The 60,828-nt window shown below is 34.9% G+C and overlaps 3 protein-coding genes and 1 pseudogene across 3 annotated transcripts; all 4 read right to left on the bottom strand.

Annotated features, from left to right (window-relative positions):
• Window positions 1–2,526: 2,526 nt before the first annotated feature.
• On the bottom strand, window positions 2,527–3,468 carry LOC131395126 (olfactory receptor 8K3-like). Its single transcript, XM_058526917.1, has one exon. The coding sequence runs from the start codon at window positions 3,466–3,468 to the stop codon at window positions 2,527–2,529; it is 942 nt and encodes a 313-aa protein (XP_058382900.1).
• A 12,731-nt stretch (window positions 3,469–16,199) lies between these two features.
• Window positions 16,200–57,462, bottom strand: LOC131395124 (olfactory receptor 8K3-like). Its single transcript, XM_058526915.1, has 2 exons — window positions 57,400–57,462; window positions 16,200–17,162 (listed from the first exon to the last, which is right to left on the bottom strand). The coding sequence occupies exon 2, from the start codon at window positions 17,142–17,144 to the stop codon at window positions 16,200–16,202; it is 945 nt and encodes a 314-aa protein (XP_058382898.1). The 5' UTR covers window positions 17,145–17,162; window positions 57,400–57,462.
• Window positions 34,263–57,458, bottom strand: LOC131395127 (olfactory receptor 8K3-like). The gene is made up of 2 exons (XM_058526918.1): window positions 57,400–57,458; window positions 34,263–35,210 (listed from the first exon to the last, which is right to left on the bottom strand). The coding sequence occupies exon 2, from the start codon at window positions 35,196–35,198 to the stop codon at window positions 34,263–34,265; it is 936 nt and encodes a 311-aa protein (XP_058382901.1). The 5' UTR covers window positions 35,199–35,210; window positions 57,400–57,458.
• Window positions 45,341–46,286, bottom strand: LOC131395123 (olfactory receptor 8J2-like; annotated as a pseudogene).
• Window positions 57,463–60,828: the final 3,366 nt, after the last annotated feature.

Below are 60,828 nucleotides of genomic sequence, written 5' to 3'. Positions count from 1 at the left end.
GTTTTTGACAGTGCCAAATATCGAGGACCTTTTGGCATGGACCAAATGGTCCTGCAAATATCAAGGACCTTTTGGTATGGACTAAATGCTTCCCTGGATGTTTTGGGCAAGACCAAACATTATCAGATATCAAGGACCTTTTGCTGTGGCCCAAATATGCTCATGGACATTTTGGACAGGACCAAAGTCTTATGGACCAAATTGTCTTATGAACTTTTTGGATGCTACCAAATCAAGGACATTTTGGCATGAACCAAATGCTTTTTGGATGTTTTGGAGAGAACCAATGTCCTGCAAGGTTCTGCATAATAATTTTAAGAGTCATCCATATTTTTGTGTACCACTCATTCTCTGTTTTTTATAGCTGAGTGGCATTCACTTGCTTGCATATCGCACAATTTGTTTATCCATTCTCAAATAGAAGAACATTTGGGTCATTCTCAGCATCTTGTTATAAATAAAGCTTCTTGGACATTTACATACATATTTTTATAATGAAGTATGCTGTCATTTCTCTTGGGTAAATACATAGCAGTGGAATGGCTAAAAATTATTAGATGCATGTTTAATTTTTAAGACAATGAATCAAACTAAATGGTTTTTAAATATTTATATCATTTTACTTTTCTACCAACAATGTATGAAAGTTTAGGTTCCTTCACATACTCACCAAAAACTAGATATTCTAGTTGAAATATCATGTTATCTCATTGAAGTTTAAATTGAAATTCATTAATGAATACAGATGCCAAGCAACTTTTTATGTTATATCTTATTTTCTGATTTTTCAATTTTTATATTATATAGAAAATGTAATACTTTCTGATATAAATTATATATCTACTTAATAATGAAATAGAGACTATTTTTTAAATGAAAGAAATGTATTATCAAAATATGTAAATCTCAATATATCTTTTCCTTCTTTTGGTCTATAATCTGAGGAATAATCAAAAACACGCCAAAATTTATTTTAGGCATGGCATATTCGGTTATGTTTATTCACAGTTTGTTTTTTTCAAATCCATATATTATGAATATTTCACTGTATCTCTGTCCAACATGACCGAGGAAACACATATATACATAGCTCAAAATCAGGTATATATTTTTTTTCTTAGTAATTGAAAAATAAACTGTAAATCACTAGTAATATTTATCCTCACATGACTGTACATATATTTTTTATTCTTATGAATTACTTTTATTCAAATTTGATTAGCTTCACAGATAATTTTATTCCATGATGGTGGACTCAGAAAACAATCCAGTCTCTTGTTGATGTAAATAAGTCTATTAATGTTAAAAAATAATAAAAATAAATGAAAAATAAGGGAACTGAAAGAGGGTTATGTAGAAAATATGTTCAAAAGTTATGACAAGTATGTAAATAGATACATACACACTACAGGTTCACTCGGAGTACAGCATCGTCCAAGTCATGGGGTCATGTCCTTTTGCTTCCTCCAGGTAGGATTGTCAAATCAATGTAGTCCAACAATATACCCTAATCAAAATATAGTGCACACTGTTTGAATCAAATTTCTGGAAAATCTGCCATATAAGGGAAAGGCAACACTCTAATTTATCATAGAGTAGACTTCCTATACAAGGATACAAAAACAACTAGAACACAACTTTTAAATAAGAATTATTCTTATTTTTCAGAGAGATAAAAAGTAACCATCCATTAGACAAAAACAAGCAGTTAGGAATCAAGATCAAACTGGTAGGAAAAATAAAAGTAAATACCTGGAAGTTTCTATGACAGACCACAAGAAACTTAACTCAATTGATATATCCACTGTTATAGACAAATGGACTGGCGTAGAAAAATTCAAAGCTGTGCTGATCTTCTGGGTTGCTGAAATGCCACGTATGTTGAGTTAATAGATGCTCTAGGGCTCGTATATGAAAGCAATGGCACTGGTGTAAAAAAGAGCAGGACGCAAAGACCCCCACGTGAAATAGAGATATTTGAGCAAATTCAGGTGACTGATTACTTCAAATTAATGTGATACACTGAGCTTCCTTGAAACTACAATCAAGCATGTTTTAACACACCCCACAGAAGTGTATGAAGGTAAAACAGAAAGGATGTGCTTACAGAAAAATACGCATATATACACACAAATATATAGACACTGGAAAGTTTATTCTAATAGTTGAGAAAACACAAGAGTCATTTTAAATCCCTTTCTGTGCCAGCTGTTCTCTATTTACTCCAACACAGCATACCCACACTCCTTGCCTGCTGTTACAGTCTGTAGTCTTCCAACCCATTCCCCTGTACTAAACATTACCTAATTATTATGTTTACAATTAATCTCTTCTCCTCAAGGAAGGAAAATATATTTACTGTGTGTTCACTAACGCATTTAGAGCACTTAGAAGTATGACTGGTACATAGAAGTCAGTCTCTAAATACATGTCAAACTCATTTTTCCTTGTTTTCACTCTGAAGGAACACATAATAATGTTTAAGGTTGAGGATCTAATTCATAGGAACCACATAGTACAATGAACTTAAGACAAGATATTGCACAATTTTCTCCATAACCTGTGTAAAGCATATTTTACATCCTTGTTCCTCAAGCTATATATTAAGGGATTTAACATGGGGATAATGAGGGTATAAAATATAGAAACCACTTTATCAGTGTCAAAGGAATGACTGGACCTGGGCTGCACATAAGTAAATATCAAAGTCCCATAGAACACTGTGACCACTGTCAGGTGGGATCCACAGGTAGAAAAAGCCTTATGCCTGCCCTCAGCAGAGTTCATCCTGAGAATGGATACAAGGATGAGCAAGTAAGACACAAGAACTATCAGAAGAGATGAAATCAAATTTATAACTGAGAAGGTCATAATCATCAATTCAACTTCATGAGTATCTGAGCAAACCAAAGATAATAATGCGATACTGTCACAGTAGAAGTGATGGATGACATTGTAGCCACAGAAGGATAAATTAAAAATCTTTACAGTGATTAGAAGAGAAACAAATGTGCTGTAGAGATAGGGGACTGCCATCAGCACCCTACATACCCTTTGGGACATGATGACTGTGTAGAGCAGAGGGTTACAGATGGCCACATAGCGGTCATAGGACATTGCAGACAGAATGAAAAATTCACTAATGATGAACATAATATAGATAGCTCCCTGTGTGGCACAAAAATAACAGGAGATTGTATTTTCATCCACAACAAAACTTACTAACATTTTGGGCCCCACAGTTGTTGAATAACCAAGATCAGTGAGAGCCAGGTTTTTGAGGAAGAAGTACATTGGTGTTTGTAGCCTGGAGTCCACTGTAGTGAGGATGACCATGCCCAAGTTGCCCACCAGTGAGACCATGTAGATGATGAAAAAGAGTCCAAATAATGGAGCCTGCAGCTCAGGACTATGTGTGATTCCCATGAAAATGAATTCATTCATCACTGTTAGATTGTGTTTTTCCATCCAGGTTTATCAGAAAACCTATACGGAAAAGAGACATCAGCATAGTAACACACATAGCTTTCATGTAGTATCACCTGCTAGTATTTTAGTATACAATGCTAGTTTAAATAAGATAAATCCAAGTTTCCAATCAGGATATTTAAAAATAAATCCACCTCCCACAATAAAACATATAAGAATAAAACATATGTCTATAAATAGTGAGATAGAAACAGTGGTAGGGACAGGATTGGAGATATAGATCAATGGTTTTCAACTGTGACAGAGTAGTCCTCCAAAGAACATTTGACAATATTTTGAAGTATTTTGGTTGTCTCAACTGGAGGGAGTGTGCTACTGGCATATCATGGTTATGGTCCAGTGATGCTGCTAATTATCCTACTATATTAGTGTTGCCCCTCCACAAAAAAAGAATCATCCAGCCCAAAATGTCAATAGGGCCAAGTTTGGCAAACACTTAGGTATAGGCGACAGAGATAGAGATACAGATAGTATAGGTATAGGTATAGGTATAGATATGGGTATAAATAGGGATATAGGTAGATATAGGAAGCAAAAATGAAAAAAATGGTAAAAACTTTATGAGTTCGGTGTATATAGATAATTATTAAACTTTTCATTTTTCTTTGGTATAATGACAATACACAATTACATTTACCAAATTGCAATCACAGGATATAATATATTAATTACGTGTAAACAACTTTTTTTGTGTGTGAGGAAGATCAGCCCTGTGCTAACATCTGCCAATCCTCCTCTTTTTTTTGCTGAGGAACACTGGCCCTGGGCTAACATCTGTGACCATCTTCCTCCACTTTATATGGGATGCCGCCACAGCATGTCTTGCCAAGTGGTACATCCCTGCGCGCCCGGGATCCGAACCAGTGAACCCTGGGCCATCGCAGCAGAGTGAGTGCACTTAACTGCTTGTGCCACCAGGCCGGCCCCTAAACAATTTTAAAATCCAAATTACAAACAATAATAGTAATCTGCAGAAACATGTAAAACTGTCTATTGTAGAACATAGTCCTGTGAGACCCCCTTACGCCTACAGTTGGTACAGGATGAAACAAATAACCCACCTGACTGATACAGGCCAGAAGTGTATAAGCAGGAAACTCTAACAGATCATAGGGAAATAGCCCAGGAAATATACGTAAGTGAATAGAGTCTCTGCTACATCTACAATTGTGGTATCTGCAAAGGAGTACTTTGAGCAAATGATGTAAATTATCTTACTCTCTTTTTCCATATCAGCAAAATCAACTCTTTCTTTTGTGCAGTGTTGTTGGGAAAGATAAATGAGAATTAAATATTTCAATGTGTTTATGGCACTTGGAAATATCCCTCAAATATCAAGTACATAGTGGGATTTTTTGCGTGTTTATTTTTGTTTTTTTAAGTATGATGTCTGAAATGGATTATCTTTACAAATGTACACATAAGTTCTTTTTTGTGTGAATTTCTTTGTCAGGGGTATTATGATGAGTAGATCAAGTAGTGTATTATTCTGGTAACTATTCCCAGGGTACCCCCCCCCCGCAACCCAACTCCATGACTACAATTCCACTATCAATGTTCTCTTCTTTTGGATAATTTACCTTCTACCTTACTTAAGATATTCAATATATATTTACCTAAAAATTAACATATTTCCTCTGCCCCAGGTGCATTTTTATGATAACTGACATATACTAAGTGGTTTGTAACACATAAGGTATGTTTTCTCATGGAGGAATCTAAGATAGCGTGAGGAAATGAACAAATTGGGGGAAAGTGAGGTTGTGGAATTGGTTTTATATAATAAAGTTACATATAAATTCTCTTTGGATAAAGAGATTCTCTAATTTAAAAAAAAAAGGTTTAAAATCATTATATTACACAACAGCATACTGGAAGACAAAATATACAGAATATATCCCTACACACGCACACACAAACACACACACACACACACACACACACACATATATATAGTATATATATTATATATGACTCCAGGAAGTTATTTTAAGTGTATCTGCATATTAAGGCCACAAAGAAATCCACTATACATTTAATGTGAACATAAATAAGTGTAAAGGATTAAAGAGGTATATGAATATCCCTAATAAACCACCAAGTTTAAAACACACTGCACAGCAGAATGATGATGGCGGGCTAAGGTAAAGAATTAGTAACTTAAAACATCCTAAGTATAAGCACTTAAAAGAAAAAGAAATAAGTAGAATTGACACTAATAGCAAGGAAAATAGCAGTGTCAGGAGTCTCTGAGTGAGTTCTAAGAAAGCAAATAGAAAAATACAATGTTTATAAGACTAAATTATAAATGTGTTTTCAGGAAATCCACACTTGCTCACATAAATCGTTGCTTATAATGTCGTGAGCTTATGATATCCTATCCTGTCCCCACATACACACCTTTTTATGTCAGAAGCACTGAACTGCTGTTAGAAGGAAATATTTTAAATCAATGGAATAGGAAGCAATATAAATCTTGTTTAGGTGTAATTATGGAAAGCTAAAGAAAACAAATCTCATTGGTAAGGGATGGTTTCCTGTAAGATGAGGGAAGATAGAAGGGCTTCCTCTCACCAGCTTTAGAGTTCTATGGAAAGCAACAAGTTACTTTTTCATTGTTTACTATCTGTGTTGATTATAAGATTATTATTTTTTAAAGCTGTACTCTTTGAGAAAATTATATCTGCTTTCTGTTAGATTCCACTGGAGACTGAATGTGCTGGTCCTTGTACCATCTCCATAAAACTCGGTACTTAAAAGTCTCCTAACCTCCAAAATTTGCTTTTCACATGTCAATGTAAGGTGGAAATTTGCTTTTTGCTCATAAAGACATCAGAAAAAAATTCCCATTTATACAGTGAACTAAATATATATTAATCATTGCAATATTTTTGAGCCGGGAATAAGAAGAGCCTAAAGTCACTAAATGACTAAGGATTTGGAAGTGCATCAGACTAGAAACTGAAGACCTGCCACTTCATAATTCTGACTCTTTAGTCATGCTTTTGACCTTGATTTTGTCTTGATTTTGACCTCTATTACTCACATGATAAAGCATTTGTATAAACATAAGTATTACATAAGCAATACAGCACTGACATTTCAAATATTCTTAATAGTATTTCTGAAAGTATTTTAACAATTAATCTGAAGAAAAAGGAGAGCAGTTCTATTCTGTTCATGTATTATCAATAGCAGAATGCACACAGAAGTGAACCAGAAATCCTAATATTTCCCTATGCTTTGCCACAGAATAAAGGTGTTCTTGCAAATGTCACCGAAACTATTCACATATTGGTAAAGTATGGCACCACATGAAATATTCTATCGGTTTACCTGCAATGAAACCTCTGTCTTGGCTCTGCCATGTGTTTTATAACATGGCATTGGGAGAACAATTTATGGATTCTTTTTCATCCTCTGAGACAATCCCTGGGGGGGTGCCAAGCAATTTCATAATTATCCCTGAAGCATTTGAAAAATTGACAGAATGCAAGGCAGAGGATGTGTTTATTAAAAGCCCAGAACAGTTTGTATGTACCAGTAAGGGAGTTACACTTGTTTGTTTGTGTACTACAGTCCTACTTTTTACTCTTGATTAACTTCCTTTTTGTCCCACTTTGAGGATACATTTGTGCTCATGTGACTAGGCTTGGTGCCCAGTTGTTTGGTCAAACAACAGTCTAGATGTGGCCATGAAGATATTTTTAGATGTGATCAACATTTAAATCGGTAGACTTTGAGTAAATCCCATTATCCTCTGGAATGTGGGTGGGCCTTATCCAATCAGTTGGAGCCTTAAAGAGCAAAGACTGACATCCCCCCAGCAAAAAGAATTCCACTCCAGACTGCACCATCTGCAACATGGAAATTCTGCTTTAGTTTTTTACCTTTGTGCTCAAGACTGCGGTATCAACTCCTGCAGCGCCAGCATGCTCACAGACTTCCGCCTTGCCTGCCCTGATGGTTTCCTGAGCCTATTCCTTAACCTCAGTCTCCCTCTCTCTGTCTCTCTGTCTCTCCGTCTCTCCATCTCTCTCTCACTCTCTCTCTCTCTATGTCTGTGTGTGTGTGTGTGTGTGTGTGTGTGTGTGTGTATTCTCCTTTTGGTTCTGTGTCTCTGGAGTACCCTTACTAATACAACCATATAGGCAATTGGGTTAATATAGTTTCTGTATCCAATAAGCTTGTTAATATTCCAATAGTTCTACAATCATCTCCTCAAATAGATGACACGTGGAGATCTAGTTAAACATTGTGCTATTGTGTTATTTAAAATGTAAATAAACCAAAAATAATAATATATAGTGTATAAGGTGTTGTTTGTTTCCTTCTGTCTCTCTCTCTCTCTTTTTTTTGGTGGTGAAAATTCGACCTGAAGACTTGAAGGAGATTAGCCAGGAGCTAACACTGGTGCCAATCTTCCTATATTTTGTGTGGGAGGTGCCTCCACAGCATGGCTGATGAGTAGAGTAGGTCCGTGCCCAGGATCCAAACCCGCCACCTGGGCCACCAAAGCAGGGCGTTCGGAACTTGAACCGCTTGGACTTTAACCACACAGCCACAGGCCCAGCCCCCTCTCTTTTTTTTGATTTTTTCCTTGTTCTTTTGGGCATTGGGAGAGGAGTCAGTTACTCCTCTTTCTCATTCTCATTTCATAGTGAATCGTCCTCACCTGTCTGGTTAGTGCGTCCCCTCATTATACTTGCCTTTATCTTTCAATCTTTGTTGTTTTTCCTTATTCTCCAGTACCCACTCCAAATCTTCTTGTCCACCTTCACACATATCCTACTGTGCTTGATATATGCCCACGTGATCAACATATTCTGCAAATCTGTAGTATTTTGTTTACATGTTTTACTATGTTATTTTGCTGTAAATTGTATTGTTGATTTAATTCATTTTAATTATTGGTGATGAATCCATGTTGTGACTTTTCTTGTTTCTTTCTTCATTCAGTCAATAATACATAAAAAATATCATTGATCTATACTTTATTGATAGATATTTTGTTTGTCTATAACCTCAGCTATCACCAACACTACTACAGCATAAAGTCCAGTGAAAAGCCTTGAGCTTGCCACGTTAATATTTGGCGAAAAATTCTTCATGAGATACATATCAAATACCTGCTTCTGTGTGTGTCTATGTGGCTATAGATATAATATACTTACATCTACACGTCTACCCACACTTATGCACACACACAGTAATGAGACCTCTTGGTAAGAGAAGATATAAATGCCAATTAATTTTGTTAAATATTTCAGATTGATTTTACCAACATATTTTTCCACCAGTAAATACATGAGGTTTTCTTAACCTTCACATTGATGACAGGAGCCTAAATTATGTTGTCTCCTGTTAATTAAGTATTATTATAAGATGTATGTTTCTATTATTGACTTTTCCTCTTGTTTTTGGTTTGATTTCCTGGCATATTTAGTAAATAAATAAAATACTTTATTAAGATATCATTGCAAATAATAAACTGAACATGTATAAAGTCTAAAATTTGATTAGTTTTGACCTAGGTATGCATTGAAAAACAATTAAAACAATCATGATAATGAACATATCTGCACTCTCAAAGTTTCTTTGTGACTAGTAACACTCTCATTCTACTCCTTCTTGCCCCAGGCTGTGGCAGGCAGCCTCTGGTTTGCTTTTTTACCTTTTTTTTTAAAGTGATTATAGAGTTACAGGATCTTGCAGAAGAAAAAGCACAGAGAGTTCCTGTGTCCCGCTTAGTTTCCCCATGTGGTAATAAATGTCATAAATGCAATGCATAAATACAGTATAATGTCACAACCATGAGATTAACATTGGTACAATCCACTGACTTTGTTCAGATCTCACCAGTTTTCCATACACTCATTTGTATGTTGTGTACATACAGTTCTATGCAATTTTATCATATGCGTACATTTGTGTAACCACCACAACAGTCTACATACAGACCTAGTCCATCACCACAAAGGCTCCTTATGCCCTTCCTTTATAGCCACATCCCTTCCCTTCTCTCATTCCTGTGTCTTTAACCCCTGTCAACAGCTAATCCATTTTCCATTGTTATGACTTTTTCCTTTGAAGAATGTTTTATAAATGAAATGCCATTTGTAACCTTCTGCGTAGGCTGTTTTTACTCAACTTAATTCTCTTGAGGTCCATCCATGTTTTTGTGTCTATCAATTGTTTGTTCCTTTATTATTGCTGCGTAGTATTTCATGGTATTGATGATACAGTTTGTTCAACCATTCACCAGTTAAAAGACATTTGGGTTCTTTCCATTTCTCAACTATCATGAATAAAGCTTCTATAAACATTTTCATAAAGATGATTATCTATACATAAGTTTTCATTTCCCTGGGGTGAGTGTCCAAAGGTGTGATTGTAAGTTGTTTTAATTCTGATGCATGTTTACTTTATCAATTGTGCTTTGACGTCATGTCTATAAACTCTTCGCTAGCCCTAGGTCATAGATACAGATTTTCCCCTATGTTTTTGTCTGAATGTTTTATATTTTACATTTGTGTTCTATTTTGAATTAGTTTAAATTAGTTTAAGTTTCATCAGGCTTAGATCAACAGTATTTTTTTGTTTGTTTTTCCTGTGGATGTCCAATTACTCTAGCACCATTTTTAAAAAGACTATCCTTTTATTGAATTATCTTTGTACCATTATGAGTTTATCAAACTTTTCAAAGGTTTATTTCTGGGTTCTTGATTCTGTTCCATTGAGCTATGTTTCAATCTCTCCACCAATACCACAAAGCCTTGATTACTGTAGCTATATCGTAAGTCTTAACATGGAGTAGAGTATATCCTTCCTTATTACTCTGCATTTTCCAATGTGTTTTAGCTATGCTAGGTCCTTGTGCTTTCATAAAAATTTTAGTATCAGCTCGGCTATATTTGCAAAAAATCTTACTAGAATTTTAACAGGGCTTGCATCAAAGCTATAGATCATTTTGGGAAGGACTGATATCTTTACTATATTTACTCTTCTAGTCTATGAACTCGGTGTGCCTACCTATTCACTCTGACTTTTTTTGGTTTCTTTAATCAGTATTTTGTACTTTTCAGGATACAGATCCTGTATATCTTCTTTCAGTTTCTAGATAAGTATTTCATTACACTTGGGGTGATTTAAAATTTTTTTATTATATTTTGGTTTATTGAAGGATATATATATATATATATATATCTGATTGATATTTGTTTGATATTTGTTGTTGAACTTGTATCCTGTCACCTTGCTGAATTCATGTGTTTGTTCTAGGTTCTTTTCTTTGTGTATGTGGATTCTGTGAGTTTTTCTATTAGATATCATGTTATTTACAAACAGGGACAGCTTAGTTTCTTCCTTTCTAAGCTGTATGCCTTTTATGGTCTTTTCTTGCACTTTCTGAGACATATAGTTTGATCTACTTATTGTAATTATAGATCACTTTGTATTTGTTTTAGTAAATGTAATTATACATTATTCACTCTTTCAGTCTGATATCTTTCACTCAGCATAATTATTTGGAAAATCATCTATATTTCTGTCTGTAACAATTATTTATTACTTTTTACTTCTGAGTAGTATTCACTTGCGTGGAAATCCCACAATTTGTTTATTCATTCTCAAATGGATAAACATTTGGGTTGTTTCTAATTTTTGGCTATTACATATAAAGCTGCTATGGACATTTGCATTCAAGCATTTGTAATGAAATGTGGTGTTGTTTCTTTGGTGAATACATGGGAGTGGAATGGCTAAATATTATGTTAGATGCATGTTTACTTTTTAAGACAGTGATGCCTGTACCAAAGGATTTTTCTAATATTTATACCGTTTTACTTTTCCATCAGTGATGTATGAAAGATTGAGTTCCTCCACATACTCACTACTTAGATATTCTAATATACAATGTTATGTTATTGAACTTTTTACAGCTTTATTGAGATATAATTGACATATTACATTGTGTATGTTTAAGGTGTTCAGTATGATGACTTGATATATGTATATACTGAGAAAAGATTACCATGATAAAGTTAGCTAACACTTCCATCACCTCAAATAATTACCATTTTTTTGTTGTTATTTTGGTGAGAACACTTAGGACCTACTCTCTGGCATCTTTCAAGTATACAACACAGTATTGTTAACTATAGTCACAATGCATTGAAGTTTTAAACCTAATTTCATTAAAAAATAATAATGCTGAGCAATGTTTTATGTGTTCATTTGTTATTCTTCTACTTTATCTGGTGAAGTGGTTCTTAAATGGTTTGTCCATTCTAGGAGTCTTTTTCAAAAATTATATAGTTTTTAGACCCCCGTATGTATTGTGGAATCAAGTCTTTTATTAGAGACATTACTTGAATATACTGTCTCCCAGAATATAACTTGGTTTTGCAAACTTTTAGATGATCTTTTGAAGATCAGAAGATTTAAATTTGGATGTTGTCAAATGTATCACATTTTTACTTTGTCAGATAGTTTTGCTTTTGGTTTAGTTTCTACAAAATCTTTACCTAACCCAAGGTCATGAAGATTTTCTACTGTCTTTTCTCCTAGAATTTTTAGACTTTTAGGTGTTACATTTACATCTATGATCCATATTTTGTTAATCTTTGAATGAGTTATGAATCAATGTCCATTATTTTGCACACATATATTCAATTATTCCAAGACTATTTGTTGACAAATCTATCTTTTCTCCAATGAATTGCTTTTACTCCTTTGCTTTTGTGGAAAATGAGCTTTTCAGTTAGCCCACACATGTATATTTATTTCTGGACTATCAATACTTTTTCATTGATCTATTTGTCATTTTTTTATGGAAGTACTACATTGTATTGATAACTGTAGCTTTAGAATAGGACTAGAAATTGATGAGTGTTTTCTTGATGTTGTAGTACAACTTTTTCTTCTTTTGATTTGATTATTCTTGGTCCTTTGCATTTCTTTGCATATTTTTGTTTCAGTGTCTCTATTTGTACCAAAAAAATGCCTATTTGAATTTTGATTGTAGTTGTACTGATACATTTGAGGAAATTTGCTATCATGACAATATTGAATATTTCAGCAAGAAAAATGGTATATCTTTCATTTATTTAGATCTTTTTTAGTTTCTTTTATCAGTGTTTCCTAAGTTTTACAGTACAGCTTTCTATATACTGGAAGATAAGGTTTATCATTAGGTATTTTGTAGTTTAGATGCTTTGGTAAAGCAGATATTTTAAAATTCCATTTCTCTTTCATTGGTAGTATGTGGAAATATACATTATTTATATCTATTAATCTTTCATCCTGAAACTGTTTTAAGTTCACATTTTGTTCTAATTTTTTGTGGATTCCATTAGATTTTCTATATGCATAATCATGTCATCTGCTAATACAAACGGCTTCCCTTTTGCCTTTCCCATATGGATGCTCTCTATTCTTGGTTTCCCGTGACCTACAGAGTCGGAGAAAATCTTCAGTACGATGCTGAAGACAACTAAGAAGAGAAATCCTACTCGCCCTGTTCCTGATCTTACTGAACCTGTATTTAATCTTTCACTGTTTTGTATGATGTTAGCTACAGGTTTTTCATCAATATCTTGTATCAGTTTTAGGAGGTGTAATTTTAATATTCACTTTGTCAAAGTTTTTCTCCTTATTGGAAATTGGAACTTTAAAATGCTTGTATCTATTGAGATGTCATATAGCTTTGACTCTTTAGTTTCTTAATATGATGAATGACATGAATTGAATTTGAATGTTAAACCAACCAAATATTTCTGGGGTAAACCAATGATTGTGCATTATTATTTGTACATATTGCTAGATTTGATTTGCTAAAATTTTCTTTAGAATTTTTTTTTTTTTTTTGTGAGGAAGATCAGCCCTGAGCTAACATCCCATGCCAATCTTCCTCTTTTTGCTGAGGAAGATTGGCCCTGGGCTAACATCCAAGCCCATCTTCCTCTACTGTATACGGGACTCTGCCACAGCGTGGCTTGACAAGTGGTGCATCTGTGCACACCCAGGATCCGAACCTGTGAACCCTCAGGCCACTGAAGCAGAACGTGCACACTTAACTGCTACGCCACTGGGCCGGCCCCTAGAATTTTTGAATATATGTTCATAACTGACATTGCTATGTTGTTATCTTTTCTTTCTTTTTTATTTTTGCTGAGGAAGGTTAGCCCTGAGCTAACATCTATGCCAGTCTTCCTCCACTTTATATGTGAGTCACCACCACAGCATAGCTGTCAAGTGGAATAGGTCCACACCCAGAATCCAAACCCACAAACCTAGGCTACCAAAGTGGAGTGTGTCAAACCTAACCACTAGGCCACGGAGTTGGCCCCTGTTATCTTTTCCTATAATGCCTTTGTCAGCTTTTGACCTCAGGAGAACTCTCTCCTCATAAAGAAAGTTGGGACGTACACCTCCTCTTTAGTTTTCTAAAAAAATATGTAGATAACTGGGTACTTCTTTTTCCCTAAAGAGTGTTCCTAGTTAAGGAAGTCTAGGTTTGAAATTCTTTCATTCTTGAAATTTTCTATGGTGTCTCTTAGTGCCCATATACATGAATATATGTATATTAGATTCATACATACAAGTATACATACATATATACGAATGTGTATATACATATATATATGTATACATGTACATATATGTATATATGTGTATACATATATATGTACCCTTTCTTATCTTCTTATCATCCTGATCTAAAGCACAGATTGTTTTTTACTTATAGACAATCTTAGTGTCAGTAAAATTTCATTTGTACTTTTCTTATTCTAATGATGACTATTGATCTTTTAATGTCATTATTGTATAATATGCTAAATTTTACAGGTCTTCAAAATATTCCATCAAAAATTTCAGTTAGTATCAATTCCTGATTTTTCAATTTTTAATATTTATGGAAAATATAAAACTTTCTGATATAACATATGTCTACTTAATAGCAAAAAGAGAATAACTTTTAAAATGAGTAAAATCTCAATATATTTTGTTCTCTCTTTGGTTTATCTTTTTGAAAGACTATGAAAAGGAACACCAAGGCTTATTTTATAGTGAGATATTGGGTCATGTTTAGTAGTTTATTTTTTCAAATCCAGATATTAAAGAATTTTACTTTCTGTTATAATAGTCGTAATTATTCACTGAAGATATTTTGGGGATAACAGATAAGCAAATATATTAAATTAAAAAATTCATCAGCAGCCACCAATAACTAATTAATATTTCACTATATTTTTGTCCATTATACATTTCTTAGGAAACAAAAATAATTTCTTATATGTATATATGCATAGTTCATATTTTGGTGTATAATTTTTCATAATAATTAAAAAACAACTGTTTAAACTTTTTAGTAATATTTATCTTCACATGACAATATACTAATATCTTTTTTATTTTCATGAAATAATTTTATTCAAATTTGATGTACTACATGGAAAATTTTATTCCTTGACGTGGGCAAAGAAACAGTACAGCCTCTTTATGATGTAAATAAAGTCCTGTAAATGTTGAAATTCTACAAGTTTCCAGAAATTTAGGGAAGGTTAGGAGGAATTTTGTTCAGAAGACATAACATGTATATAAATTGCTACATATCATACTACAATTTTGCTAGAAATATAGCATAGACCAAATCATGGCATTGTCTCTTTTTACTTCCTAAAAGAGGAATTACCAAAACAATGCTTTCAAACAATGGATCCTCATCCAAAAATGACACACACGCAATGAACCAAATTTGAGGAAAGTCAGAAGTATGGCTAATCTAATTTATCATAAAGTAGACCTCCTGTGCAAAGATATAAATACATTTAAGGCTTGTCTTTAAAAGATTATTCTTGTGTTTCAGAGAAGTAGGGAAAAGTAACAATCCATTACACAAAAATAGGCATTTAGGAATCAAGATCAAGCTGGTAAAAAAGGAAAAAAAAAGAAAATTTTGTTAAAAATTGAAAGCTTCCATGGGAAACCACAAGAATTGATGTATCCACTGTTACAGACAAATGGGTTTAGACAGAATTAGACCTTCTGAGTTGCTGAAATGTCAAGTGTGCTGAGTTAATGGACTCTCTAGGGCCCAAATGTGAAATAATGAGACCGATGAGCAAAGAACAGGACCCTAAGATCCTCACTGGAGTGGGGGAATTTGAAAATTCAGATGACTGTTGACTTCAATTCATTGCACTATGGTGAGCCGACTTGAAACAATAATCATGTTTGATTTTCACACTCCACACAGAAGAGTATGAAGGCTAAAACAGAAAAATGTCTTATAAAACAAACACACACATGCATAAACACACATAGACACTTAAAGTTTATTCTAAAGGTTGAGAATAACACAAGAGTTGTATGGACTCTCCTTCTGTACCTCCTGTTCTTCCTCACTCCCACACAGCATACCCACTCTCCTTGCCTGCTCTTATGGTATATGGGCCTCAACCCATTCTATTGCACTATAAAATTTACTTAGTGTGCTTAAATTTTATCTTTCTCCCTCAAAGAAGGCAAAGATTATTACTGTTTTGTTCACTAATGTATTTACAGCACTTAGAAATGTGAATCGCCCATGGAAGCCAATTTCTAGATATATGATGGACTTATCTGTGTTCACTTTTCCCTGTGAAGGCACAAACAACAAGGCTTAAAGTCATAACCTAATTTATAGGAATCCCGTTGGACAGTGAACTTTAAGAAAAGATATTGTACAATTTTTTCCACAGCTTGTGTAGGGCATATTTAACATCTGTGTTCCTCAAGCTATAGATCAAGGGATTCAACATGGGGATAATGAGGGAGTAAAATATGGAAGCCATTTTATCAGTGTCAAAGGAATGACTGGACTTGGGCTGTGCATATATAAATATTAAAGTCCCATAGAACACTGTGACCACTGTCAGGTGGGATCCACAGGTGGAAAAAGCCTTGCGCCGACCCTCAGCTGAGTTCATCCTGAGAATTGCTCTGAGAATGAGCAAGTAAGACACAAGAACTATGAGAAGGGCTATCAAATCAAAACCTGCTAATATCAGAATAATCATTTCAATTTCACGTGTGTTTGAGCACAGCAAAGATATCAAGGGGAGACTGTCGCAGTAGAAATGATGAATGACGTTGTAGCCACAGGAGGACAAATTAAAAATCTTCACGGTGACTAGAAGAGAAACAAGTGTGCTGTAAAGATATGGTATTGCCACCAGCACATGACATACCCTTTGTGACATGATGACTGTGTAGAGCAGAGGGTTACAGATGGCCACATAGCGGTCATAAGACATTGCTGACAGAATTAAAAGTTCACTGAGAATGAACACGGTGAAGAAAGCCAGCTGTGTGGCACAAAAATAATAGGAGATTGTATTTTGATCCACAACAAAATTTACTAACATTTTGGGACCCACAGTTGTTGAATAACCGAGATCAGTAAAAGCCAGGTGTCTGAGAAAGAAGTACATGGGTGTTTGCAGCCTGGAGTCCATCTTGGTGAGGATGACCAGGCCCAAGTTGCCCACCACTGAGATGACATAGATGATGAGGAAGAGCACAAATAATGGAGCCTGCAGCTCAGGGCGGTCTGTGATTCCCATGAGAATGAATTCATTCAGCACTGTTCGATTGTGTGTTTCCATCCACATTTCACTGGAAAACCTATTCTGGATAGAGACATCAGTATAGTCAACAGCTTTCATGTAGTATAATCTGGCAAATTTTGATATACTAAGTTGGTATAAATAAAATAAATCCAAATTTACCATGCAGACTGATAAAATAATCCACTTCCTGCAAATAAAACATATATATTTAGTAATAGAAATAGAGAGAGAATTGGAGATAGAGAGAGATTTGTAATTTTCAATTGGGGAAACTTTGTCCCCCAAAAGACATTTGATAATATTTGGAGGAATTTTAGTTGTCACCCCTGCAGGAAGGGTGCTACTGGCGTCTAATGGTCCAGTGATTCTGCTAATTATCCTCCCATATTAGGGTAGCCTCCAGAACAAAGAGCTATAGGGCCCCAAATGCCAATGGGCCAAGGTTGGCAAACCCTGATATATGATAATAGGTTAGATACAGACAGATATCAATGTAGATAAAGAAAGCAAAATTGAAAACTTATTAATCTTTAGGCATTAGGTTTGTAGGTGTTTGTTAAACTTTTCTTTGTCATTTATATAATGACAAATACATAACCACATTCACAAAATTACAATCTAATAACACGGCAATATATATTTTAATTACATAATAGAATTTTTAAAATTCAAATTCTAATTACGTGTGGAAACATTTAGAGGCCCCTACTTTAAAACATATTGCTATGAAAGTTATTATGCCTACAGGTGGCACATGGTGAAACAACTAACAGGCGACGAATATTAGACGGAGGTGTATAAATAAGGAAACTCTAAAAGATCGTAGTAGAGACTATTTATCTTTATAGTGAAATATACAGAGGTTGATATAGTCTTTGCTATACCTGTATTTCTGGTATATAAAAAGAAGTACTTTAGCAAATGATAGATTTCTTAATCTCTATACACATCAACAAAATCACCTGTTTCTTGTAGGGTTTTGGGGAAGATAAGTGAGAATTAAATGCTTAATGTGTTTATGGTACCTGGAAATATCCCTCCACCATCACGTGCATAAGGGTTATTTTGTGTGTTTGTGTTTATGTTTTGTTTTTTTTTTTTTTTTTTTTTTTTTTTTTGTGAGGAGATCAGCCCTGAGCTAACATCCACCAATCCTCCTCCTTTTTTGCTGAGGAAGACGGCCCTGGGCTAACATCGGTGCCTATCTTCCTCCACTTTATATGGGACGCCGCCACAGCATGGCTTACCAAGCAGTGCGTCGGTGCGCGCCCGGGATCCGAACCAGCGAACCCCGGGCCGCCGCAGCGGAGCGCGCGCACTTAACCGCTTGCGCCACCGGGCCGGCCCCTGTGTTTATGTTTTTAAGTGGAGACAGTATGTTGTCCGAAGTGGAGTATCTTTACATATGTACATATACATTTTTCGTGTGTGACTTAACTTCTTTGTCAGGGGTATAATGATGAATATATCGTGTAGTGTGTTACCCAGGTAACTGTCCCCAGTGTATCCCCCCCATGACCCAACTCCATGACTACAACTGGAACATCAATGTGCTCTTCTTTTAAATAATTTTTCTTTTACCTTACTTAAAATATTTAATAAAAATTTACTTAAAACCTAACATTATTCCCTCCTCCTGAGGTGCATTTTCATTATAACTGACATATACTAAGTTGTGTAACACATAAAGTATATTTTGTCATGGAGGAATCTAGGCTAGTATGAGGAAATGGAGCAAATTGAGAGAAAATGAGGCCATTGGAATAGGTTTTTATATAATGACCTTTTATCAACATTCCTTTGGATAAAGACAGCCTCTACAGAAAACAGAAAATGTTTAAAATCACTATATTATACATAGTACTGGCAAGATAAAATACACAAATACATATATGCATGTATATGCATGTATGGATTTCATGATGTTATTTTAAGTCTGCACATTAAGGCCGCAAAGAACTCCTCCATAATATGGTATAGCATTTAATGCAGACATAGATAAGTATAATGAAGGATGCACACAAATATTGTATCTATGACTCCTTAAAAAAAAGAAAGAAAGAAAGAAAGAGAACTGATGCTGGCTACAAGGAAAATACTATTGTCGGGAGTCTGAGTGAGCTCTAAGAAAACAAATAGAAAAATACAGTGTTCAAAATGTTGAATCATAAATGTGCTAACAGGAAAACCAAACTTTCTCACATAAAACATTGTTTATAAGGTTGTGAGTTTCTGATATCCTATCCTGTTCCCGTGAACATACTTTCACATGTCAGAAATACTGAACTACTGTTAGGAAAAATGGTTTCAATCAAGGCAACAAGAAGCAATATAAATCTTGTTTAGGTCCAATGGAAAGCTAAAGAAAACAAATCATATTGCTAAGTGCTGATTTCTTGTAAGATGAGGGAGGATAGAAGGACTTTCTCTCATCAGCTTTAGAGTTCTATGGAAAGCATCAAATTACTTTTTCTTTGTTTACTATCTGTGGGGATTATGAGATTTTTGTTTTTTAAAGCTATACTCTTTGAGAAAATTATATGTGCTTTCTGACAGATTCCACTGGAAACTGAACATGCTGCACATTGTACCATCACCATAGAAGTGTGTACTTACAGGTGTCCTAAACTCCAAAAGATTGTTTTTCACATCTCAACGTAAGGTGGAAATCCCCATTTTGCTCATCAAGTGATTAGAAAAAAAATCGCATTTATACAGTGATATATATTTGTATTAATTATTACAATATTTTTGAGAAGGAAATAAGAGTCTAGAGTCACTGAATGACAAGACTTGGAAAGATATCAAATTAGAAACTAAATACTTGCAGTTTCATAATTCTGCCATAATTTTTAGTTTTTACTCATGACTCTTCTGTTAGACTTGCTTGTCTCTTGATTATTCATATGATTAAGTATTTGTATAAACATTAACACTACATAAGCAATATGGCATTGACATTTCAAATACTCTTAACAGTATTTTTGAAAATATTTTAACAATTAATCTGAAGAAAAAAGAGCAGTTCTATTCTACTTATGCATTATCAATAGCAGAATGCACTCTGAAGTGAATCATAAATCCTAATATTTTGCTATGCTTTGCCATAGGAAAAAGTGCTGTCTTGCAAGTGTCACAAAAACTATTTAGATATTAGTATAATATGGTGCCACATGAAACATTCTGCTTACCTGTCATGAAACTCTGTCTGGGCTCCCCCACGTGCTTCATAACATGGCAGAGTGAGAACAATTTATGGATTCTCTTTCACCTTCTGAGACTCTCCCTGAGGAGATGCTGAACAATTTAGTGATTATCCCTAAAGGATTTGAAAGCTTAACAGAGTGCAAAGGAGAGGATGTGTTTATTGATAGCCCAGAACGATTTGTGTTTACCGGCAAGCGAGTTAGATTTATTTGTTTGTGTATTACATTCCTATCTTTTACTCTTGATTAACATTTTTTATGCTTTGAAGGTTAATTTTGTGCTCGTTTGGCTAGGCTTGGTGCCCAGTTGTTTGGTCAAACATCGGTCTAGATGTTGCCATGAAGTGTTTTTTTGATGTGTTTAACATTTAAATCAGTAGACTGAGTACAGCCAATTACCCTACAGAATGTGAGGGGGCCTCATTCAATCAGTCGAAGCCTTAAAGAGCAAAGGCAGGTCCTCCAAAGAAAAAGGAATTCTACTCCAGACTACAAAATAGAAATTCTACCTCAGTTTGCCACCTTTGCGCTCAAGACTGCGGTATCATCTCCTGCAGCGCCAGCCTGCTCACAGACTCCTGCCTTGCCTCTCCCGACAACCACGAGTCAATTCCTTAAAACCCTTTCTGTCCTTATACACACATTATACATTTTACATGCATACATGTTATATACATAAATGTAATCTTCTCCTTTCGGTTCTGTTCTCTGAAGTACCCTTGCTAATACAACCGTATAAGGAAATGGATTCATATATTTTATTTACAACCAGCTTGTCAGTATTCCTCCAGTTCTGCAACGGTCTCCTCAAATGGAGGACACAATGGAGACTTTCTAAATGCTGTCCTTTTGCATTATTCAGGTGATCAGATGAGTTAAAATTAACAATATATTGTGTATATAAGGTATTGTTCCCTTATTTTTTTTTTATTGTTCTAGTATTTTTTTTCTTTTTGACCATAGAAAGAGGAATTAGTTACTCCTACTTCTCATTCGCATTTCACAGTGAATTGTCATCATTTGTTAAGATCTTTTCTTTCATTATATTAGTCTGTATTACATTTCAATATTTCTTGTTTTTCCATCATGTCCAATACTCCAATTCTTCTTGTCTACCTTGACACATATTCTACTATGCTTGATATATTGCCTACATGATCAATATATTCTGTAAAAAATGTATTATTTTATGTGTATATGTTTCACTACATTATTTTGTTGTAATAAATTGTATTGTTGCATTTTAAATCACTTAATTGTTTTTGACGTATTCATGTTGTGACTTTTACTCTTTTCCTCATTACAATCAATAATATATAATCAATTTCATGGATCTATTCTTTATGAGTAGATGTTTGTCTCCAACCTCAATTAGTACCAGCACTACTACAACATATAGTTCAATGAAAAGCCTTAAGTTCACCATGTTAATGTGTTGTAAAAAAAAATTATTCACGGTAATTATTTTATATATTTGCCTCTTTCTGTGTGTGTTGATATACATACAAATACACCTACACCTACACGTATACCCATACGTAAGTACAAACAAAGTATTGAGATCTCTTAGAAAGAGAAAATATAATGGGACATTTAATTTTGTTAAATATCTCAGATTGGTTGTACCAATACCCTGTTCCACCAGCAAATAGATGAGGTTCTTGGATCTTCACATCTATAGCAGGTGTCTAAATTATGTTCTTTCTTGTTAATTGAGTAATATTGTAAAATGCGTGTTCCTATTATTGACTTTTTCCTTGTTTATGGTTTGATTCCTTGGTGTGTTTAGTAATTAGGTAAAATAACTTTATTGAGGTTTCATTGAAAATTTTAAACTGCACATATATGAAATGTGAAATTTGATTAGTTTTGACATATGTATACATCTGAACATCATCAAAATAATCCAGATAATGAACATGTCCATCACCCCAAAGTTTCTAAGTGTCTTTCTATGCAATATTTTTATTCTGCCCCTTTCTGCCCCACACTGTCTGAGACAGGTTTAGATTTAATTTTTTTAACTTTTTGTTTTGGAATAGTTATAGAATTACAAGAACTTGCAAAAAAAACAGTAAAAAGAATTTCTGTGTCCCCTTAGTTTCCCCAAGTGGTAACAACTTACGTAAATACAGTACAATATCATGACCATGAAATGAACATTGGTATAATCCGCTGACTGGGTTCAGATTTCACCAGTTTTACATTTATTCATTTGTGTCATTGTGGGTGTGTATATATACATATTTCTATGCAATTTTATCATATGTGTATATTTGTGTAACCACCGCTAGTCAAATACAGACCTAGTCCATCACCATCAAGGTGATGCCCTTCCTTTATAGTCATGCCCCCTCGTCTTCAGTAATTATCCTCTCCCTAACCCCCGTCAACCACTAATCCATTTTCCATCGCTATAATTTTATCATTTGATGAATGTTGTATACATGAAATATTGTTTGAAATGTTTCATGATTGACTTTTTTCAGTCAACGTAATTCTCGGGGTCCATTGTGTTCTTATGTATCAATTGCTTGTTCCTTTTTCATTGCTTTATGATTATTGTTCCTTTATTATTTCATGTGACTGATTATAGAGTTTGTTTACCCATTCAACCATTGAAAGACATTTAAGCTGTTTCCAATTTTAACCTATTACAAATAAATCTTCTATGAACTTTTGTGCAAAGGTGATTGTGTGGACATAAGTTTTCATTTCTCTGGGATGAATATCTGAGAATGTAATCAGCAGTTTGATTTAATTTTAAAGTGCAATTTAATAATTTGTCCTTTTATGGATCATATTTTTAATGTCATGTTGATGAACTATTCACCTAGTATTAGGTCCTGCCGAGAGATTTTCTCTTATGTTTTTGTCTAAAATTCTATAGATTTACATTTTATATTTAAGTGATGATTTATTTTGATTTAATTTTTCTGTAAAGTTTAGGTCATCATTCTAATTTCTTTTCTTTCTATCTTTATTTTTTGCCTATGAACATCCAATTTTTCCAGCAAAATTTGTTAAAACGGCCATCCTTCTTTCATTGCATTACCTTTGTACCTCATGAAAAATTAGTTGGACTTTTTCAAAAGGGTCTATTTCTGGCTTCTGTATTCTATTAGATTGATATATTTGTCAGTCCCTTCACCAATACCACCCACTCTTGATAACTATCACTATATAATAAATATTAACAGGCTGATTCTTTCCACAGTATTGTGATTTAAAAACATGTTTTAGCTATTCTCTATCTTTGGCATTTCATATAAATTTTAATATTAGATCATCTATTATCTGCAAAAAGTATTGCTGAGATAGAATTTGGGTTTTCATTAAACCTATAGATTGATTTGGGAAAAATTTATATCTTTTCTATATTTAGTCTTCTAATCTATGAAAACAAAATGTTTCCCATTTGTCTAGATCTTTATTTCTTTATTTAGCATTTTGTAGTTTTCAGCAAACACGTCGTGTACATGTTTTGTTGGTTCCTGCCTAAGTATTCATCACCCTTGGAGTGATCGTGTGTCTTTCATTTCTGTTTCATTGTTAGTATGTAGAAACCTGATTTGTATTTGCTTGCTGATCTTGTATCCTGTTACCTTACTGAACTCACTTTTTGGGTCTAGGGTTTTTGTAACTGTTTTTTGTAGTTTCCTTGAGAACTTTAGTAATGTGATTACTGACATCATTAGGTTTAAGTCTATTGCATTGTTATTTGTTTTCTATTCATCCACTCTATTTTTTGTTCCATTTTTCCTTTTTTTTTCTGTTCTATATTTCACTGTGGACTTAACAGCTATAACTTTTTTTGTTGTTATTTTAGTGTTTTCTTTAGGGTATGTGGTATAGATATTTTACTTGTCACAGTCTACCTTCAAGCATAATCACACCCTTTGACATATAAAATAAGAATGTTACAATATTTAACCACTCCCACCACATCCTTTATACCATTTTGTTATATATTTTTATTATTTTTAAACAATTTTCTTTGAGATTTAAATTATTAGAAATCATATATGTAGTTATTAGTTCTGGTGCTCTTCATTCCTTTGTCTAGATTCGCATTTCATCAGGTATCATTCTCCTTCTGACTGAAGAATTTCCATTATCATTTCTTACAGAGCAGGTCTGCTCGTGATGGATTCTTTCAGCATTTTTACATTGAAAAGTCTTTATTTTGCATTCCTTTTTGAAAGATCTTTTTCTGGTTACAGAATTCTAGGTTGACAGTTATTTTAATTCAGTAATTTATGATGTTTCTCCAATGACTTCTCATCTGCAATGTTTCTGATGATAAATATGTTATTGTTTCTTTGTTCCCCTCTATACAGCGTATCTTTTTTCTTTCACTGCTTAATGTTTGTATTTATCACTGGCTTTGAGGAATTTGATTTTACTGTATCTAAACTTGAAGTCTATATGTTTCTTGTGTCTGACGTTTGTTTATCTTCTTGAACCTGAGAGCTTTTAATTTTTATCATATTTGTAAATTTTCACCTATATTTTCTTCAAATAATTTTAATTAACTCCTTCTTTGAGGAGTTCAATCACATGGATACTTGGCTGCTTGAAGTTATCTCCCAGCTTATTGTTGTTCTTTTCATGTTTTTGATTTTTTCAGTCTCTGCATTTCATTGCAGATACTTTCTATTGCTATACCTGAAGGTTCACTGATCTTTTCTATAATGGCTAATCTGCTGTGAATACAATCCCACGTATTTTACATCTTGAACAGGTACATTTTCTCTCTGGAAGTTCAATTTCTTTTTTTTTTAACACCCTCTAGATCTCTATTTACCTTTCTGAAAATATTATATACAATTATAATCGTTTTTTGGTCCTTGTTTGACATTTCAAACATATGTGTAATTTCTTTGTCAGTTTCGATTGATAGATTATTCTATTTATCATGAATCATGCTTTCCTGCATCTTTGTATGCCTGAAAATTGTAAAATATATCTCATAGATTGTGAATTTTTCCTTGGTAGATGCTGGATAATTTTGTATTTTACAAATGTTCTTGAGATTTGTTCTGGGATACAGTTATTTGGTAATAGTTTAATTTTTCAGATATTGCTTTTATAATTTCATAGGTGAGTCCAGACCAGTGCTCTATTTAGGGCTACTTATTCTCCTCTACTGGAGTAAGACCTTCTTGAGTATGCCACCTAAAGCCCCATGAACTACGAATTTTTCTGCTCTCTGTGTAACAAATTGACACAATTCCTGCCTTGGTTTGAGTTCTGGGCACTTCTGTCTTTAATCCTTTCATAGGATTCTGTCTTTGCCCTTGGGTGGTTTCCACTTGAATATGTTGATCGTTCATCGGTTGAGTAACTGAGGGGGATTCTATGCAGAGATCCAGTGTCCTTTCTCCCTGTAATGCCTTATCTTTGGTGCTCTGTCTTGCAAACTCTAGCTACCTTCGTCTCACTGGACACTCAACTCTGGATCTCTTCAACTCAAGGATTCTTCTAGGTTCACTTGGGTTTGCCCATTTATCAATGCAGCCTGGAAACTCTCTTAAGACAGGAAGGTGGAGCAACCATACGATTCACCTCATTTGTCTTTCATCTCTCAAGGAAACTGTCCTTCATTGCCCAAAGTCAATACTTTGAAAAATTATTGTTTCTTATATTTCATCTTTGTTTTTGTTTTGTTTTGTTTTTCTTGTTTGAATGGGTGAGTCAATCCAGTCTCTTTTACTCCATATTAGTTGGATGCAGAAAAGAATAGAGATGGTCTCCAACTTAAGATGATTTGATTTACTATTTATCAACTTTAGGATGGTGTGAAAGTGATATGCATTCAGCAGAAACTGTACTTCAAATTTTGAATGTTGATCTTCTCCCTCGCTAGCAGTATTTGGTATAATAATCTCTCCTGATGTTTGGCAGTGGCAGCAAGCCACAGCTCCCTGTCAGTCATGCCATCACCAGGGTAAACAACCAATACACTTACAGTCATTCTGGACCCATACAACCATCCTGTTTTTCACTTTCAGTACAATTTTCAATAAACTACATAAGATATTCACACTTTGCTATAAAATAGACTTTACGTTAAGTGATTTTGCCCAATTGTAGGCTAATGTAAGTGTTCTGTGCACATTTAAGGTAAGCTAGGCTAAGCTATGATGTTCAGTATGTTGGGTGTATTAAGTGCATATTTGACTTATGATATTTTCAAATTGTGATGGGTTTATTGGGACATAATTCTATCATAAGTTGAGGAAGATCCATATTTGCATATCTTAAAGTGAGCTCTGGAACTAGTCTTCCCATTCTTTTAAAATAATAATTCTTTTTTTAAACTTCTTACTTGCCATATAAGGATGAAGAAATATTATTGATATTTTCTTAAAATATGTTAAAATATATATTTATTTGATGAGATTAATGAGAAGCTCTTGATGGTTTCTTAGATAGGACATCAAAACCACAAGCAAAAAAAGTAAAAATAGATAAATTAGACTTTATCAAAATTTAAAAGAACAAACTTTTGTGCATCAAAGAACATTATCAAAAAATGAAAAGATGAGCCACACAATGAAAAAAAGTACAAATCACGTATCTGTTAAGAGTCTAGAATACAGAATATACAAGGGACTCTTACAGGTCAACAACAAAAAACAAAAACCTAAATTAAAAAACAGGCAAAAGACTTGAACAGACATCTCTCACAGGAGCTATACAAATGGCCAATAAGCACACAACAAGATGGTCAAAATTATTAGTCATTAGGGAAATGCAAATCAAAACCACAGTGAGATACCACTTCATACCCCTGGGAAGGCTATTAACAAAAAAGGAAAATTACAAGTGCTGACCACAGTGTGGAGAAATTAAAACATTTGTATATTGTTGTTGGGAGTGTAAAATGGTACAGCCACTATGAAAACAGTTTGACTGTTACTCGATAAGTTTACCATAGAATTACTATTATGACCTAGCAATTCCACTCCTAGATATATACCCAAAAGTGTTAAAACCCACAGGTGTTCATACAAAACCTTGTAGGTAAATGTTCATAGCAGCATTATTCATAATAATCAAATGGTAAAAACAAACCAAAAGCCCATCAACTGATGAATGGATAACAAATGTGGTATATCGATACAAGGGAATATTAATAAGCCATAAAGGAAAAGAAGTATTGATACATGCTACAACAGGAATAAGCCTTTAAAACATTATGCTAAGTGAAAGAAGCCAGATATAAAAAGCCACATAGTGTGCAATTCCATTATGTGAAATATCCAGAATAACAAATCCATAGAGACAGAAATCAGATTAGTTGTGACTTGTTCAAGAAAATTGATTTAATTGTCAGAGACAATGCATTTAGGGACACAATTTTGGTGGATATACAAAGCATTATAAATGTCATCTGACTGAATAAATGAGAGGTTGAAAAACTCTGCTCTTTTCTAAATCTATGCCAGTAAATATTAGTCTCCCTGTATGTGAGAAAAGATATGAGATATTTTTCTCACCATCTTTAGAGTTTTATGTAAAGCAGTAAACTCTTTTTTTTAGTATGGTTCTATTTATATTTACATTATTTTATATGATTATTGAATATGATCTGATTCTGACATTTTAAACCTGTTTTTTTTTCTCTCAAGACTCTCAAAACATGTATACAATACTATGGGCAGAGCTGAGCATTGGATCTTCACTAAAACCAACCTAAGCGCAGAGGTTGGAGAAGTTAAATCATTCCCCAGCCCTGCCCCTCTCCTCCTGCCAAATACAGCTTTCAACACTAAAATAAGTGACAATATATGTATTCTACAATAAGAGATCAGTAAAATACGCATTTAAATGCATATATTTAAACATGGAAGTAATTTTGGAGTGGGAACAAAGAAAGTTTTAGGAAGAGCTATTAAACAAATGAGTGGAAAAGACACTTTAATTTTAGGTAAAATACACATTCATGTTTTATAATTTCGCAAAGACTATTCTTGGTTTAAATTCATGTTTGTGCAGATTTTAATCTTAGTGTTTTGTGGTGTTTTAACTTATTATTAAAGCTTAATGTGCATATTAATAAATGCATACATCATAAGTAAGTTTTTACAAACTTGCCACATCTGTATAATCAGAATCCAAATTAAACAACAACTGTGGCAATAAAAGTAAAATAAAACAGTGTCAGACCACAGAAGAATCCTTCATTCTCCTTTCTACCATATACTGTCCCCTTACATGCACACACATACAAACACAAACGAATAACCACTATTCTGACTTCTAAGAGCATAGATTATTTTCACCTATTTTTGTTACTTTGTATAAAAGAAATTCTGTACGTGTTTTTTTTTTGGTCTGGGTTCTTTGACTTAATATATTTCTATTGGTAATTCTAGATTGCTTATTTTCATTTCTGTATACAATTCCATTTTATGAATATATCACAAATTAGTTATCTATTATTCTATTGTTAAATATTAGAATGGTTCCAATTTTGAAGTTTTGTAATTAGTGATACTATAAACATTCTATTCAAATCTATGTTTTGATGAACATAAAACTTTTTTTTTTCACATTTTTGGGTCTTTATAAAATAATAATAATCAGATTTCATCAGGTATATATTAAAGCTAATCATTTGTAGCCTGTAGAAAAAACCTGATGTACGCAGAAATTTCCTAATAATGGTAATTAAAAACATCCCTCGTGTCCACAACAATATTCAATCCAGATTGGCTCAATCTTCAATGTATTTCTATTTGGGTATAATCCTTACACTGAAATTGCTGAGTCATAGGATATGCATAGTCAGCATTAGTAAATGCTGCCAAATGAATTTCCAGGGTGGCTATAACAATGTACAGTCCTAGTAGCAGTGCAAATAGTTATGATTGCTCAACATCCTTGTCAAGATCTAATATTTTCTATTATTTTCTTTATAGCCACTCTAGATACCATGTATGAGTATCATTATGTATGGGCATCATTGTGGTTTTAGTTTGCGTTTTCCTAATGCTGAATGAAACTGAGAAACTTTTCATATGTTTATGGTCATTTAGATATTTTCTTTTGAAAAGTGTTCATTCATGTCTTTTGTCATCTTTGTATTGTATTTCATGTCAATTCTATATTGATCTGTAAGAGTTATTTTTATATTGTGCATGAGTCCTCTGTCAGATAATAAATCTGATTATATAGGTCTGATAAAAATATCCTCTCTCGCTATGAGTTTCCCTTTCCACACTATTAATTTTGATGGACAGAATTTCTTGAAATAGTTCAATTAATCTTTTTAAATTTTATGTAGTTATTTTTTTGTGTGTTCAATTTGAAAATCTGAACATTTCCAATATCACAAAGATGTCCCACTATGTTTTCCTCTAAAATGTTTATTGTTTGTATTTCACATTTAGATCTTTAATCCAGGTAGAATTGAATTTGTATAGAGTATGGGTAGGTGTCTAGATTCTTTCTTTTCCTTAATATAAATATATAATTTACCTGATAGCATTTATTGAAAAGATTATTCTTTCTCCTTTGGAAAATAGTGAGACCTCTATCATTAATTAGGTAACAGTGTATGTGTGGATCTGTTTCTGGAGTCACCATTCTATTCCCTTGATCACTCTATCTGTCCTCAGGAAAATGTTTTCTGAATTACTGTAGCTTTATAATAGGCTATGGCATCTGGTAGTGTAATTCCTTCAACTTTCTTCTCCTTCTTCAAGATTATCTTTACTATTTTTGGTGTTTTGCTTTTCTGAATAAATTTTACAACCAGCTTTCAAAGTTCTAAAAGGAAGCAGGAAGGCAGGAAGGGAGGAAGGCAAGAAGGAGGGAAGGAGGTGGAAGGCAAGAAAGCAGGAGGAAAGGATTGATGCTGGGATTACATTGCAACTATAGAGCAATCTAAAGATATTGGACGTTGTAACAATATTGTCTTCCACTCCATGATCATATTTGGTTAAATATTCGTTGATTTGTCTCTTTTAAATGCCTTGTTAAAATTTTATACATATCATTACTGAAGTCATATTTTTTAAATTAGATTTATTCTTAAATTGGGTTTATTTATTTATTATTTTGTGAGGAAGATCGGCCCTGAGCTAACATCTGCCAATCCTCCTCCTTTTGCCGAGAAAGACTGGCCCTGGGCTAACATCCATACCCATCTTCCTCCTCTCTGTATGGGACGCCTTCACAGTATGGCTTGCCAAGCAGTGTGGCCGTGCGCGCCCGGGATCTGAACCAGCGAACCCCGGGCCGCTGCAGCGGAGCGCGCGCACCGCTTGCGCCACCGGGCCGGCTCCAAATTGGGTTTATTTTTTAATGGTTTCATAAATGTTATATTTCCTTCGATTTTATTTTCTAGTTGCGGGTGGGATGTAGAAATAAAGTTGATTTTTCTAAATTTATTTTGTTTCCAGCAAATTTCCTAAATTCATTATTCTTCTTTTGTAAACCTCTTACGTGCCGTATAAATACAAAGAAATATTATTGACATTTTCTAAAAACATGTCAAGAATCTAATCACTTCTCGTTGTCTGACTGTTCCCACCCTGGCTTAAGCTTCTGTTCTCTCCCAAATTTATCATGATTAAACCCCTCAGGATTTTCCATTTCCAAACGGTAGTATCCTACAGTCTATTATTTACGCAATAGTCATAGCTGTCCTTTAATCAAAGATAGATGAAATCACTTCTTAGCTCAAAATCTTTCATTTTTTTAATCAATCAGAATAAAAGGCAAGTTTTACAATAGGCTATATAGACCTACAAGGTTGGATTCCATGTTACAAGTCTATCATTATCTTTTCTACTTCATATTTTATGCTCCAACCACCACTAATAAATTATCTACAGATTTTCCTCTATCTTTTTAATCATAACATTTACCAATAAAAAAGGAGGTTTGTGATTTCCTATCTTTATACATTTTATTTCTTACCTTTTCATAGTGAACCAGCTACAATGCCCAATAAATACTGAATATAAATGGTGAGACTGGGTCTCTGCATCTTAGGGCCAATTTCAGAGGGAAAGTTTTCAATGTTTCAATATTACCTTTCAGGTTTTATGTAGGTTTTTAAAGTGTAATGATATGTATCTATCATCATAATACCATACAGAGTAATGTCACTGCCCTAAAAATCCTGTCTTCAACTTATTCATTATCTCTTCCATATGTAGGATTTTTTTTTTTTTTTTGTGAAGAAGATCAGCCCTGAGCGAACATCCATGCCAATCCTCCTCTTTTTGCTGAGGAAGACTGGCCCTGGGCTAATATTCCTGCCAATCTTCCTGCACTTTATGTGGGACTCCGCCACAGCATGGCTTGACAAGCAGTGCGCCCATGCGCCCCCGGGATCCGAACCCGGGCTGCCAACAGCAGAGTGTGCACGGTTAACTGCTATGCCACAGGGTCGGCCTCAGTAGGAGTTTTATAGATATCATTTATAACATTGTTTTCTTCTATTCTGCTCTGCTCTACAGTTTATTACAAGTCGCTGTTGAGTTTTATCATAAACCAATTTTATTTTTACTTTTAATAATATTAAATTACATAATTTACGTTATTGGTTTTCAAATATGAAATCAACCTTGCATTCTTGCTTATATGCAGTACCTCTTTACCTGTATCACACATTCTAAAACAAAATGCATAACATATAAAGTGCCCGAATCTTATGAGTACAGCTCAGTATCATTTATATTCGTATATACGGTTGCTAAGTTTTATGAGGCTAGTGTCTTTCACTTAATGTTATATTTATTCGTCTTCTTTCCCCTCCTTCTTCTCCTCCCTCCTCTTCTTCTTTGCACTGTTGTGTAGAATACATTTTTTGAAAATTCCATTGTATTTTCACCCATTCTACCCTTGATAAGCATTTAACATCTATGATGATATCTTCCAAAAACATTGTATTACTTATCCTCCAGTGGACCTCATTACTCAGGAATGGAGTTGCATCATAGAGGAGACACACACTACAATTCAGTATTTACCACACTTGTTTCCCAAAGTTTTTATAGCAATGCACACTTTCTCAAAAAAGTAAAAGAATTTTACTTTCTCCACATTCTCATCAACATTTTGAACTGTTGTTCAAACAAACTTTTGAATTTTAGCTATCTTGGTGGGTGTGTAGTAATGTCACAGTATGGCCTTAACTTGCATTTATCTGATTAATGATTTTTTTAAACAAATTTATGGATTTTTGACTGTTATGATATCCTCTTTTGTTAAGTATTTATTCAGGTGTCTTGTCCTTTTTTTTCTTTTTTCCCTTTAGGTTGACTGTCCCGATCACACTGCTTTTAGGAGTTAGGCAATTTGTTGGTGGTTTTTTTTTTCCAAATTACTGATATCAGTACTTTTTAGGGTGTATGGGTTTCAAATGTGTCTCTTGGGGCTTCCTATTCACTCTCCCATGATATATTTTGATCAATACAAGTTTTTATTTTGGATAAAGTGCTATTTATCTAACTTTTAGTGTTATTATTTTGTGTACTCTGTTTAAGAAATCTTTGCTTGTCCTGAGTCATGAAGAGATTATTTTACTTTTCTTCAAGAAACTTTATGCTTTTTGCTTTCACACTTGTATTCATTATACGTCTCAATTAATTTTTACATATAATGCAAGTAAATGACTAAAGTTCATGTTTTACATAAGAAACCTGATCAAACTGGGTCAATTTTCTAAGAAGCCCTCCTTTCCTCACAACATCGCAGTGGGCTTTTGTTTTAAATCAAGTGAAATTACACATGTGAGTCTATTTTTGGACTTTATTTTTAACTATTTTATTGGTCTATCTGTCCATATGTGACTAGTGAAATATTTTTTAAAATAATCTAACTCAGTTAAAGGAACTGATATCTGTCATTGGAAGTCCTCCATATTCTATTTTCTTCAAAGAAATTGCCCTGGTCCTTGTCTTGATCCTGTGTATTTTCACATAAGTTTTGATGTCAACTTAAGTATTAGAAAATACTATTGGAATTTTTATTATTACTGCATTAAATTTATAGCAAAATTTGTGAAGAACTGACAGCATTTATTTTTTTCCAACCAATGGACATGATATATTTCTACATTTATGTATTCTTTAATAACTCAGTAATTTTTTTGTAGTTTCTAGCAATGAAGTCATGCAAACTGTTCATTAGATTATTCCCAAGTATTTAACAGATGTTTTTCTAGTGTAATTGATAGTTTAAATTTCATTTTTACCTATTTTTGTTAGTATATAGAAAAATAATTCATCTTTTATATGTTTACCATATATCACACAACCTTGAAAAATTCACTTATTATTTAGAATGTTTTATCTTGAAGATCCTTTTGAATTTTTAATGCACACAATTATGCCACTCAAAAATAATTATACTTTTATTTCTGCTTCCTCAAGCATTTACATGTTCATATATCATAATTTAACAGAAATCTGAGATGCCACCCATCACAAGGGAGATAGAGTTACAGTATCATTAAGGCAGATATTTTGATGTATTCTTCATTGCTGTATATATGCCCGGCACATAGAACAGTACCTGCCATCTTCTATATGTCAGTATGCCAGTACTATGGGTACTGGTATTTAAATGGTATGTGAGATGCAAAGAAAATATTTTATTAAAGGACACAAGATTGCCTTGAAAAAAGATTATCTATTGGGAGATGCATTAACAAAGACTTGCCTTCAATTGTAACATAAGCACTTGGCAATGTGAGAACAGTGATCCAGATTTCAGTGTCTTGTACTGAAACTTAAGGACAAATCAAAGTTGATACCAGAAGGATGACCACTGCTTGAACATCTATAAGTAGAAAATAAGAAAAACATTTCTAGTTTCCCATGCCTTTTACACATTACTGCTTTCTAAATTCTTGTTATATATGATAAACAGTTGACTAGAACCTAATTTATTGTATAGACATTCTCTATTGATCTTTACATAGGGAGTTTCACAGATTTTTCCATATCCTATTCAGGGCTCCTTTTACCTCTTTGTTCCTCAAGCCGTAGATCATCGGATTTAGCATGGGTATAACCAAAGTGTAAAATATAGAGGCCATTTTATCGGTATCAAAGGAATGACTGGACTTGGGCTGCACGTACATAAGGGATAGAGTCACATATAATACAACTACCACTGTCAGGTGAGATCCACAGGTGGAGAAGGCCTTGTGTCTGCCCTCTGCACAGTTCATCCTGAGGATGGCCTTAAGGATCAGGATGTAGGACACAAGGACTGTCAGAAGAGATGAAACCAAATTAAATGCTGAGAAGATCAGTATTATCAACTCAATTTCACGTGTGCTTGAGCACAGCAAAGTTAACAAGGGAAGACTGTCACAGTAGAAATGACTAATGACATTATAGCCACAGAAGGAGGAAATAAAAATCTTTATGGTGGCTATCAGAGAGACAAAGGCACTGTAGAGATAGGGGACTGCTACCAGCACCCAACATACTCCTTGTGACATGATAACTGTGTAGAGCAGAGGGTTACAGATGGCCACATAGCGGTCGTAGGACATTGCTGACAGAATAAAAAGTTCACTAATGATGAACAAGATGAAGAAAGCTAGCTGTGTAGCACACCAGTTATAGGGGATTGTATTTTGATTAACTACAAAATTTGCCAACATTTTGGGTCCCACAGTTGTTGAATAACCAAGATCAATGAAAGCCAGATGTCTGAGAAAAAAGTACATGGGGGTTTGTAGCCTGGCGTCCATCTTGGTGAGGATGACTATGCCCAAGTTGCCCACCGCTGAGACGATGTAGATGATGAGGAAGAGCCCAAATAATGGAGCCTGCATCTCAGGGCGGTCTGTGATTCCCATTAGAATGAATTCTTTCAGCACTGTGTGATTGTGTTTGTCCATCCAGGCCATTATGGAAAATTACTGTGGGAAGAACCATCAGAAGAGTCATTGGGTTTCAGGAGCTATCATTGGTTAAAATTTTAGTATGCAAAGCAATTATGTGTAAGGCAAATCTAATCTTTTTTAGCTGAAGTGACTTAAAATAAGACTCACCCCCATCATTAAACCTAGAAACAAATTTAGAAACCATTACAGCCTAAGATATATAGAAGCCATTTTATATTTTATGCCACATACTGCTTATCATTAAAAGGTATATACAGTCCCTTTATGGTTCTGTCAACAATATATCATTAGAAAAGTTTGGTCTAGAGTGAGAATCCTAATATTTTTTTCAAAAATGTTTTTCATTTCAAATACATATAATTAGTTAAAACATATCAAGTTTTAGAAGAAATTATATTAAAAAAGAATAGCCCTCTGCTTCTTGTCCCTGCACCCTCAATCCCAATCTCCAAAGAAAACCACAATTAACCTATTTAATAGACTTTGATTACTCCTCTTTGTTATGATCCCACATATGTAAGTGGTATTCTCATTCCACTACCCATTTGATTTTTTAAAATTGTATTCTCATTCTGCTATGCTTTTATGAGTTTTAAACATTGTTTAATGATTTTTTAGAATGATAGAAAATAATTTCACTACCTCGCAGAAGTCCCCCACATGCCACTCTAATGCACACAAATGACTCTTAGCTCCTCTAGAACAGTGTATTTGAAACTTCAGTACTTGTGTGTTGATTTTTGAGGTTTCTGACTTTTACTATGTTACACATCAAGTAAGGTCTGCATCTATAATTTATTCAATCTGAGAAAGAATATGTAGCAGGTATCCCCACATTTGCTTTGACCTTAGCACTAAAATCTCTGAAATGTTGGGTTTAATGCTGTAGTTACATTTTTCTAACACATTTTAAGACAAGTAAAATAATTATTAAAACACATTTCTTAATGTACAACCTAAAATCATCTAGTAAACTACTATTGCTGCCGGCCCTGATATCGGTTCCCCTACATTGAACTCAGCATATATGGTGTTAAAAACCAAAAAGCGCTCATTCTAAGTTATATTCACATGTAGATATCAGTTGTTTTGACCTTTCTATCCCTGAATTCCACAAGGCAAATGGAAGTAATAAATTGTTAAAAACCCAGGTGGCTTCACACTGAAGTTCTGGCTAATTATCAGCTCTTGAGGTTTATTACAGGGAAACTAATATCCAGAAATTATCAAGAAGCTGAAGCTCCCCAACTCCTTGTTCCTGGCACGGAATCCCCCCTTCATCATGGAGACAGACAAACGGAGGACACCTGCAGCTTCCCTTATCTCGGCCAAATGCAGGCTGATGGGAGGACACAGAACTGCCACCCACAGCTCACCCTCCCGTCTAAAACTTTGTAAATTTTGTAATCGTCAATTGGGGGCAGTTTCCTTCCTCTCCCCAGGGCCCAATTTCAGGTGGCGTGGGAAGATTGATCAATGGAACCCTAAACCTCCTGCTGTCGATAGAGATAACACCTGGCCCAGCGCCAGAATGTCTGGGACCCCCACAATATTCCCCCTCAGCAAAGAATCACACTCCCTTTAAAAACCCCAACTCCTAATTCCTCGGGAGGACTGTGGGTTTTTGGGCATGAGCCCACTCCAGCCTCATTTTGCTGGCAAAATTAAACCATTTTTCTTTTCCTCGATCCCTTGTCATTGTGTTCATGATTCGGCTGCGGTGACAGGGTCCCAGGTTTTTCCAGCTACACTATGAATATACTTACTAACAAAGAGAGACATCACTCTACAGTAGAGAATGCTGTCTCAAATGCCTCATGGGCTAGAAAACAGTATGACATCTAAGGAGGAATGATAAAGTGATGGGGAACAAGGGGAATGAGATGTTCAGTGATACATTTGAAAATTCTCTCCAATTTTATCTATTTAAATGTACATGAGCAGAACAGAAAATTAGTTGATCCACATAGAGCCAATTGGATATGTCATTGCTAGAAATGGAGTCTATGTACTATATTTCGATTAGAATGTTATTCTTATACCTTTATTTCAGCTGTCATCAAGAATGTGTGTAATATTTTGAATTAACACATTTTAATGTAAGGATTGCATTTTCTCTACCTCTACTTTCCCAACTCCTTTCCCCTTCAGATTGTTTTAAAGGCAGGTGCTCCCAAACATTCATGGAAAAAGATCCTCCATATTTATGAGAAACTCTTCCAGAGTTTACAAAATGTAGACCTCATGACAAGTCATTCTAGTGGGCCAGAAAAATCCTGAGTAAAAAATATATATAATAAGGGCCAGCCTGGTGGTGTAGTAGTAAGGTTCGTGTGCTTCGCTTCAGCGGCCTGGGGTTTGCAGGTTTGGATCCCAGGCACAGACCTGCACACTGCTTATTAAAGCCATGCTGTGGTGGCGTCCCATGTAAAGTAGAGGAAGATGGGCACAGATGTTAGTGCAGGGCTGATCTTCCTCAGCAAAAGGAGGAAGATTGGCAACAGATGTTAGCTCAGGGCGAATCTTCCTCAAAAAAAAAAAAAAGTATATATACAGTAAAAAACAATGTATTCAGGCCTATCATTTCACTTATATAGATCTAAAAATCTTAAACAATATTAATACATTATATCAATTTAAAAAATATATTTGAATTATAGTACATTATATTCAAGCTGGGTTGATCCATGTTGAGATGAATGGTTTAATTCTGGAAAATCTATAAATATAATTCACCACATTATCAGACTGAATTAGGAAAAATAATATAAGCATTTGAATAGATGAGGAAGTAATACCATTTAGATAGGAAAAAAACAAAAAAAATTTAGATTGAAATGGAAGTTCCATAAAGATAGAAAATCTTATAAAAACTGGACAACTTACTCTTAAAAGGAGAGTAATTAAAATTTTATTGAGAAACATTATAGAGGTTCTAAATAAATTGATAGAAATACTATTTTCCTGGATTGCACACCTCCGTGTTATAAAAATGTTAATTCTGCTCAAATTAATCTATTTGCTCTATGCCTTTCCAACCACAATCTCACTAGGAGACTTTGTAGAAGTTGACACTGGTTTCAAATGTGTTTAGGAAATGCAAACTATAAGGAATAAGCAATACACCTTTGAAAAGACCTGAAGTACCAGCTATTAAAACTTGCAAAGCCAGAGTTATTGAGACAATGTGGCATTGGCACAAGGATGAGCAAATATATCAGTGTAACAGAATAGAGAACTCAGAAAAAGATCCGTGATTGTACAGAACTGCAGTGTATGACAGAGGTGGCATATTAGGACAGTGAGGCGAAAAGCGTCTATTCAATAAATGTAGCTGGAGGAAGTGATTATCCCTATAGAAGATGATGAAATTGAATGTTTAGGTCATCCACATAAAAATCAACGCTAGACTTGTCAAGAACTTAAGGCTATAAGAAAATGTTTAAACTCTTATAGCACTAAAATCTAAAATCTCTGGATGTCTCTAAAAAAGCAGAAATTTCAAGAGTCAGAAGAGAAATTCAAGATTAATCTGGCAGATTAAATTTACCTCATGAAATTATCCAAAAATTTATTCACAATATTAACAAAATATCAATAAAAAAAGTAAAAATAAACATTCATTAGCAGGGACCAAAAAAAGAAAATGGCAAAGTGTGATGCTTTGAGCTACAAAAAGTTATACCCAAAATAATAAATATTCCACAGCAGTTTGTACAGTTTGGCCAATCTCTGCATCCCAACATCACAGTGTTGTAATTTTACACATCCCTCTAGCTCTTCTGAAACACAACTGAGTTGATAATTTCTGTGCTCCTCCCACCACCAGCCCTACCCAAGCACTGCCTGGAAAGAAACAGGGAAACTGAGCAAGAAGCTTTTTATCTGATGGAAGCTCAAACTCCAGAACTGCACTAGGACTTGGGGAATGGATCTTCAGCCTAAGGATGTCCTCCTATGCAAATCAAACACCCAATCTCAACTAAGTCTTCTGTGAGGTTTGTGCAAATAGCCTCAAAGGAGATAAACAGGTTGGTCAAACTGAGAACACTGTCTTCCTATTCAAAGGAGGGAAAGAAAGAAAGAGGGAGGACAAAGAAGGAAGAATCTTGAATGGCTCTAAAAATAGGTCAGGCTCATTAGTCTTTGGGTGAGTTAGCCTCAGCAGAAATATGTGCACTATTTAAAATTATAAAAAAGGACAAACACCCATACTTCTCCCATCCAACGCTGCTAGTAAGGCCATGAGTGCTTATATATGTTTCTACTCCTTATTGTGTAAAACACACCGCATTATCTCCATGAGGGAACACTAACTCTGCAACAATGTGGCATTAGTGAAGGATATGAAATCAGTGTAAATCTTTTCTAATTATCACTTTGAAACCTGACTAAATGTGCTGCTTGGCACATTTACTAAGTGAATCCTACTAAGTGAATAACAAAATTTTGTAATTTCAGATGTGCAGAATTATACTCACCAGCTGCGTGATTTAATGCCAATCCCCAAACCATTGTTTTGTGACTTGTCACGATCACTGAAAACTTTTAAAAAGTGTACTTGATGGGGGCCGGCCCGGTGGCGCAAGTGGTTAAGTGCGCGCGCTCTGCTGTGGCGGCCCGAGGTTCGCCGGTTCGGACCCCGGGCGCGCACCAACGCACTGCTTATTAAGCCATGCTGTGGCGGTATCCCATATAAAGTGCAGGAGGATGGGCACGGATGTTAGCCCAGGGCCAGTCTTCCTCAGCAAAAAAATAGGAGGATTGGCAGATGTTAGCATAGGGCTGAATTCCTCACACACACACACAAAAAAGTGTACTTGATTATAATTGCATCCTGTTATGCTAGATTCTCAAACAAGTGGGCAAAATTCTGTGCCATGGTTTGTCACTTTGCTTTTGTTATTCACTTGTGGCATGAGCAATTTATAACATAAAGGACAACAGATCAAGAAGAAAATTTGCATTAATACCTTTAGGTACATTATGAGAGGAAAGGGACTATGCAAGCCTTGAATGATGAAGTGTTTAAGGTGTGGCAAGTTCACCAACAGAGAAAACAGAACACATGTAGCCAATTAATAATTCTTAAGCATTGATCTCCTTGACTCTTTAATTGTACTGATTTTAAACTTGGTTTTGTCCCCACCATAAATATGTTAGGAGATACTTCAAATCCTTTAGCCTCACAATCCAAATGAAAACAAATTTAACGCAAAGATAGTAGGGGCAAAGACATTTTAGTATTGTGGTGTCATGGACGTATTAGCCTAAGTTAAAAAGTCAATTTTATATTATTTTGGCTTTGCCATCATCTTACTATTGCTAATATCACTGTATCAGACACATCTGTCTGCACATCCCTTGTCACTTTGGGCCACCTCTGAAGTGGCCTACAGCCATGGTAGACTTTTTCTGGCATGTTGACAGCTTCCTATCTCAAGTGTTTTACTTCTTTTCCTGAGGGCAAAGTGTCTTGAGAGCTTGCTCAGACCATATGCAAGGCAGTTTGGAAGTGCCTGAGATTTAATGTGTCAAGGAGGAGTACTCAACTAGTAAGAGACAGACATCAATGGTTAAACACCCAAGCTTTCCTAACCTTCTCTTGGGTAATTCCCAGCAGAGCTCTGAAGGATACTTCAAAGCATCTTGAGTAATGGAGCCTTAGCTGCTTACAGCGGTCATCTATACTTTATTGCACATTTTATTAACTTTTTTCCTTCTGTCTCACATTCCCTATTCCCTCATTTTTGCTTCCTGAAATCATCTACCAAATACACATCATATAGCAAATAATCATCTACCAAATAAACATCAAGTCCTTCCTCAGGGTCTGCTCTTGGCAGAATTTACACTCTGACAATCTCAGTCTCTTGTATGGTATTAGTAAAATGAGGTCACATGTATCCATAGCACAAATGACACTCTATGGATGCATGATAATAAGAGATAATGATAATATCATATTACTGGATAACTGGAAGCCCTATCAGAAACTGTTACTCTCTGAGGCGTAGACACTCATGAGGCATCAATAACCCTGACCTGATGAGCAGCATCTTTGCTTAGACAACATTCTTGGTGGAGCTTTCAAAGAATGCTTACTTGTCCTTCAGAATGTTTTATGTCTAGAATCCCAATGTAAATATAGAAATAATAATAAATAGAAACAAGATCCCTTACTACCCTCAAAGAACATAATAATAATGGCAAAAACATATCATTACTCTAGAAAACATAGTTATGAAAAGAGATTATTAATATACCTGGGATAATGTATTGAGTCTGGCATCGGTGACTATAATTATATTTACAATTTAAATTGAAGACAGGCATCAAAAATAGTCATCTAATGATCATGATAATCAGCGCCATCTACTCACCTAAAATGGAGATGAGTCTGGTTCCCTTATGTGATTAATAACCAAACTGCAGTCAGAAGAATTTATGAGTGTCTCTCCACTTTGAGACTCTCCTTTGCGGGCTTGAATGTCCCTTGGGGGCTTAAATGCGATTTCTTGGTTATTCCCAAAGCGTGTGAGAACAGGAAATGATGACTCTTATCTTTGTTAATTATCCAGAGTACCTTTGATTTTCCTATTGAGGAAATGTTCATTTATATCCAATTCACCTACTTTCCTTTATTACTATTTTTGCAGCATCCACTCAAATATCTGGGTGTACGTATATTATTTGTTGGATACATGCTTTAATCACCCAAAAATTACTTCAACATTCAGCATTTTCCACAATGTCTTCTCAAGTTTTATGCTTGAGGATGATGACAAAACTCTTTAAACATGTTCCATAGAGTTTTTAAAAGTTTGGGGAAGAATAAAAATTATGAATATGTGTTTAACTCTTATTTTTATTTCTTTTTGTGACTTAAGGAACTAAATTGAGTTAATGATACCCTAATGCCATATCCGATAATCATCACCAGTCCTCATTCCCCATCTGCACTTCAATTTCCCTTTCCCCTATGGGTACCTCAACTACAAAGTTGATATATGCTCTTAAAAGAAAACACAACCTTATAAAGTAAATATAATGTATGTCTCAACGTGCACATGTTGAGATATATAACAACATGTATGTTGATATATGTTGTTATATCTTATTTTGATACGTGAATGTTCTCACTCAACTATATATTTTTGAATTATATTCATTTTACTACATAAACACCAATATTATGCTGACTTCTGTTGTTGTAATCTGGGTCTACTTTCATTTAATATACATTTGTTCCCATAGGAATAGGCATTTAGTTATTTACCTACTCTTGGTCCCCGCTGAACCATGAATGAAACTGTGCGTGAAATATCTCCTAGAGTGGGTCCTTGATATCGAAAAATAAGCACATTTAATTTACTTAAATAAGTATAGATCTAGATTTTTTTTTTTAATCTATATACATTCCACCATCAGAACGCAAGAATTTCCTACTCTGGATATCCAAATTATGAATATGTACTGCTTATACATATGGTAAGGAATTGTAATAAAAATTAACTCAGATTTAATTTTATAGAGCTAAAATGGTTTTACTTGTCTTAATTTTTTTTTTAAATAATCTAAATATTGGTTTGGATTTGAAATAGAAAGATGCACTAAGTACAATCCATTTCAACCAAGAAGTTCAGAGATTGTAATAGACAGATAAACACATGATTTTAATGTAGTTTTTATATTTGAGTGTCTATAATAGTGATATGATTGACAGTTTTGAATAATACCATTGAAGTAGCTATTGAAGTGACACAAAAAACTGACACACCGTGTAGCTGAGGCAGATTGACACACACATGGCTAAACTATTTCTCATCCTCCTTGAAGTTAGTTGTGGTATCACAGTCTCTGTCTTTCTGTAAGCCATTCTCTCACCACTGTGAGCTTGTCCTGTAAACGGCATTCCACTGAGCCTCTCTGTTTTAGAGCTTGTAGTTTCCTATTGCTGAACCATAAAATGTTGAAAAATTGTGAGAAAGAAAGCAATCAGTGAGAAAACTGATTATATTGGAAGTGAAGATGCTACCACAATCAAGGAACTCTTTGTTTGTAGCCATATTGGTTATTCAACGATCAAAAAGCAATATTTTAAGCCTCCATATCTTAATATGAAAGTTTCTAAATTAGATATTTCATAAAAGGTTTTAAATTAATATAATGAAATCTCATGAATCTATATCTTAAATTTATCACTTTTATGATTGTGTAAACATTAATAACCTTTATCATTCAGTAATATAGTCTAGTAGGTCTTTGAAATATACATTTTACGAAGTGTTTTCTTTTTAAATGTTTAGTGACCTCTTCTGACCATGATAGCTCAAATAGCTTTTGTGGTTAGAATTGCTTTTTAAGCAGTAGACATTTCGATATTTAGTTATTATTATACATCTTATTATATATCTTAATATTGCGTGTGCTATTTTAATTAACCCAAATTCATGTACATTTTGTGAGATGAGGTAAAGAGTTTGTTATCTCAGCTGTTTTTGTCAACAAAATTGCTCCAACCCAGATAATGGTGGTTGTTTATAAAAGTGCCTTTATAAGTATTGAAAGAGTCAAAGCCAATCCTGGACAGAAGCTTGGAATAGAAGGTGAAAACTAGGGGCATAATTTATGAAAAGATCTCAAGCTTCATAAAGTAATAGCTCTGTTTAATAAAAGGAAAGAAACATTTATAGCCTTTAATCGAGAGGCAGAGAGAACAGAAAGGAGAGGCAAGAAGCAGTTAGAGAGAGGAGCCAGTGTAATGGTTTAAGGCTGGGGGAAGAATAAGAAGAGCAAGTGGAAACTCCTTTTGTGGGGCAGAGTTGTTACTCTGTGAGTAAGGAGGCCCGACGCTGTAATGTAAACCTCTATTTTGCCATCTTCCCCGCATGTGTGCAGTGGAGTTTACTTCTTTTTTGAATCATTTCTTTGAAAGGACTTTTTCGTTTCTATGGAAGTGCTTGTGGAAACAGCCTTTCAGAAAGCAGAGATGATAGGTGTGACCTGTGACAATGCAGACAACTGGAGTGATGGCCTGTGGACTTCTGGGGACGGGCATTCGTTGCTAAAACCAAACTTATCTAGACCTTAAGGGACACAAAAATCTCCATTGGAAACCTTATAATTCCTCAATTTTACTTTTGAATTAAAAAAAATCTGAAATCATGACAATTTCTGTTATCTTTACTTCACATGTCCTGCCCACTCTCCTTCACTCCATTTAGTAGTATTTTACATGTGCACACAGAGATAGGGCACATAAGGACTGTTGAGTCTTTTTTTTTTGGCCGTGAGTGCCCTTGAGAATTGGTGTCACTTTGAGGACAATGACTTTTTTTTGTCTAATAACTTTTCACTGCAAAAACACACTAAATAAAAATGTTAAAATAAATCATATTTGTTGTTATGATTTCATAAGAAAGACAATTAACTCTACACAGACATTTTTAGGATGAAAATATGCAAGGGAATAAATTAAATAGACATTATATTTGGATGAATATCAAGATTTTGCTTTGTGTACTTGCACCAAGTGAGAGAGATAAAAAGATAGAATCCCCTTTTATATATTTTTTAATCTGTTTTGCCACATGTCCTATTTCCTTGTATATCTAAGCACTTTGTTTAGTTTTCATTTTGCCCTAAAAGTTTATTTTTTCTGTGATATAAATTTATTTTAAGCACAAGATAAAAATGAGTCGAAAAAGGTTGAGAAATTTATGGATAAAATGCTGCAAAAAATAATAAACCTTTTGTATAGTTGAGCAAGAGATATCTGTGGCAAGGAAGATCATCTCCCTTGGCCACCTTCCAGGAAGTGACTCTCATGGTCCTCGACCACCCGCTCTCAGGCTTTCTCTGCCTTGTTTAGAAGTTATAAAAACCCTTTAATAACTTACATTTTATTTTAAAATATATTTATTTTCCAATTATTGTTTATTACTTATGTAAGTGTGTTATCTTTGGTCAATTAATGGACTTTTCTGTAGGAAAAATTGGGTATTTAGGATTGGGTAAAAAAGATTAACATTCTTCCCATTGAAATTAATGGAATTTTTAACTATTTAGTGCCTCTTCACTTAACAGAAGGATGTTCAAGAGCAAATGAAAACCCTTAAATGAAGATAGTTCTAGTTTTAAATTTACATTAGTTTGAATGATTGACGTGGGTTATCAGATATCTCTTCAATGTATCCTTCACGTCCTTGCTCCTTAGGCTGTAAATGAGGGGATTCAGCATTGGTATCACCAGGGTATAGAATACTGAGACCATTTTATCAGTATCTAATGAGTGATTGGTTCTTGGTTGCAAGTACATGAAGAGGAGAGACCCGTAGAAGACAGTGACAGCCATCATGTGAGAAGCACAGGTGGAAAAGGCTTTTTGTCGCCCCTCTGAGGAACGTATCCTCAAAATGGCAAGGACCATGTTGAAGTAGGATATTAGAACAAGAATCATAGAGAAAAACAAGTTGCTCCCTGAAAAGATAAACACAGTAGTTTCTGGAATGTAGGTATCAGAACGGGATAATGTTAACAAAGGGACATTATCACAGTAAAAATGGTTGATAACATTGGAAGAGCAATATGACACCGAGAAGACACAGGAAGAGACAGTCAGTGCTGTGGTCAGACTGTAGAGGTAAGTGAGGGACACCAGCAGAAGGCAGATCTGTGGGGGCACCACCACCATGTAGAGCAGGGGGTTGCAAATAACCACGTAGAGGTCATAGGCCATTGCAGCCAGCGTGAACATCTCAGCCACAATAAAAACTAAGACTCCACCCAGTTGGGCTGCACATTCACAGTAGGATATGGTTTTCTTTGAAACCAAGAAGTTAACCAGCACTTTAGAGGCAATGACAGTAGAATTGCCAAGATTGATGATCGCAAAGTGCTGGAGGAAAACATACATGGGGGTCTGAAGTCGAAAGTCAGCACTGATGAGAGTGATGATGCTCAGGTTCCCTCCACCGTCAGCTCATAGATGACGAGGAACACAAAGAAGAGTGGGATCTGGAGGTCTGGATGGTCTGAGACTCCCGTGAGGGTGAACTCAGTCACTCGAGTTTGATTCCCTGGAGCCATTTATTCTCTTGCTTTCATTTTTTAATGGGGAAAATGGAAAGAGATTAATAGATGATAAAACTGCTTTTTTCTCTTAGATACCAGGTTGTTAAATATTTCATTTAAAATCAATTTATTGGGCAGGCCCCATGGCTTAGCGGTTAAGCGCACGCGCTTCGCTGATGGTGGCCCGGGTTTCGATCCCGGGCGCGCACCGACCCGCTGCTTCGCCGGCCATGCTGAGGCCCAGTCCCACATACAGCAACTAGAAGGATGTGCAGCTATGACATACAACTATCTACTGGGGCTTGGGGGGGGGATAAATAAATCTTAAAAATAAATAAATAAATAAATAAATAAAATTTATTTTTGTTCACAAACACGTAAAATTTTCAGATCTTAATTGCTTTTCTCTCCATCCTTTCACAAAATTCAGAAATAGAAACCTTCCAGTGAGTAATTTCAGAATCTTAGAACTGTTTGACACAGCTACTATATTCTTTATTCACCGTTGGATATATTTTATATTGGATGAATATACATTAATTTTTATATTATTGTATGTATTAACATTTATATGCATATATTAATCATATTAATATGGGATATTGCATGAACATATGTACATCCATGCATATATGTATCTGTATTTTTACATCTGTGCACACATGCCTCTGTGTGTGCATGTTTCCAGTGATAAAAGAGAGCTACCTATAAGAAATTGATGAGTCAGAGTGACTTACAGTTACTTTTCCTTAACTATCATAGACCTTCTCTGCAGCCCATACCCTGTCATCATCCTTGGGAATTTCAGTATTTCTGTGGAAAACATTTTCATTATGCTGGGTTTTTCCTTAGTAATTTCTACCACACCAGTCTGCTTCACCTACCCACAGAGTATACCTCAATACTGTTCCTTCTTGGTATCATTCAGGAATTCCGAATTGTCTTTATTTAATCACATTTTCCTTCTTCTGCCAAATAAGCCAGTTCTGTCCTATCCCTCTGACTTCTAGCTGCTCAGAGTCCTCTATTAGTTTGTTCTGGCATCCATTCCTTTCCTTTCCAACTTATAGCTCTTTCCTTTAAAATAGTTTAAAACCTGTTTGGTTTGTTAAAAATATTATTTACAGTGTTAATTGGTTAAAGTTTAATCACTTTGTTTTACTTGCATAGAGAAATGAGTGGAGGAGAGTGCTAACAGTAGTTAGCGTTCTCTATGCCCAGAACTATGCTGGACATTTTGAAATAATGATCTCATTATTCTGCAGCAGTGTGCCGGAAAACGGATATAACTACTTCTGTGTCTGAGGAGACAATTGAGATTCAAAGAGAACAAGTTACTCAAAAGATATTGGCTAATGGCATGATTCTCCGGTTTTGTTTTTTGTGTTTTGTTTGTTGATTTGGTTGGTTGGTTGGTTGTTAGCCCACCCATTACTAGCTTTGTGAATTCTACCAAGTATATTCTTGTGTGAATTAAACGAAATAATGCACATATGTAGGTTAGTTAGCACAGAGCCTGGTAACAATGAATGCAAAATAATTGCTACCAGTAGTTATTGTTTTTAGTATGTTTGAATGATCTTTTAATGTGGTTTCGTATTTCAGTCCCCGTAACTCCTTTTACCTTACTGAGGGCTTTTATAGTCGAAATAGAAATAGCAAGTGGATTATAATTGTGTATATTCAAAAAATTGGTACAGATGATATCTAGCTATACGTTTAACAAGCAAATCAGGTTGTGCTCTCCCACACCTGATTCTCCCAAATCAGTGGTGTGTGTTTGTCTGTTTTAATTTACAGATGCTTTATTCCCTACATCAAAATGTATCTGGAGCTGATCTGAAGGTGTTGCACCAGCTATCCTATATCTCTTGTCTCCTACCACTGCATCTAGAAAGAATTGCATGGGTACACTTTTGATGGAAAACATTGTGGCAGTATTCACTTTGATCAAAATATTTTCTGCTTGTTTGCTACCTAAAGCAACTCAGTGCATGTTTTACTCCGAGACATAGTATATTTAATAAACGTCCTTAATTAACAGGAACAAAAAAAAGAGCATCAACAACAGTGATTATTGATTGTCTACTATGAATTTTGGACAGTTAGCTTTTGAAAAGGAGAATATTTGTATACTTATTGTTAGTGCTGCCAGTCGATTCCTGAGTCCTGGTGACTGTGTACAGCAGAGCGGAACCCCGCCCTGTTTTATGCACCATCCTCTCACCTTCCAGCGCTGTATCAGACAATGCTCTGCTGCCTAATCATAGGGTTCTCCTGGCCAATTTTTTCAGAAGCGTGGGGCCAGGTCCTTCTTCCTGGTCTGTCTTAATCTGGAAGCTCCACTGAAACCTGCCCACCATGGGTGGACCCCGCTGGTATTTGAAATACCTGTGGCGTAGCTTTCAGCATCACAGCAACACACAGCTGTCACATATGACAACCTACAGATGGGTGATGTGGCTCCCTGACCAGGAAAGGAAGCTGGATCACGTTGTGAGAGTGCTGAGTCTTAACGACTAGACCATCAAGGGTGGCCCTATTTGTATATATCCTTACCTATTGTGAATTCTCTTTTCTACTGAAATATAACTGTTGGCAAAGCTAAGGTTGCTTTTTATTTCACCAAGTATATGTCACTGAAATAAAGTTTCTGTAGAAGAGCCCCAGTATTTTCCTGTATCTTCAGAACCTTACTTGATTTTGCGTTTCTTCCTGATAAGAGCTATTTTTAATTTTTTACATATAATTTTTTCAAGTAAGTTTCTAAAAAGAAATATTTTATAGGTCTACCAAAATAATAAATTCTCAGTAAATAAACTTTAAAAACACACCTAGTGTTAATTATTTTATGTTACAATTTGGATGGGAAATAATATTGCAAATTTTTAAAATAGCCTCTGAAATGATTTCAAGAGTATGTTCCATTGGTCTCTAAGTATAGAATTTGTCAGATACTTATTTAAACCTGGGTTGTGTGAGGGACAAACTGCATCCTGATATGAGCTCTCGGTGTCCACCAGCAACATAGAGACTGACTGTTGACACCAGGAATCTTTCTGTCTTAGGATTTATCTCTCTAGACAAAATAAAAACATGTTTTTATTGATGTTAAGTAATTTAATAAGTCTTTCTTGGAGACACAGTATCTTATATTTTAAAGACACATAAGAAGGTTCTTATCTGGCCTAAAACATCCATCAATTCTGCCAGTTCAAAGGTGGAAAATTTCTCTTCATACTAAGGTGAAATATACTCCGTGTAATGACTATTCATTGTTCTGAATAAATGCCCAAGCATCTAATTTATAAGTAGGGATGCTGAACACTATTATTTAAATCATATCACCATCATTTACATTTAGCAATAAGTGGGCAGAGATTTGAGTCTAGGCAAAGAGAACAGAGCAGATATCGCTTCAGTCTTGAGTCTGATTTGGATTGATAAAGCTTCCAAGATACTTGGTCTTCACATGGAGAGTTACTAATAATTGAATTACTTGGTTTAGCTTATCTATACTCAGAGATCTGCTGAGAGCCACTCAGGTGGCTACATGAAGCATGCTAAAGAGTTTTACCAGTGTTTGAAATCCCTGAAGACCTTCACACTGAAATACGTTTGTTTACAGCCCCCATCCCTGAACACTAGAAGCAGACTTTCCAGATAAAGGTCTGATTCCTCAGGGAAAGAAAGACAAATTGAATGCCCATTAGTCAAGTCCCCACTCAAAATTTCATCCAAAGTGTGAAAATGTGGAGATAGACCAAGGACTCTCTTAGGTGATCATATTGAATAACAATCACATGCAATGATTCTACTTTCTGAGTATTTGCTTGTTTTGAATTGCACCTCTATATTTGCTGAGAAGTGCTGCTGCTGGCCCTGGAGTGGAAGAAAATCTGGCAGTTAGAAAGCACAGGATTCTGGACCCCATGTTCAATTTTCATGTGAATATTGGGAATAAAATTGAATGCAAAACCTCCACTTTTGTGTCAAGAATAATCCTGGTGTATTTGCCATAAAAATCAGATAACATAAAACATAAATTCAAAATACAAATGGTTGTAAGAAGATGGAATATCAATTATTTTATGGAAATTCATAAGGCACATATCATTTACTGGTCCTATTTCTAGTTTTTAATTAAAATTATTTAGATGAAAAATATATTTTTTCATACAATATTGTGATCTTTTCCCAAGCATATATAAATATTATAATTAAATACTGATAACATTATTTGTTTGAATTTTGTGTGGCATTTTCTAGTCTATAAACTTTATAACTGAAAAGGACATGTCTAAATAGTTTGCTTTTGTATTAACAGCCTCTAAAATAATATCCAGGGGATATAAAATAAACATATAAAAATCAGTTGCATTTCTATACACTAATAACAAAGAAGCAGACAGAGAAATTAAGAATACAATCCCATTTACAATTACAATAAGATGAATAAAATACCTAGGAATAAACTTAACCAAAGAGATGAAAGAGCTGTACACTGAAAACTATAAAACATTGCTGAAAGAAATTGAAGAATACACAAAGAACCGGAAAGATATTCTGTGCTCTTGGATTGGAAGAATTAACATAGTTAAGATGTCCATACTTTCTAAAGCAATCTATAGATTCAATGCAATCCCTATCAAAGTTCCAGCAACATTTTTCACAGAAATAGAACAAAGAATCCTAAAATTTATATGGAACAACGAAAGACCCCAAATAGCTAAAGGAATCTTGAGAAAAAAGAAAAAAGTTGGAGGTATCACACTCTCTGATTTCAAAATATACTACAAAGCTATAGTAACCAAAATAGCATGGTACTGGTACAAAAACAGACAGACAATGGAATAGAATTGAAGCCCAGAAATAAACCAACACATCTATGGACAGCTAATCTTAGACAAATGAGCCAAGAACACACAATGGATTAAGGAAAATCTCTTCAACAAATGGTGTTGGGAAAACTGGACAGCCACATGCAAAAAAATAAAAATAGACCATTATCTTACAACATGCATAAAAATTAACCCAAAATGGATTAAAGACTTGAATGTAAGACCTGAAACCATGAAACTTCTAGAAGAAAACATAGGCAGTATGCTCTTCAACTTTGGTCTTAGTAGCATATTTTCAAGCACCATGTCTGACCGGGCAAGAGAAATGGTAGAAAATACAAACAAATGGGACTACATCAAACTAAAATGCCTCTGCACAGCAAAGGAAACCATCAATAAAACGAAAAGACAACCTAACAATTGGGAGAAGATATTTGCAAACCATACTTTTGATAAGGGGTTAATCTCCAAAATATATAAAAACCTCATGCATCTCAACAACAAAAAAAACTAATAACCCAATTAAAAACTCGGCAAAAGACCTGAACGGACATGTCTCCCAAGAAGATATACAGATGGCCAACAGGCACACGAAAAGATGCTCATCATCATTAATTATCAGGGAAATGCAAATCAAAACTACAATGAGATATCACCTCATGCCCGTCAGAATGGCTACAATTAACAAGACAAGAAACAACAAGTTTTGGAGAGGCTGTGGAGAGAAGGGAACTCTCATACACTGCTGGTGGGAGTGCAAACTGATGCAGCCACTATGGAAAACAGTATGGAGATTCCTCAAAAAATTAAGGATAGAGCTACCATATGATCCAGCTATTCCATTGCTGGGTATTTATCCAAAGAATGGGAAAACACCAATGTGTAAAGATACATGCACCCCTGTGTTCATTGCAGCCTTATTCACAATAGCCAAGACATGGAAGCAACCTAAGTGCCCATCAAGGGAAGAATGGATAAAGAAGATGCAGTATTTATACACAATGAAATACTACTCAGCCATAAGAAACAATGAAATCCAGCCATTTGTGACAACATGGATGGACCTTGAGGGTATAATGCAAAGTGAAATAAGTCAGAGGGAGAAGGTCAAATACCATATGATCTCACTCATTAGGTAGTAGATAATAACAACAAACAAACACATAGAGACAGAGATTGGATTGGTGGTTACCAGAGGCAAAGGCGAGAGGGAGGCGGGTGAAAGAGATAGTTAGGCACACGTGTGTGGTGATGGATTGTGATTAGTATTTGGGTGGTGAACATGAGAACATGATGTAATCCATGCAGAAATAGAAGTATAATGATGTACACCTGAAATTTATACAATGTTGTAAACCAATGTTACCACAATAAAAATTTTTAAAAAAGCATAAAATTAAAGGACAATAAAACAATAATAATAAAATAATATCCAGGAAAGAATTGATGTTCCAAAGACATTGTTGACTGACTTATGGAATGAACAATGAATAAGTGAGTGAATGAATACAATATACATCTTCAAATTCTGAAATAAAATATGAAGTTTCTATTCTCAGTGCTGTAATTTATCTTTAATTTGAATTTAACTTTGGTAAAGAAACAGCGGTAACTTGCATATGATTCTCTAGAATATTCACTACTTTCGGGCTGCACACAATCGTTCTGTCATCATCTTGGTGTTCCAATATCTAAGAAGGATGTGGCACATTCTAGGCTCCAAAATTAAGGAAGCAACAGACAAATTGTGGACAATAAAGAAGAAATTAAAAAGATTTTTACCAATCTTGTTACTCCTTACAATGATTTTAAATCCTTGAGGTTCTTCCCAGAGTCCGAATATCCACATGAAACTTATGTTGTTGCTTCCCCTGTCATGGCCTTTGTATATTGTCTCTCACGTGATGAATGACAGTCCGTACCATGCTCAGCTAACAGTGCTTTCACTCCCTCATCAGCTCTGCCAGCTTCCTCATCTATTTATCATTCCCATAATACTGTAAAGATCTTTTTAAAAACTATCACTTTTACACTTTTAACTTTTATTAATGCCTCATATTACAGCTTGATCTCTCATTTAAAGTTTATTGGGTATTATGCAAGAAGTATTTTTCATTTCCTAAGTTTGTAGTATGCTATTTAATAAATTTACCTTGGTCAAGCAGATGAAATTCTAACACAGAACCATCATTGGATCACAAAATTTCACCTTTCAAAATATATGTAAAAAACATACACACATCTACATACATACACATACACACACATGCAAAAAATGACATTATAGAGACCATATTTCCATTACCCATAATAAACAATAGTTTTACCTTATGATATTTATTATTTTAAAGTAATACATAATTACATATAAGCTAAATTTGCACTGACTCAACCTCCCCATTCCCATTCCCCCTACCCCATCTACAGGCAACAACTATTAACTATTACAATCTTTTTCTGTTTTTCCAAATCTTTTTTTTTTTATTGTGGTGAGAACACTTTAACAAGAGATCTACACTCTTAAAAGTTTTTAAGTATACAATACAGTAATGCTAACTATGGACACAATGTTGTATAACGAATCTCTGTAACAATTATCTTGTATAATTGAAACTTTATACCTCTTGCATAGCTCCCGTTTTCGACTTACTCCAGTCCCCAGACACCACCATTCTACTCTCTATTTCTGTGTGTTTGACTATTTTATATATCTCAGATAAATGGTATCACACAGCATTTGTCTTTCTGTGAGTAGTGGATTTATGATGTTTACATTATTTTGTGATTGACATATATATATATTATATACATATATATAGTTCAAACATAAGATTTGGAGATTTAATTTCTTGCTTGCACTGGATTGGGTTCACGCATTTAAACTACATGGCCATCATGGTTGCTTCTGGGTCTTCTCTGTTAAGAAAAATAATGCAGTTCACGTATTTTTATTCCTCATTTTGCTCACATACAATAATGCATCTAGTCTATATACTTGGATGTTATTTGAAAATTATTGGGTCATATGATATAAATATTTTCAAATCTAGTAGACACAACAAAGATGTTTTTAAATTGATTCTACCAATTTATATCCACAGAAAGAATTTGGCGGCATTTACTCACATCTTTAGCAGCTTTTAATAATGCTAAGCAACTCAAATTTTGCTAAATTAAAAGAAGTAATAGTATAGTATTATAGTTTTACTTTAAATACTGATGAGTTTAGACTACTGAGACTACTGAATATCCACATGCAAATTAATGATGTCAGTCCCTTAACTCACACTGTATGCAAAAATTAACTCAAAATGGATCAATAACCTAAATATAAAAGCTAAAACTATAAAACTCTTAGAAAAAATAAATGGGTACATCTTCAGACCCTGGGTTTGGCAATGGATTCTTACACATGACACCAAAATCACAAGCAACAAAATCAAAAATAGATAAGTTGGACTACACAAAATTAAATATTTTGTGCATCAAAAACATTATCAAGAAAATAAAAAGACAAGGTACAGAATTGAAGAAAATATTTGCATATAATATTTCATAATGGGTGAATATCTAGACTATGTAAAATACTCTTACAACTCAACAACAAAATCTCAAATAAATCAATTAAAAAATAGACAAAGGATTTGAATAGAAATTTCTCCAAAGAGATATTCAAATGGCCAATAACCACATGGAAAGATGCTCAACTCATTAATCATTAAGGAAATGCAAATCAAAACCACAGTGAGATACTACTTGATGCCAACTAGGACAGAAAAAAGAAAACCAGAAAATAGCCAGTGTTAATGAAGATCCGGAAAAATTGGTTCACTCGTGCATTGCTGGCGAAAATGTAAAATATGAAGTAGTTCAGCTGCCCGGGAAGAGTTCTGGCAATTCCTCAAAACTTAAACATAGAGTTACCATATGACGCCATAATTCCAACCCATATATACTCAAAAGTATTGAGAAAGGTAAACAAAGATACGTACAGGCAGTACTATTCACAATAGCCAAAAAGTAGAATGATGACAAATGCCCATCAACAGACAAATAGATAAATAAATTCCAATATATGCACACAATGGGATATTATTAATCTATGGAAGTGATAAAATATAACACTTAAAAGAAGAAAGTACTTAGGCATAAACTTCACTAAGGAAGTGAAAGACTTATAAACTGAAAATTACAAAACGTTGAAGAAGTAATTAAAGAAGACACAAACAAGTGGAAAGACATCCCATGTTCATAAATTGAAAGACTTAATATTGTTAAAATGTCCCTATTACAAGCAATCTACAGATTCAGTGTAATAACGTTCAAAACCCCAACGACATTTTTCCAAGAAGTAGAAAAAACGATTCTAAAATGCATATGGAACCAGAAAAGACCATGAATAGTCAAAGCAACCTTGAACAAGAAGAAGAAAGTTGGAGGCATCACACTTCCTGGTTTCAAAATATATTACAAAGCTATAGTAATCAAAACAGTATGGCATTGACATAGAAACAGCCACATAGAGCAATGGAACAGAATAGAGAGTCCAGAAATAAACGCATGCATATATAGTCAATAATTTTTTGTCAAAAGAGCCAAGAATATACAATATGGATACGATAGTCTCTTCAATAAATTGTAATGGGAAAACTGGGAAGCCAAGTGCAAAGGAATGAAATTGCACCCCTCCTTACACCATACACAAAGATCAACTCAAAGCGGATTGAAGACGTCAGCATAAGACCGGAAACTGTAAAAGTCCTAGAAAAAAACATAAGGGAAAAGCTTCATGACATTGAGTTTGGGAATGATTTCATGGATATGACACCAAAAGCACAGGCAACAAAAGCCAAAAGAGGCAAAGTGAGACTGCATCAAATTAAAAAAGAAAAAAAAACTTCTGCACAGCAAAGGAAACAATCAAGAAAATGAAAAGACAACTTGTTAAATGAGAGAAGATATTTGCAAACGATATATCTGAGAAGCAGTTAATTTCCAAAATATATAAAGAAATCCTACAGCTCAGTAGGATAATAAACTTAATAAACCTATTTGAGAATGAGTTTAAGACTTAAAAAGAGCTTTTTCCAAAAAATATATATAATTGACCAACAAGTGTGTGAAAATATGTTCAAAATCACTAATATTAGGGAAAGGCAAGTCAAAATCACACTGAGATATCCCCTCATACCTGTTAAGATGGCTATTATAAAAAACAAAAGACAGACAAATATTGATGAGGATGCGAAGAAATTGAAACTTTTGTACACTGTTGTTAGGAGTGCTATGAAAAACAGTATGGATATTCCTCAAAAAATTAAAAATAGATTACCATATAAGCCAGAAATTCCATTTCTGGGTATTAATGCAAAATAATTGAAATCAGGATCTTGAAGAGCTATTTGCACTCCCATGTTTATTGCAGCACTCTTCACAGTAGCCAAGATGTGGAAACAACCTAAAGGTCCATCAGTGGATGAATGGATAAAGATAATGTGGTATATACATACAATGGAATAATATTTTTATTAAAAAAAGAAGGAAATCCTGCCATATGCTACAACATGGATAACCTTGAGGATATTATGCTAAGGAAAAGAAGCCAGTCCCAGACCAAATATTAAAAATTTCATCTAAATGACTTACCTAAAATTGTCAAACTCATAAAGAGAAAGTAGAATCATGGTTGCCTAGAAGTTGGGGGCAGAGGGGAAATTAGGAGTTGCAAACCAATGGTCATAAGTCTCAATTATGCAAGATAAATTAGTTCTAGAGATCTGTTATACAACATTGTGCCTGCAGTTAACAATACTCTATTGTATATGTAAATACACAACCAACTGACAATTGCTTGTGGAAAAATTACCCCTGAGACAGAACTGAAAACTGGATAAGAGGAACTCCTGCAACAAACGACATCCAAATTGAGGAGGAAGAGGCAGAAATTCCCTTCTGAAGAGAAAAAATGCCACCTTCACAAGCTGCAGCACCTCACGGCTGCCTGGGAGCAGCCCCAAAGTACGCAGCCTTCCCTGGAGGAGCGGGGCCCTGAGCCAGGGAGTGCTCCCGCTGTAGGCATTCTGTGGACCCAGCAAAACTGAGATGAGTGGCATAATATCTGACTGTGCCTGCTACTAAAACATTGGGGCGTACTCCCAGAAAAGCTGATTCACAAATAAACTAAAACAGGCTCTTAAAGGGCCCACGCACAAACTCATCCGTTTCAGAAAGCAACTTAAAATCACCAGAAAGAAAGGTGCACAGTGTTTTGGTGAAAAGAGACTCACCTGATAGGCTCTGAGTGCATCTCAGTGAGAGGTGAGACCTCTCCAGGGATTGGGACATTGGCGACGGTCATTGTTGTGGCCTGGTGTGAGCGTGCTGACACAGACACTGGCAGAGGCCATTGGAGTTCTCCCTGGAGCCTGCTAGCCAAGGTCTGCCCCACCCACTAGAGCACCAATTTAATCCAGCTCACCAGGGCAGGCAGCCCACCCTAGGGACTGGCCCCACCCAACAACAAGCCCTCAGGCAACTTGTGGGCCTGCATAGATTGGTGACTGGATTCTCTGCAGCCTGGCAACTGAGCCCAATTCAGTGGGGCAGGGTGTGCACAAGGAGCCGGTGGAGAGTGTGGGACAGTGGTGGAGTGTGTGGGGCTCCCGCCTTGGAGAGACTGGGTCCACATCAGGAGATTGGGGCACACACATGAGGCAGGACTGTGTTGACTGTGTGTGGACCTGTAGGCAGTGGGGCTTGTCAGCTACAGAAGACTTGTGCTTCTCAAAGATCCACAGGGGGTTTGCTTCACCTTCCAAAGCCTGAAACAATTGGATGCTCCGATGCCTGAGGCCAGCCCCACCCAGCTGCAATCCTTGGACAGCTGACAAGTGACCTAAATGCTGGAGGCTTATAGCAATTGTAAGCCTCTGAGCCTAACAACCTGCCATGCTGGAGGCCTACTCACTTAAAAGAAATACTGCAACACAAATGTGCTATTAGAACTTGCAGCCAACTTTGCTGGGTCTCCCCACACCTGATAAAGAGGCTGAAGGGCCCACATCAACTACAAGCAGCTGAGCATTACAACAGCTGGCCAGGAGCTTAACTCGGCTTCCTTGGGCACCTACAGGGACAGCAAACACACCACAACAGAAGGACAGATGTAGCCCACATAGGGGTCACTCCGGGAACATTCAGAACTGAAGGAAGCACAATGAAGGCCTCCTAAGGCATCACTTATATAAGGTCACCTATCCAAGAGCAGGAGACATAGCTGACCTACCTAATACGAGGACACAAGCACAGGGAAAGAGGCAAAATGAGGAGGCAAAGGAATATATTCCAAGTAAGGGAACAGGACAAAACCCCAAGAAAGGAACTAAGTGAAACAGATATGAGCAACCTATCTGACAGAGAGTTGAAACAAAGAGTGTTAAGGATGCTCACTGATCTGGGGAGAAGAATAGATGAACTCAGTGAGAATGTCAACAAAGAAATGGAAGATATAAAAAAGAACCAATCAGAAATGAAGAATACAATACTGGAAATGAAAAGTTCACTAAAGGAACGCAAAAGCACAGTAGAGGATACAGAACAATGGATCTGCGAGCTGGACGAAAGACTAGAAGAAATCACTCAAGCTGAACAGGTAAAAGAGAAAAGAAGTAAAAAGAGTGAGGATAGTCTAAAGGACTTCTGGGACAACATTAAACGCACTAGCATCCATGTTATAGGTGGCCCAGAAGGATTAGAGTGAAACGAAGGGATAAAGAATCTATTTCAAGAAATAACAGATGAAAACTTCCCTAACCTAAGGAAGGAAACAGTCATGCAGTTGGAGGAAGCACAGAGATTACCTAACAATATAAACCCAAAGAGGCCCACATCAAGACACATCAAAATTAAAATGTCAAGAATTAAAGATAAAGAGAGAATCCTAAAAGCCACAAGAGAAAGGCAAGTTAGATACAAAGGAAACCCAATAAGGCTATCAGCTGACTTCTCAGCAGAAACCTGACAGGCTAGAAGAGAGTGACATGATATATTTAATTGCTAAAAGGAAAGAACTTACAGCTAATAATACTCTACCCGGCAAGGCTATCATTCAAAATGGAAGGAGAGATAAAAAATTTTCCCAGACAAGCAAAAATTAAAGGAGTTTGTCACCAAGAAACCAGTTCTACAAGAAATGCCAAAGGGAATTATTTAAGGGGAAAAGAGACGACCACAAATAGGAAAAATTATGTATTTCCATGATAAGATGGTAATGGATACAAATGCACAAAGAAGAGTTTAGATATGATGTCAAAAACATAAAATGTGGGAGGAGGGGAGTTAAAGAGCAAAGCTCTCAGACAGAGGTCAAACAAAAGGGACCATCAATTCTGTATATGGACCCCATGGTAATCACAAACAAGAAACCTATAATAAATACACAAAAAACTAAGAGAAAGGAACCCAAATATAATACTAAAGAAAGCCATAAAACCACAAGTGAAGAGAACAAGAGAAGAAGAAAGGAACAGGGAAGGACTACTAAAACACTCAGAAAAAAGAAAATTTTACAAATGGCAGTAAGTACACACTTATCAATAGCTACTTTAAACGTCAATGGACTAAATGCTCCAATTAAAAGGCATAAGGTGGCTGATTGGATAAAAAAAACAATACCCATATATTTGCTGCATACAAGAGACACATTTCAGACCTAGAGACACTCACAAACTGACAGTGAAGGGATGGAAAAAGATACTCCACACAAATGGCAATGAAAAGAAAGCTGGGGTAGCAATACTCATGTCAGACAAAATAGACCTTAAAACAAAAACTGTAAAAAGAGACAAGGTAATTACATAATGATCAAGGGAACAATCCAACAAGAGGATATAACACTTGTAAATATCTGTGCACCCAATGTAGGTGCACCTAAATAGATAAAGCAATTATTAACAGACATAAAAACAGAAATAGACAGTAACACAATAATAGTAGGGGAATGTAACACTCCACAAACACCAAAGGATAGATCATCCAAACAGAAGATCAATAAGGAAACATTGGCCTTAAATGACACACTGGAACAGATGGACCTAGTAGATATATACAGAGCATTCCATCCAAAAGCCAAAGAATACACGTATTTTCAAAGGCACGTGGAAGATTCTCCAGGATTGATCACATATTAGGTCACAAAACAAGTCTCCATAAATTTAAGAAGATTGAAATAATACCAAGCATCTTTTCTGACCACAACGGTATGAAACTAGAAATCAACTATAGGAAGAAAATCAGAAAAGCCACAAATACGTGGAGATTAAACAAAATGCTACTGAACAACGACTGGGTCAACAAAGAAATCAAAGAAGAAATAAAAAAATACCTGGAGACAAATGAAAATCAAAATACGACATGCCAGAATTTATGGGATACAGCAAAAGCAGTTCTAAGAGGGAAGTTTATAGCAATACAGGCCTGTCTCAACAAACAAGAAAAATCTCAAATAAACAATCTAACAATGCACCTAAAGGAACTTGAAAAAAAAGAACAAACAAAGGTCCAAATCAGTAAAAGAAGGGAAATAATAAAAATCAGAGCAGAAATAAATGAAATAGAGACCAAAAAAACAATAGAAAAAATTAGTAAAACCAAGAGCTGGTTCTTTGAAAAGATAAACAAAATTGACAATCTTTTAGCTAGACTCAAACATTCAAAGA

The sequence above is a fragment of the Diceros bicornis genome, chromosome 31 (genome assembly GCF_020826845.1).
Source record: "Diceros bicornis minor isolate mBicDic1 chromosome 31, mDicBic1.mat.cur, whole genome shotgun sequence".
In the NCBI taxonomy this organism is placed as follows: Eukaryota; Metazoa; Chordata; class Mammalia; order Perissodactyla; family Rhinocerotidae; genus Diceros; species Diceros bicornis.
The sequence above is the reverse complement of the archived record's forward strand: the minus strand, read 5'-3'. Positions and strand labels throughout refer to the sequence as shown.

Coding starts and splice junctions, on each gene's coding strand:
- LOC131395127 (XM_058526918.1), bottom strand. CDS start 35,198: ATGGCCTGGATGGACAAACACAATCACACAGTGCTGAAAGAATTCATT.
- LOC131395124 (XM_058526915.1), bottom strand. CDS start 17,144: ATGTGGATGGAAACACACAATCGAACAGTGCTGAATGAATTCATTCTC.
- LOC131395126 (XM_058526917.1), bottom strand. CDS start 3,468: ATGGAAAAACACAATCTAACAGTGATGAATGAATTCATTTTCATGGGA.